The 72,089-nt window shown below is 42.7% G+C and overlaps 1 long non-coding RNA gene and 1 gene segment (V, D, J or C); one reads left to right on the top strand and one right to left on the bottom strand.

Annotated features, from left to right (window-relative positions):
- Positions 1 to 19,140: 19,140 nt before the first annotated feature.
- LOC119620266 (uncharacterized) lies at positions 19,141 to 27,593 on the bottom strand. The gene is made up of 2 exons (XR_012091771.1): positions 27,486 to 27,593; positions 19,141 to 19,508 (listed from the first exon to the last, which is right to left on the bottom strand). It is a non-coding gene; the product is annotated as an uncharacterized lncRNA (long non-coding RNA).
- On the top strand, positions 23,057 to 68,388 carry LOC103231396 (T cell receptor delta constant-like). The segment is given in 7 exon segments: positions 23,057 to 23,170; positions 23,323 to 23,618; positions 51,992 to 52,061; positions 64,771 to 65,049; positions 65,612 to 65,677; positions 66,021 to 66,134; positions 67,346 to 68,388. Coding segments are annotated over 6 exon segments (870 nt in total).
- The last annotated feature ends 3,701 nt before the right edge of the window (positions 68,389 to 72,089 follow it).

Genomic DNA, 72,089 nt, shown 5'->3' with positions numbered 1-72,089 from the left:
AAACCGGTTTTGACCAGATTGAACCGGTTCTGACCGGATCAGACCGGTTCAAACCGGATCAGATCGGATCAAACCGGATCAAACCGGATCAGACCGGTTGAAACCGGTTTTGACCGGATCGAACCGGTTTTGACTGGATCAAACTGGATCAGACAGGACAAAAGCGGATCGAACTGGATCAGATGGGTTCAGACCGGAAACCGGTTTTGACCGGATCAGACTGGATAAAACCGGTTTTGACCGGATCGAACCGGTTTCGACTGGATCAAACGGGGTGAAACCGGATCAGACCGGTTCAAACCGGCTTTGACCGGCTCAGACCGGATCAGACCGGTTCAAACCGCATCAAACCGGATCAGACCGGATCAAACCGGATCAGACCACATCAAACCGGATCGAACCGGATCAAACCGGATCAGACCGCATCAAACCGGATCGAACCGGATCAAACCAGATCAGACCGCATCAAACCAGATCGAACCGGATCAAACCGGATCGAACCAGATCAACCGGATCAAACCCATCAAACCGGATCGAACCGGATCAAACCGGATCGAACCAGATCAACCGGATCAAACCGGATCAAAGCAGATCAGACCGGATCAGACCGCATCAAACCACATAGACCGGATCAGACTGCATCAAACCGCATCAAACCGGATCAAAGCAGATCAGACCAGATCAGACCGGATCGAACCGGATCAAACCAGATGAGACCGCATCAACCCGGATCAAAGCAGATCAGACCGGATCAGACCGGATCGAACCGGATCAAACCAGATCAGACTGCATCAACCCGGATCAAAGCAGATCAGACTGGATCAGACTGGATCGAACCGGATCAGACCGGATCAAACCAGATAAGACTGGTTCAAGCCGGTTGTGACCGGATCAGACCGGATCAAACTGGATCAGACAGGTTCAAACCGGATCAGACCGGATCGAACCGGTTTGATATGATTTAGTCTAGTCTGATCCGGTTTGATCCGGTTTGATCCAGTCAAAACCGGTTTGATCCGGACTGATTGGTTTTGATCTGGTTTGATCTGGTTTGATCTGGGCAAAACCGGTTGGAACCGGTCTGATCCGGTTTGATCCAGTCGAAACCGGTCTGATCCGGTCTGATCCGGTTTGATCCGGTCTGATCCGGTCTGATCCAGTTTGATCCGGTCTGATTCGCTTTTATCCGGTCTAATCCGGTCTGATCCGGTCTGATCCGGTTTGATCCATTCTGATCCAGTCAAAACCGGTTTGAACCGGTCTGATCCAGTTTGATCCAGTTTGATCCGGTTTGTTCCAGTGTGATCCGCTCTGAACCGGTCAGATCCGGTTTGATCCGCTTTTATCCAGTCTGATCCGGTCAAAACCGGTTTGATCCGGTGTGATCCGGTTTGATCCTGTCAAAACCGGTTTGATCCGGTCTGATCCTGTTTGAACCGGTCTGATCCGGTTTGATCCAGTCTGATCCGGTCAAAACCGGCTTGAACCGGTCTGGTCCAGTTTGATCCGGTCTGATCCGGTCTGAGCCGGTCAAAACCGGTTTCAACAGGTCTGATCCGGTCTGATGCGGTTTCATCCGGTCTGAACCGGTCTGATCCGGTTTGATCCGCTTTTATCCAGTCTGATCCGTCAAAACCGGTTTGATTCGGTCAGATCCGGTTTGACTCAGTCAAAACCGGTTCGATCCGGTCTGATCCGGTTTGATATTACTCGCAATGTGGCACAGGGGATTCATCCTGTTTCATCCTTCTCAATATTCCAAGGCCGAGAGACTGATATTAATCTCAGTATCACAGACACTGTACAACCCCTTGTGATACTCTTCCAAATATCCAGATCAGGTTCCCAGGAGCCACCCCCGGCCCGCCCCCCTGGCTTCTGGGAGCCCCATCGCCGGGGGTGCAGGCACCGCCCGCGATCGGGCTCCCAGCCGCCACCCCCGGCCCGCCCCCCTGGCTTCTGGGAGCCCCATTGCCGGGGGTATTTGCACTTAACACTTTGTCATTGTATGTCTGTCTTCCCAGAAAACTGAATTTTTTTAAAGCAGAAACCCATATTGTTTACCTTTATGTTTCCCTAATAGTCTCTGGCCTGCAATAGCCCATGTTTGTGGAATAAACAACTTACCTTGTGACCTTGCCAGCCCATCACAGCTCTCTCTCAGGAAGTGAGTAACACCAAACCACCTATATAACGGACAAAACTTCTCCTGGGCAGAGAGCTGCTGATCTGGGCAGGGACCGCCAGGAGAGCACCGGCCTACTGCAGGGTCACCACCGCCCCCTGCCCATGAAGCCATGCCAAAGACCTGTCTCCTCTTCTTCCTCACCATCTTCTGCACAGGTAAGGACAGGCTGGGGCCTTTGGCTCTTAGGGATATGGGTTCCTGGGGCAATTTTCTGGGGGCCAAAAAGAGTGTATCATTGCAGAGCACTGCTGTAATAACCCATCCCCTTGGGGAAGAGCAAGTTCTTCACAGTCTTTCTGACTTAGGGCTTTTCATTTCAGGGGTCTCATTGGATATAATTTTGAAACCGGATACCAAAGCACTGACTGTCCTCATTGGGGAGGCTGCTACCTTCCGTTGCAGCATAACAGGAGGGGACCTGAAGAACTATCAAATAAGCTGGTATAAGAAGAGTGAAGATAACTCTCTGATTTTGATCTCCAAACTAAGCAACAATTCTAATGACAATTTAGGGAATAATTTCAAGGTGAAAATCGATACTTTAAAAAGTCAATTTATGCTTGACATTCAAAAAGCAACAACACAAGATGTTGGGACTTACTACTGTGCGTCTGATATCCACAGTGCTGCGGCTCCGTTTCTGACCGCTTCAGAAACCCTAGGGCCAAATTGAGGTAGCAGATCCAATTCGAGACCACCCCGGGCTAAAATGTGCACCACACCTGAGATGAAGCTGCCTGATCACTTCAACAGTAACATCTGATAAAAGAGGCCAGGAGTTGAAGTGGGGGCAAGGGGCTTATCTTTGCAGTTGGCTTAGAGGGGCCTTCTTTATCAGTTGAAGAGGGCAGAAAAGACTGTGAGGATTTTTGTGGAGAGATGTTGTGGGGGAGGGGGGTTGCTGCACCTGTTTCTCACAGGCTCCTGAGGAAAGGTTGGAAATAACAGCTTTTAATACTGAGTAAGCCCTCTCATTGTGAAGGCAGGCTGAGATAAACAGAACTTTTACTATCATGAGTGCTATAGCTCATTGCAGTCTTTATTGTGAAAGTGTTCATGTGCATAAGCCAGATAAAGCAAGGATGGTTTTCCATTACCATCCTAATCAAAATTTCCAAAGCTATTAGAGATAGCTTTAATTCTTACTCTGTGAAGAAGGATGAATAGAGTCATTTTCTGAAATGTTTCCACAACTATTTCAGGTATTGAGTGTTTTATATCTTCCCTCAGCTGTCGAAGAGTCCTGGGGACTGGTAGGGGTGAGCAGGAAGGGGAAATGCACAGGCTTCCTTCATGCCAGTTGCTGAGAGAGAGCTTAGAGACAAATACTTGTGGCAATGTGGAATTTCTGAGTTGAGCATGGGTCAACTAAATTAAAAAATTTATTTGATTCCCGAGTCCCAAGTTGAAATGGGTAAGCCAAGAAGGTATGAGACTGCAGGGAGCAAATACCTGGAGGAACCGACTGAGCAGACGAGTAGGCAGAGGGGCTTAAACATACAAACATTAAACCCTCATCCAGGTAGTGCCTTCATCCTGTTGGCTCTCTTTGTTCTGCTCAAATATCTGTCTGGAATTCTCTCTCCACCTAAGGTTAAAATTCGGGCATTAGGACACAGAGTAGACATAACCATAAAAATTACAACTAAAAGTCAACCCTCCTGATACCTTCTATTCAACGTTTCTTCCAATGTGCTATTATCTTCATCACACGTTTTTTCTAGGGTACTTACTGTTCATGGTATTGGGACGGGTCATGGGAATAGCAAAGTTCTAAGGCAAGTTCTAGTCAAAGTTCTATTCTCATCAATGTGTTTTCAATTTATTTTTAAAAGACAGGGCGTTCGAAAGTACAATTAAAGATTACAAAGAATACAAAAATATAAGACAGCACATATGATAATGAGAGTTAGTGATTTCATGTGCAGCGCTCTAGGAGTTTATGAAAGGACCAACCACTCTGAGAAAAGTTTCTTAGGTTTGAGACTGCAGTGAGTTATGATCACATCACTGCACCCGAGCCTGGATGAAAGAGTGAGATCCTGACTCAAAAAAAAAAAAGAAAAGAATATTTTTTAAAACTTTTTTTGCTTTTGTAAAAAAAAAAATTTATTTGTATATACTTAGTACAAGTGCAAATTTCTTACGTGCATATGTTGCGCAGTGGTGAAGCTTGGGTTTTTAGTGTACCCATCACCAAAATAGTAACCATTGTACCCAGTAGGTAATTTTTCAACCCTCACTCCCCTCCCACCTTCCCACCTGTTGGAGTCTTCAGTGTCTGTTATTCTACTCTGCATGTCCATGTGTACACATCGTTTACATCGTTTAGCCCCCACTTATAAGTGAGAACACGCAGTATTTGACTTTCTGTTTCTAGGAAATTTTACTTAGGATAATGGCCTTCAGTTCCATCCATGTTGCTGCAAAAGATATTATTTCATTCCTTCTCATGGCTGTGTAGTATACATACCACATTAAGAAAATTTTCTTAGAATAGCTGAGGCTTAAAAGAGGCAGGACTTGGATAAGTGGGAAGGAAAAGGAAGGGTATTTCACGGTGAGTATACTTGTTATCTACTGTCACATACACATCACTTCAGAACTTAGAGGTTCAGAACGACATTTATTATCTCAGTTTCTGTGGGTCAAAAAATCCAAGTGTGGCTTAGCTGCATCCTCTGGCTCAAGGCCTCTTATCAGGCTGCCATCAAAGTGTTACCTAGGGCTGTAGTCAGTTCAAGGCTCATCCGAAATAGGATCCACTTCGAGTTCACTCATGTGAATATTGACAGGCTAATATGGTTTAGGCGTGTGTTCCCTCCAGATCTCATGTTTCAATGTAATTCCCAGTGTTGGAGGTGGGACCTAGTGGAAGGCACTGGTTCATGGGAGAAGATCCCTCATGAATGGTTTGGCTCCATCCCCTTGGTGATAAATGAGTTCTCACTCTATTAGTTCATGAGTGAGCTGATTGTTTAAAAGGAGCCTGGTACCTCCTCCTCTCTCTCTTGCTCTCTTTCTCACCGTGAGACATGTGCCCAGGCTCTCCTGTCCTGACTACAGAGAAATGGACATTATATGTGGTCAAGGCATCTCTAGAACAAAGGTTCTCAACTCTATCCACATATTTGAATCACCTGGGGATATCCTTTGACAATTCTAGTGTCTGGGATACATCTCCAGAGATTTTGATTGAATTGGTGTGGGCTTGAAGCTCTGGCTTCCCAGATGACTCAACCTCCTTCCCCTCCTTTTGCTCTTCCCTCCCCCTGGGGTTGAAAGCCACTGCCTTAAGACCTTGCTATTCCAAGTGTAGTCTAGACAATCACAATCAGCATCACCTGGAAGGTTTTCAGAATGCAGAATCTCGTGCACCATCCCAGATCCACTGAACTAGAATCTGCATTTTAAACAAGACTCCCCAGGTAAATTATATCCTTATTAATGTTTGAGAAGCACAGGTCTAGGCATTCATCATTATTGAAAATGTTCATGGAGGTAAAAAAATAAATAAATCACTCTTTCGCAAATGTCACCCAAGAATCCATACTTGTAATAAATCTCCTGAAGGGATACTGATGTGCCGCCAGAGTTCACTGATAGGCAGTCAGTCATCCCCAGTTCAGCTTACAGATTATTTGTGTTACTACTAAGATAATAAATATTCTTATTGGGGTGATAATGAGTCCTTGTATACTTCTTAGAAGAAGGTATTACATAAATACTAGGTTTTATAATTTCTCATTCATCCACAAGCAAATAAGGAAATGAATTAATATTTACTGAGTCAATATACTTTTTACCACACTGTGATGGATTATCCACGGAAACCCAGAATCTTGTGCCACGTACCTTCAATTCAAGATCAAGCCAAAAAAAAGATCCACAAATTATTGGTGTCTGGTTAAGTCTGATCAGGAACAAGAGGAACAGGAGACACAAGAATGTGTGCCCCCAGTGGTCCACTCCTGCAGGATGAATGAGGACATGAAGTTCAGGCCCATGTTGGAGTGGGGTAACGTAGAACCTGAGGTAGGCCTGGGGTGAGCATGAAAAATAGCCTAGAGACAAGGAGGAGGGAATCCTGGGAGAAAAGAGCTGGACTGCCCAACAATCTGAGGGTCTGGACACAACGAAAAAAGAAACCGGACAAAAATTAAAGTAAAAAATCTGGAAAATTTAAATAATTCCTGCGCTTACTAGCAGGTAATTAAGGAAGCATTTTATGTAACATCTGAAGCCTCAGATTTAAGTGGACATAGGGCCACTGTAGGCCCTAGCATAGTATAGGCATAGACCAAGTGTCTGCAGAAATCCCAAAGCCACATGAGTTAAATGAACACCCACTATTGTTTTTATATTGTTCTTGCTTTCTTGCTTTCTTGCTTTCTTTTGGAATGGAGTCTCATTCTGTCACCCAGGCCGGAGTGCAGTGGCATGATCTCGGCTTACCACAACCTCCTCCTTCCAAGTTCATGCAATTCTTCTGACTCAGCCTCCCAAGTAGCTGGGATTACAGGTGCCCACTACCATGCCTGGCTAACTTTTGTATTTTTAGTAGAGATGGGGTTTCACCATGTTGGCCAGGCTGGTCTCGAACTCCTGACCTCAGGCGAATCACCTACCTTGGCCTCCCAAAGTGCTGGGATAAGAGGCGTGAGCCACCATGCCCGCCCTGTATTGTTAATTTTCTTCCCCCTCCAGTGGTAAAGACAATTGATAGTTGACTAAATTCATTTTATTGTTGCCTCCATTGTTCTGCTTTCTGTAATTCTTATCCATCATGAGAAGGGCTGACTTGGAAGAGTTCAGAGCAGTGAAGAGAAATCCCAGAGAGTGTCTGTCAACCCTCAAAAAGACTTTGAATTTGACTGTCAGGCATAGGAATAGGCTTGCTGCTCTCACCAGGCTCCCAAGAAGAGTCCTTGGGCAGGCTAGATGGCTACAAAAAGAAAATTCCTCTCTGATGCCCAAAGGCAGCTAGAAGGCATCCTGGCTTCAGGAACAGTGCCATCTCCTGGCTGCCCTCACAAAGAGGTCATCCAACATTGTGAAACCATGGCTATGAGTGAAAGGCAAGAGAAAATAAGGGAATCTGAAACCATGTAAATATGCCACTTTCTCTACATTAGCAGAGGCCAGAGATAGGCAATGAAGAGAATGTTACTTCTATCATATAACACGTTCTTGATTCGGAAGATGCCATAGCCTTGAGAAAGTCCTCATTACACCATCTTGAAAGCTCTCAGGATGATATAGGTAGGGTCCAAATAAGAAAATGGACTCAAGGAAATCCAAGTTGTGACCTTCACTCTGAAAATTAAGATTTTAAACAGAAAATTGGAATCGTTGAATTTGAAAGCCAGAAAGGATCTTAAAAGCCAAGTAGGAATCCCCTCAGTTTAAATGTTCACTAAATATTGAATGAATAAGATCATCCAGTCTCAATTCAAATATTTTCAATGACAATTCTTATTTCAAAAAATCTGTCCTAAACCAAATCAAAATCTGCCTCCCAAAACTTCGTATCTTTATATTTGTTGTGCCTTCTGGAGTAAGGCAGACTAAGTTCACTTTCGCATATTCAAATATTTAAAGATAGCTATCCTGTCCAACCATTCCTCATGACTGTCTAAGAAATTTTAAACTCCTTGAGAGAAGAATCCAAGTTCAATATATTTTCCTGTACCATATGAGTCTTAATAGAGTGACTAACCTGTAGTGGGTAGTCAATAAATGTGAGTTGAATACATGAATTAATATCTATGTGTCCACCTGACCAACAGTTCTACTCAGGTGTCTCAAAGACACTTCAGCTCAACTCCAGGACTTAAATCAAGATCTTCCTTGTGAATATGGCCCTAGCCTAAGGTGCCCTATCTGAAGGAATAACACCATCATTTCAAACCCATCCACTGCTCTCCATCCACTGCCACCAGCCTGGTCAAAACCACGATTTTCTTCTTTGGATTGTTTCTATAGCCTGTTGAGTTAAGTTAGCTGGCCTCTGGTACTATTCAATATCTCCTCCCCACAGCAGCCAGAGTGATCTCTCCAAAATACAAATATGATCACGTCATACCCCTCATTAAATATCCTTCAGTAACTTCCCATTGCAGATAGGCAAAACACAAAAATCCCTAAAAGTCCTCTAAGACCTTGCACAGTCTGACTCCTTCTCACCTCCTCTGCCATACCTCAGTCCTCTCTCCCTCATTTTCCAAACATGCCTTCTTCCAGCTATTAAATACTTGAATGTACCAGGTGCCTTCCCACCCCAGGGTTTTGCAGCACTTTCCCTCTCCTCATCCCCTGTTTAACTCCTATTGAAAGGAGTTAAACAAAAAAGATCAAAGTCTACACATCCGTTTTTCAGAGGCATCTTGAGATCTTCTGACAAGTTCAGGTTGTTTATTCTTTAATGCTTTCATATATCAGTTTGTAATATTTTATTAATTTGATTATGCCTATTTTCTCATGAGTCTGTAAGCTCTGGAGATCAAGGACTATATCTGCATTTGCTTATTCAACCTGACAAATCGCATAAACATATGAATGAATTTCCCACATTCTGGGACTTCCCAGAATTTGATCATCATCACATACTCTGGGCTGCAGTGGGGCCTCAAGCCTTGCCATATTCTCACTTTTTAGGGGTCTCGGAGACTCCAATGTCATCCTGAGCTGGAGTTCAAGGCTTCTTGGAAACCACTGATTTATACTCATTCTGTCTGGCATCCTCAAGAGCCCATTCTTAGGCACACAGGACAACTGAACAGGATTGGAGGGTCCTCCATGGGTCTGAGCCGGCTTCCACATAGGGACACTGAACAGATGAGTAAAACCTGCCCTGAGAGTCTAGCTAGACATGAAGAAATCAGAGGAGCCCAAAATGATGATGATTTTCTCAGTGACTACTGGCTAGGCTTATGATGAGCCCTCTCGGTGTTTTTCATTTTGTGTCGCTATTTTCAGTAGCTGTATCATCAAAATACACAAGTCTATAATTATGGGGATGCATATCCTCATCCCTCAAATATGTACTGAGCACGTAGAATATTCCTGGTCCTGTACCACACGCTCAGTTACAAAGGCGGCCAAAGCTCAATTCCTGTCCTCAAGGTGCTGTTCCTAGTGGAAGAAACAGGCATGAAAATAGAAACTTACGAACAGAGAAAGGAGCAAACAGAACACAGAGAAGAAAGTGATGGCCTGAAGACGAGGAGTGCTTCTCGGAAGAGGAGACATGGGCTCATAACAGAAAAAGCACTTGTTTCCCTGAGGCAAGGTGTGCTTGCAGGTTCCTTAAGATGACCCAGGAGGGAAGATGAGCATCCTCAACAGTTACACACAAACACACTCACCTTGGTCTCTGATGCTTACAGTGAAACTAAACAACTGAAAACAGACCCGGCGCACTAGCTCATGCCTGTAATCCCGACACTTTTTTGTTTGCTTGTTTGTTTTTAATCCCAACACTTTGAGAGGCCAACATGGGAGAATTGCTTGAGCCCAGGAGTTCAAGACCAGCCTGAGTGACAAAGCAAGACCTCGTCTCTATTAAAATAAAAAGAAAAAATAAAATATTGAAAAATAGCCAAAAATGTGCTGCAAACCACCGTGGCATGTTTATACCTATGTAACAAACCTGCACACTCTGCACATGTATCCTGGAACTTAAAGTAAAATACAAAAATTTTAAATTAAAAAAACGAAAATAAATAAACTGAAATTTTATGGAAAAATACAAAACCCCAGACTAGACACAATCAGTTTCTTTTTGTGGGAAAGTGGATTTATATCAGAGCTTTCATAGGGGTTCTATAACCACAGAATGTAGTTAATTCCCTGCCAAGTAAAACTTAGATACTTCCAAAATGCTGCTATTGTACACACCACAGATCAGAGCAGCCAAAATGGTAGTGGTATGGGTTGCAAAGATAAAGAATTAAGAAAAGCAAACGGGAAGGGGAGAGGAAAAGGAGAATATTATTTCCTTGAATGATGATCACTACTTTTATTAATAACTTTCTGTTCTTAAAGAGATTTCCCAAACCTCTGGGCTTTCCCAGAATTTGGTACCACTGGTGCACTGACCTAGCCTCATCTTGCCAATGTGAGGAAACCCAGGGAGACTAGTAAAATGCTTTATAGAGCAGCAACCACGCCAATGGGGCTGGCTGTGAACCTTCACCTTGGTGTGTTCTTTGATTTCATTTGGTGTGAAATATTGAGATTTCTCCTCAGATATCCCAGCGCCTTATAGCTACACCGGATCTATAAATCTTTATCTGGGTTAGATTGAACCATTTTCGTTTATGGAGTTGTTTTTAATCACAGCAAGAGTAAAACTTTTGCCCTGTACAAAAAAGTCACCTGTAAACTGAGCCATTCTGATTCAGCTTTCTGCTTCTCCTCTGAAATTGTGTCTTTTCTGAGAACTCTGGAATAAAACAGCTGCCATAGTCATATCACCCTTCCATATTTTCCTCTTTGTATTAGTTAGCTCTGATGTGGTAACAAACAGTGCCAGGACCTCAGTGGCTTACAGCAATGAACATTTACTTTTTGTTCCCGCTTTTACTACCAGTTGGCTGCTGAGCTCTGCTCCCTGTGTCTTCCCACTCCAGAGCCCAAGATGAAAGATAAGCCACTATTTGGGACATACTTTTTTTTTTCTCTGACAGGATCTCGCTCTGTTGACCAGAGCGAGATCTCAGCTCTGGTGCGAGATCTCAGCTCACTACAGCCTCAACCTCCTGGACTCAAGAGATTCTCCCACCTCAGCCTCCCAAGTAGCTGGGACTACAGGTATGCATGCCACCATGCCCGGCTAATTTTTGATTTTTTTTTTTTTTTTTTTTTTGTAGAGATGGGGTTTTGCCATATTGCCGAGGCTGGTCTCCAACTCCTGGGCTCAAGCAATCCACCTGCCTTAACGACCCAAAGTGCTAAGATTATAGGCATGAGCCACCATGCCCCTCCACACTGTTTTTATGACAGAAGAAAAGGAACAAGAGAAATGAAAGCAGAAACTCAAGATACTTCTTAAAACTTCTGCCCAGACACAGCAGACATCATGTCCACTCACATTCATTGGCCAAAGTCCTTCCGTGGCCAAGCACAAAATCAACTAGGCAGGGACTCACACCTTTCCCACAGAAGGCACTGCAAGACACATAGCAATGGGTAGGAATGAATAACATTTTTCATCGAAAGAAGGATCAAATACTTCAGAATAATAATTATAACCTACCATACCCTTTAACTCCACCCATGTAATTTGTCTCCATCCTGGGGAGTTTCCCCTGCTGTCAACTAAAAAGGAATTTAAAATGATTTTTTTTCTTCTTAGAATTCTTCTGGGGCAACTTTTGCCCAATTATTCTTCAGAATGTCACCATCCCTCAAGATGTTAACAGTTGTCGCACAATTTAAAAGAATTCCACCATCAGATAATTTTGGCAAATGCGACATGTTAATAGCCTCCTCTTAATATTTAAATTCTTATTACCATATTAAATGCTCTGAGAACCCCTGCTGTAAAGATACCTATTTAACGTGGGATTGGAATCACAGAATTCTTTTTGTAATGGCACAGCCATTAAGACTTATGAAATTCTATAGGCAAATACTGTCCCAAAGGATTACATGGGAATCAGTCAGACAGATTCCTGCTGTTTCCTCATTTCTGTGCATCCAGACTAAAGGGTACCTAATGATGTTGAGAGGAGCTATGCGTAAGGCCAATGGGTCTGTACAGGCTTGCATTTTTTGCTAAGACCAAACTCAATGTCAGAAACCTGAAAATGCTATTCAGATACTACTCTTTGTCTACTTAAGTATAAACACTTCAGACTGGCTTTTGTTCCTTCCTTTCTTTCTGCAACAAATATATCTTGAGTCCTACTATGTGCCAAGTACTGTGCCAGGCATTGAGTACATGGTGTGAGCAAAACAGACATGCGGACTTACCTGTATAAAATAAGAGGAGACAGACACAAGACAAGCACACAAGTAAATAGCCAGTGATCATACAACCTCCCAGTGGTTAGCTACACCATTGGCCACCCATTCCTCCTCAAAATGTTTTCCACACTTAGCTTCTGAGATGCCACTCTTGGCTGATTTTCCTCTTCATCACTGGCATCTCCTTCTCAGTCCCCTTTGCTGGCTCTTCCTCCACTATATATCTTCTAAATACTAGAGCAGCCAGGGTCCTTGCCTGGGTTTATGTTCTCTTCTCTCTCTCTCCCTAGATGATCTCATTCACCCTCGCAGCATTAATTTCATGTATGTGCCCATGACTCCCAAATATATATCTCCAATGCAAAACTCTCCTCTGAGGATATAATCTTCCCCCAGTTGAACCACCTTAGCACTTACCACTCTTGAGTTATTTCATGTGTTTTCTCTTTTGCCATGATTGTTTGCATACTTCCTTCATCCTCTTCCTAATTTATAAACCCCTCAAGGCGGGGATCCTTGGTCTGTTTCATCTTCAGTTTCCATAGTGCATAGTAGAGTAACTGTTTAATATATGATTATTGAATTTAATGTTTGAACTGAATGTCTGCTTTAAGGATCACTGAGACACAGATGTAATGAAAGGGAATATTTTATTTAAAGAAATAATGCCTCATCCTTCTGTATTTCCAAATGAACAACTTCAAATGAGAGAACACAGCTACATACATTAGCATGAGGTGAATACTTGAGTTTAAAAATGCTAAATTGAGCCAGTATCATCCCTTGTGGTCACAGCAGCTGCTGCAAAGGTTTTATAAATTGCCCATGTTCCCGCACCCCATCTGGCAATGCTGGCGTGTTACAGCCATGGATGACTTACTCTTCACAATAGCCTTCACTTGGATCTATTCCCTACTTTAAAATAAAAAGGCAAAAAGAAGGTGCCGGGGGCTTGCCTAAAGTGCTCCCACCAACCAGAGTACAATTCAACCACATAATGCTGGCTCCTCAGCATTTACAGGATTAGATTCAGGGTCAAAGAGGAGGTCAGAAGAGGAAGGCTCTCTGGACTGCAGAAAGGTGTTTCACCATCAGTTCTAATAATAGCATGTGGTGGCTGCACTTCTGGTCTTTCCTCTGCATTTTAATCCCATTATTTTCTAAGCCTCTCCCAAGGCCTCCTTTACCAGTCAAAATCAGCCAAGGTTTCATATGCCCTTAGAAGAAAAGAGGACTGATAGAACCTAAGTATCGACTAGAGAAAAGCCAAGAGCCTTTTCATGCTGGATGATCCACGTGAGTCTGGGTTCCTGATAGCCACACAGGGAGGCCCTGCCTATAGTGTGGACATCGGTTCCTTTGCACAGCTCCCTCCTGTGTGTATGCAGAGGCTGCTTTTTCTCATCTTGCTTGCCCTAAAACATTTTTTGACTTAGCCTCCATATACTTGAAGCCTAGAGCTCAACCTGTCAAAATCAGAGGGAAATGGACTGAATTGCATCTTTCACGAAAACAAACGTTTTCCAACTGCCATGGCATTTTAGACTGTATTTTACCTTTCTGCTAGTGTTGCTTCCCTATCCCATTTCCCCGGATAAACATATAGTTTGTGCCATAATATTTTTTAACAAGGAGTCCTCTGGGCAGACGGTGGCATTAGGAATTTCTGCTTGGCATTTGGTATGCTGTCCAGCTGAGTCCCCAACCATGTTGTGAGTCAATGCAAACACAGCAGCTTTCAATAAAGGCAACGGTTATCTGAGCAGGCTGCAGCTGTGACTCTCAGCTCAGCCTCTGGGTCACCAGTCTGGGATGTGAGCTGGCACCTTGTTAAAAAAGGTATTCTGACAGAGAGATAGCTGTCAATGGACTCTTCCAAAAATCCTCTTTCCCTGGGTTCTTCCAGTCCATCTCCTTGGCATGTGCCATTCCCTATGCATCTTATGTTAGACTACATCTCTGGTTTCTCACCACAGCCTGGACACTGCTGATGGGCTAGATTGGTACCGTATGCTTTGTCATGTACCGTGATCCCACTCACGATGTTATTTCAGTGGGACAGATGCTGAGACTGTTCACCATGCCAGAGGAATCTTGCTGCACATAGTATTTCCTTTGCCCTCCTTTGGTAACTTCCCAAGTTCCCACAGTCACTACTTGGTTATGCATGTGTGCTAACACTCAGACTACTTTGCAATTAGAGCCCTGCCAATTGGATAGCTAGTATTTCTATTCAATAATCTTTTCATTCACTCATACTAAACATTCATTACATAGCTCAATGTTAAGAGCCCTTTAACTTGTCATATACATGATGAATATAACAGCACTCGCATTCTAAACCAGGCTTTAACACAGCGGTACAGTGGTGATCATTAAACAACCACTCTGCACTGTGGCATCTCTAGCCATAGTGAATGTTATAAAGAAAGTGTGTTTACTCTAGTCCTTGCCCCTATACCAGTCCCCACACACCACCAAACTCAATATAAACCCCACATAACAAGCAAGAATATCTGAAGTATGCAGGTTATACTTCATACCTGCATACTTCAGATATTCAGACAATGGGACAGTAGCAGGTACATAGTGGGTGAGGTTCCCTGGACATGACCAGGACACTCGTTTATAGTGGCCCAAGCTGCTGTAAGTCTAAGATCCCACTGAAATGCTGTACTCACTTTCCCACTTAATGGTTTAGGAACTCTTTTCTAGCCCCCAAAGCTACACTTCAAGCCACTTTTTTTTTTAAACCTACACAGTTGCCTTTCCAAAAGTATCCTGCAGTGATTCCATGTTGCTCTTCCATTGTTTCCTCAGTTAGCCCTGACTCCATGTTTTGGCAATCTTTCAGCCTCATTCCTTTTTCCTCCCAATCTGTAATAAAACTAAGCAAAAAGTAGTAGGTATATTAGCTCAAGAATTGGGATGTACCCGTGGAACTGCTGGGCGATGCAAGTTTTTGTCAATGGCTATGGGAGCCCCTGGCATGGAAGGCCAGACCCACCACCCCCCTCCCAAAGGAAAGAGGACAAGTCCCCATCCATCTGTTTTCTCCCCTCCTCTGGCATCATAGAACCATCACAGTAGATAGGGTCATCTCGCTGTCTCCCACTGGAGGTGGAGTAGGGGAGGGTCTCACGCCCAGAGATGCTCCTACAACTTTCTCCCCTCCCTTGTATTGAAGGATGAAGGGTATTTATTTGTTTCCCCACAGGAGATGAAGCAGGGAGTTTTTCTAGGGTTCTGCCCACCCTTGTCACCGCCCTGTGGTGCCCCAGGGGTAATCAGCCAATTGAAGGAATGTAAGATCTGTATAATAAAATCTTAATTCCACAGAAGTATGATTCCAGCTACAAAATTTGAGCTCTCTATAAACATTAAACACTCTATATTTCCGTAAGTCCCACCACCAAAGGAAAAGAAAACAGTGTTTAATTCTCTCTAACACTGAGCTATCCCCTCAGCCTACTCCCAACTAAGAACCTTGAGCAAAATTCTTTTCTCCATTTCAGAGGAGGAAAGTGGGAAATGCTTTTTCTTGTATGCAGAGACTACTTCAAAGTGGGAGGGGCTCCTGTTCGGGCCCTTTTAAACTAATTTTCCATCTGCTCCCAATCCAGGTTTATCCAGTTGTACCTCTTTATTGGGATATTGTTGAATGGAAGTACATAATAATCATTGTTTTATTTTTTATAAATGGGCTTCTACCAACAAAAACATAGGATTAGTCTACTGTCAGCATGAAATCCTGTGTCATGGCTTCTCCAGGTTCCACCTGAGGACCAGCACACCCCCACAGTCTTCCAGCGAGCAGAACAAATCAAAGAGGATTTCCAGAGACAGCAATAACTTTACATTCCACCCACTGCTCTCCCTGGGGCAGCAAATCTTCACTGTGAAATCTGCAATTCCAGGAGAGCAGAAAGCAATCTATCTCCCTCCAAAAACAAGTGGCCATTTCAGGGAACTGGACACATTTTCACTCCTAATGGTAGGTCTCCTTGGATTACTATGGTCTGCCATGAGCCAGGGAATTGGAAGACAAAAACAGAGGAAACAAGGAAGGAAGGAAGGAAGGAAGGAAGGAAGGGAGGGAGGGAGGGAGGGAGGGAGGGAGGGAGGAAAAAAGAATACAAAGTTGAAAAATAGCAAGAATCCATTACTCTGTGAGTCCAGTGCGCTACAGGCTAGGTTCCATCTCACACACACACACACACAGTGATGTCTCAATGTAAGGAATCCCAGCTAGTGGGCTCCCCAGCTGAATTCTACCTCTCAGAAGGGAGCTGGATAGGACAAAATTTCTATCTGAAAGGTCAGGGCAGGATTAGAAGGAGGAACCAAGAACACAGACTTAGCCCATTTCATCTAGCACAGAAGGACCCAGAATGCCAGGTATGATATTACCTAGCGAATATTTACTAAGCACCCACTAAGTGTCCAACACTGTTGAAAGAGATCAAGGGAACAGGAAGATGGTTGGTGCTGACCTAAGCAGAGCCGTGTGCCCTCTGGTTTGTAGGAAGTGAGCAATCACCAGGCAGGAAAGCTGTTGGAGGTCTGCACTGGTCATAGAGAAAGGACAAGGAGCAGAAGACTGGCCGGTCCCTGCTACAGCAGGCCCTACGGTCACAGGTGACACCTCTTCTTTGTCCCCTCAGTACAACAGTGTATAAGCCTTTACTGTCCTACAGTTCTTCTTTTTGTTACACAGTGACTTTCAACCCTGGTTGTACATCAGAATTATCTAAAGAAGTTTTTAAAATCGTGTTGCCCAGAACCCACCCCAGACTAATGAAATCAGCCTCTGTGGGGGTGGCACCTAGGCTTCAGTAGTTCCTAAAACTCCCCAGGTGGTCCCAGTGTGGGGCCAAGATTGAAAACCACTGCATGGAGGTAATTGTCCTAATTACCTCTCCAGCTTCTCTCTGCCTCTACATTCCTCTTATCTAAGCTGCTACATTGCCTTTTTATTTTTAGTTTGTTCTACTTCATCCTTTCAGTAGATAATTCTATAATACTCCATTAAACCTTTTTTCATGCTTTAACTTTGCTTTTTCTCATTTAATTTTCATTGCCCACTCTACTTACTCCTTCTTCCCATTATGTTTGTTTTGTTTTGTGTTTTCTTTAATCCAGCATTAACATTTGCAGGGCACTTGATATGGACAGAGTACTACAGCAGGCACTTAACTGCTGCTAAAAATTACATTTAATGCAGTAATACTTTTTGTTAGATCCTGTGCCATGGCTACGGGCTCTGGTCTGATGGAAGATTGGCAGTTTGGCTTCCTCCTTGGAAGCAGCTGCATTGCTGTATAAATTTAAGATCCAAAATAAGCATATTACAATAAAAAATAAAAGAAATATTCACAAATATGAGGGAAAGAAGCATTAACAGCAGTCTGAAGCTAAATATCAACATCACCCCTGCCAAGCTCTTGGCCTCATTGTAGGGGGAAGACACTTCCATGTGCAGAAAAAAGAGAAAGAATCCAGACTGCATTTACAACTAATGAGGCTGTTCTCTGAGGACAGGGCATTTGCTGATTTAGACTCATTTCCTCAAGGTCCTCAAGCAAGCCCAAGAGTACATAGACCAGTCGCTGAGACACTGAAGGTTGAGATGTGGAGAAAGGGCCAAGAGACTGTCCCAGAAGCAGAATGCTTCAGTCCTCTAGGGAAGCTTTGGGGGAGATCTGCCCTCTTGTCCTCCTACAGCTCAGCTAAGAACAGCCCCGGAGCCTCAGAACCACAGGCCCTGTAGTTCCCTGGGTCTGGCAAGCCCCTGAGAGACCAAATCACTGTCCTCCCCGCAGAGCCAGCCCAGCACTGAGAATACCATACAAGTGAGAGGACGCTTGCCAAATAGATGCATGAATGAATGAATGACTCCTCTGATGAAATTGTCCCAGGGAGAGTTTGTGGGAATACTGAAAACGAAGGTGGTCCCCACACTGGTACCCCAGTCCTTGATACTCTGATGTGGCTTTTCAATTTCTCTTCCTTTTACCTTGATTTATTTATTCTATATCAATCTATTTGTTTATTTATTCATTTATTTTAGGAATCAAGCCAGACACCTTGTTGGAGCAACAAGAACTAGAGACATTTGTTCCTTTTAGAAGAAGCAAAATTTTCCAGTGCCGACTGACAGGGAAGGAGATGAATAATTACAATATATGCTGGTAGAGAGGACCTGAGACGGCTTCCTGATTTTCGTACATCAACAAGGAGACTTCTATGGCCCTGGTCTCCAGCACACCTTTCTTGGTAGAGTTCAGAATTCAACCAGCCAATTCTTCCTGGAGATTCTCAGAGCCACAGTGAGAGAGCAGGGGACTAACAAGGACTGCCCTATCCATGGTGACTCTCCTTGGCCTCTAGGTAAGTCACACACTGAAGCCTGCCCCTCCCACCCTCCACCCTGGTCAGCTAATCTAGGTTAGTGCAGGTCTAACTTAGATTACAAGGCGTGCTCGTGTGCATAATTTTGTTACCACCAACAACCACATGGGACAACGTTATCCCCATTTTATTGTCCAGGAAACCGAGGCCTGGTGTGGTAAGTGACTTGCAAGTAAGAGGAGGAATGAGATGTAAACCCAGATTCCTGAATCTAAATTCAGTGGTCTGCGCTGCAGCATAGCTGCCTCTTGAGAACTAGAGTGGGCAGTGTGGAAGTGGGAATCCTCAAGTTCCCAGGCCTCTTCCAGCCCAGTCTTCTATGTAAAATTTTTCTCTTCCAGGCTTGTCTGAGCAGAAGTAGGGTGACCCCGCCGCCTGTTCCTCAACAGTCTGTGCAAATTCAAAGAAATAGAGTGTGAATTCAAGGAACTCATTTGAAGAACAGGAAAAGCAACTCTCTCCTTGAGGTTATGGGGAAATGAAGGTTGAAACATGGATCAGAAGACTTGCTAAGGTCCCTTCCACCCTCAACTCTTCCATTCTGTTCCCAATGAAACCCAAAACACAGCTTTCTCCATCACTCTTTAATCTGTTGGTTGATTTGCTTGGTGCTCCCGACCAGCACTGTGGCCCCGAAAATAAAATATTAATTATATCCACTTTACAGCCATCCATCGCTAGCCATCTGACGCTGATAGAAAGGCAGGAAGCACTCGTGGCAGTTTGCATATCAGGGTCAGAAGTTCCTTTCTTAACCCTCCTCTGTCTGGCAAGGCTAAGGGAGCAGACGTTCCTGTAATGACCTGGCCTGTCTTTAGAGCTGCAGCCCCAAGAGCTGTTGTTCTTCCTGTGGCTGTAGTCTTGGCACTGAGTTCCTTCCTGCTCTTCTTTTGCTCTTGTGTGTAGCGGACCACAACACGCTTTCAGATCAGACATCCTGTGGGCAGAAGAAATTATTTCACTTCAATAAGAATTTTTGAAGACCAGTATGGGTTCAACGGGTGCTTGGGGGATTACACCAGAGATAAGAACAGACTAAGTCACACACATGAGGCAGCATTTACAAATCAAACAACACAGTATGCAATAGCAGCTTCTGAGTTTCTGCAGAGGAGGGGCTAAGGACAGCAACCTGGTTGGAAGATGCCTCAGGAATTTGCCTTGAGGCTGTATTTTCATAGCACGTAAGATTGAGAAAGACATCAAAGAATGGGAAACCTTCCATTCTGGAGAGATGGAGATTATGGGGGAGAATGGATAAAGCCCCCAAAACCACTCTTGCCTCTCCTATTAACTGTTCAAGTCTCAGGTATCATTATTTGTATGACAAGGAGAAAATTAACATTGTTAAGCAATGAGCCAAGGGTTTACAAGCATAATTTCATTTCTTTCTCACAGAAATCCTATGAGCTATCTTCTCCCATTTTACAGAGTATAAAAAAGTTAGTTTTTCCTAGAAATCACATGAAGGGACAGACATCCCCTTGGCAGGACCAAGGAAGCTGTGGCCTATTTGCTGGCCTTGACATGAAGGAAGGACTGAGCACAAAGAACACAGCCTGCATAGGGCCGGAGGAGGGTTGGGTCCGAGGGCAGAGCCCTGGTGGATGTCTCTGCCTTCCACCTGGGCACCCCGAGACAGGCTGTGTTTTTGTTTAAGTTCCATCTTGTCCTGCCACAGGCCCAGGCCAAGCTGACTGCTCCTGACCTGGTGAAGCACTAGCCACACCCTGTCCCAAGCTCCCACTGCATCATCACCTGTCCTCTCCTCTACTGTCTTCTACCTCTGGCTTTGATTTATCATTCATACCATCTCTCTCTCTTAGTCAGGCCTAGAGGAAGGTTGTTTTTGGCCATTAACAATAAATTCTTAAAATTCCCTCTAACCAGTGGAAGATATAAATCGCAGTCATAAACATAATACACATTCTTGGGACTCTTCAAAATGACTTCCTGAATAATTTGAGATAGTTCAACAATAATTATCTAGAAAGACAGGCTTACTTGAGCCCTGCTAACTGCTCTTTTGATATTAATACAGCTTTAAGCCCTCTGTACTTCTTTCTGCCTGAAGGCTTTTTTTAATACATGTCCTCATTTGTTACATAGAATGCTATTTCCCTAACTATGCCCCATACCTGTTTCAGACAGGGTCCCAGCAGGAGACAGGGCACTCTCGGGGTGACTAGAGAGAGTTTAATGAAAGGGACTTTTACAAAGGTGTGGACAGGTATTATGGATTGAACTGTGTCCCCCAAGGAAAGATATGTTGAAGTCTTAACTCCCAGTACCTTAGAATGTGACCTTATTTGGAAATAGGGTCACTGCAGATGTAATTAGTTTCAATGAGTTCATACTGGAGTATGGTAGGCCCCTAATGCAATATGACTGGCATTCTATAATACAGCCAAGTGAAGACAAAGACACGCAGGGAGAGAAAACCACGAGACAGTGCAGGCAGAGACCGGAGTGATGCAGGTGCAAGCCAAGCCAAAGGCCATCAGAGTTTCCAGCAAACCACCAAAATCTAGTAAGAGGCTAGGAAGGATTCCCCTACAGGTTTCAGAGGGCACATGGCCCTGCTGACACCTTGATTTCAAACTTCCAGCTTCCAGAACTGTGAGACAATACATTTATATTGTTTTAAACCACCTAGTTTGTGGTACTTTGTTAAAGCAGCTATAGGAAATTAATACAGAAGGGTTATGAGAAACCAAAAAGAAGGTGGTGAAACACCCAAGGCTGGCAACAAAGAACCGCTGCCATGCCAGGCCTGAAGCGTGTAGGGGAGGAGCCTTTACTGAAACCTGCAGCTATGGAAGAGGAGCTATAGCTTCCAGTGGAGGAAGGCACTCTCTCCTTCCCTCCAGTCTCCTGAAGGTGTCTCCATTGGCCAGAATGGGATGGAGAGCCAGTGGATGCCGCCAATTAAAGTCAGGCTCTTAGAGTAGGAAGTAGAGTGGATGTGCAGGGGCAAACAGACTCAGTTGCAACTTCAATGCCACTTCCTCTTCAGGGAAGCCTTCCCTGACCTCCTGACCAAACCTGGCCTCTGTAACATGCTCTCATAATCCTTCTGCTTCTGCAGAATACTTATAGCTGCAATGGAGGAATAAATTATGCAAATCATTAAGTGATGACTGGCTCTCATGCTAGAACATAAGCTGCATGAGAGAAAAGACCGTGTCTTCCATTCATCAACGGCAGACCCTGAATCCTCAGGGTCTGGCACTCAGTAAGAATGACTAGGTTTTATAGGATGTGCCAAGAACTAGGCAGCCCGATAGAAAAAGGTCAAGTGTTTAAGTTCAAACAGATTGACCTTGGCAACTTTCAAAGAGCTATAGACAGCAGACAGCATTATGTTCTGCTTGGGGAGGGGGTGCTGATTATATCATTTATAACATCAAAGAATATGCCCACCTTGAGTACTTGCTAACAGTCCTCCAAGAGCAGTAGGCGGGATGGGCAGTTGTGCAAAGTGAGGTGAGGCAGGGGTGGGTGGGGAGAGCAACTACTATGGGGTCAAGAAACTTGAGCTGCTCCTATCTGAATTTTTTTCAGGGCAGTGTGTTCCCAGTCACACTGGGGAACTTAAGAAAGCTTAAGTGAGTCTTTCCTCCACTGATCTGTGGATGTAAGTCCTGCATCCACTTGCTAATACGGAATGCCACCTCTGCTCTTGCTTTTTTGCTTACCAAGTGACCCCCTTCCCAGCTTCTGCTGCACTCTCTAGCTCCCATTGTTAATTTACCTGTTTGATTTCAAAATTTCAAAGATTGACCTTTAAACTCAAAAGTGGAGGTCCCAAAAATCCTAACACTCCCCTCTTTTGAAGTCCACATAAATTTAGCCCGTCATAAGTTGGGATGTAGTGGTGGTTTCTAAGTTTTTTACAATATTTTGCTTTGTGTAATTTAACACAAGTAAACTAAGAAGCCTTCAGAAAAGAAGATAGATGAGCTCAATAAAGATCAGGAAACTCTGGTTCACATTTGGAAGACAATGTTTCATTGGATCGCTCTTTAACACATGGGTAAATCACCCTTATCCAACTTTGCCTAGAGGGAGTTTGCAGTGAACACAACGATCATTACAACATCTTCAATCTTTGTGCACATACTATCGATCTCCTCATTTTATGGTTCTTTTGATTACAGCTGTAAATGTCAATAATTCTTCTTGGTATTAACTATTAACATCACCACATAGTGTCTAACATGTACATCTAATCTGGAACTAGAACAACAATATCAAATTTAACATCTAGGGAGGAAGCAGAAACCTTGTCATCAATTAAATAAGCTGCCTTAATCTCCTTTCAGTTGGCCTAACTTACCTGAACCACACTATTGGTCTTGAAGGTGGCACTGTCATCCCATTAACAGGCAGCAGGCCTTGCGAGCCTCCTGTGATCATAGACTTCTCTGGGGAATGAAACAGCTGCTGATAGGGACTGACTTCCTCAGTCACAAGTGTTTCACAAGTGTGTTGGTTCAGAGGAGGGACCAGGCAGAAGGTGGTTGACAGGCAGAGCTGCCCCTGAGTGAGCCATGCAGAGGATCTCCTCCCTCATCCATCTCTCCCTCTTCTGGGCAGGTAAGGCAGACTCCAGAACTTTGGCCAAGCAAGACTCAGCAGCAAAGAAGCATCAAGGCTCCCAGGACCTTGTCCTCCTGGACCATGCTCCTTACTCAATGGTCTTAGCCTCCAGCCCTCACTGAGCCCCTCTCTTGTGTCTTTTCTCTCAGGAGTCATGTCAGCCATTGAGTTGGTGCCTGAACACCAAACAGTGATTGTGTCAGTGGGGGACCCTGCCACCCTCAGGTGCTCCATGAAAGGAGAAGCAATCAGTAACTACTATATCAACTGGTACAGGAAGACCCAAGGTAACACAATGACTTTCATATACCGAGAAAAGGGCATCTATGGCCCTGGTTTCAAGGACAATTTCCAAGGTGACATCGATACTGAAGAGAACCAGGCTGTACTTAAGATCCTTGCACCATCAGAGAGAGATGAAGGGTCTTACTACTGTGCCAGTGACATCCACCCTGCTGCAGCTCTACTTCTGAGCAGCTCAAAAACCATTGCTGGCCGGGCGCGGTGGCTCATGCCTTTAATCCCAGCACTTTGGGAAGCTGAGGCAGGAGAATCACGAGGTCAGGAGATCGAGACCATCCTGGCTAACATGGTGAAACCCTGTCTCTACTAAAAATACCAAAAAAAAAAAAAAAAAAAAAAAATTAGCCAGGTGTGGTGGCGGATGCCTGTAGTCCCAGCTACTCAGGAGGTTGAGGCAAGAGAATGGCGTGAACCTGGGAGGCGGAGCTTGCAGTGAGCCGAGATCAAGCCACTGCACTCCAGCCTGGACAGAAAAAAAAAAAAAAAAAAAAAAAGACATTGCCATCCATGTAGAGCAGCAGTTCCAACAAGATCATGATTTTCTCTTGAATAAATAATTTAGGAAATGGGGACCGGAGAAAGCTAGTGTTCCTACCTTTCTTTCAGGTTCAGCCACTCAGCTTGCACATGCCCTCCCATGGTGCTCAGAAAGGCAGCCCCCAGTGCGACAGAAGACAGGGGAGATGGAGCCAAAGGAATGAATTGTAGCATCTACTGTGAGAGTTTTTTTGGGGGCTCATAAAAGGTTTGACCACAGAGCCACAGTGCCTAGAGTATAGCATAAATTAAGGAGGCACCTTATCATGTACAACCACGGGTAACATCCAGTTTTTCCCCAGCCACATGCCTCTGAATTTACATGTTCTAGAGAAAAAGGACTGGCAATGTGGGGAGGCTCCTCTCCCTCCTTCAGATCAAATATGTACACTACCTGTCATTTTGCCCAACATGGAAGGAAAGGCTCCATCTGTAGCATGCTCTATTGTTTTGATGATTACTGACTAGATATTTTGTTTTGCTTTGTTTTGTTTTTTTTCGTGAGACAGAGTCTTGCTCTGTCACCCAGGTTAGGGTGCAGTGGCAAGATCATAGTTCACTACAGCCTCACACTCCTGGGCCCAAGCTGGATATGGTGTTTTGCTCTCCCTTTCTTCTCTATCTCTTTACTTCCACATGTCTTAGAAACAAAACATTGAAAAATTGCTTCCACTGGCTCTTCCTTATCCTTCTTTGGACAGCTCAATTCAACCTGCACTTTTATCTTGAACAATGTGTTTTTCCAGATTTAGATGATGGACAGGGCTGTCTACTCCAAGGCTGAACCTGCGGTGGAAATCAGCCTTCCTTCTGTCCTCATCTAGAAAATCTACCACTTACCTTATTAAATAGCCTCATAAGAACGTGTGGTGATAGATATGGTCAGTGACTTGATTGCAGTGATGGTTTCACAGATGTACAGGCATAAATTCATCAGATTAGGTACTCTAAATGTGTACAGTTTATTTCACATTAAGTATACCTCAGTATGGTTGTAAAAATATTTGTTTAAACCCAAAATGAATTTTTTAGGCTTCATTGGACCACTTCAGGCAATGTCTACAGAAAATGTTCTTCAGCAAACCCCTCTAGTCAAATATCCTGTTTTCCACAGAAGAACAAAGAGGCTGACAGGACTTGCCACACCTTACTCAGTTTTAGTCAGGGCTTTTCACTGTTTCACCAAGGGTCTTCCCAATCCTCTCTCCTCTCCTGATTCTGCCTGACCTTTCATATATATATATATATATATATGAATACATATATACATATAAATACATGGTTTATATATACGTTATAATATGTCATTGTTCCATGCATTTTAGTCATGACTGCCCCCATGAGCTCTTATCATTTATTTCCCCAAACAGCTCGAAACCTTCAGAAAATCTCTCTTTTCTACTCTTCATCCCAAACTCACTCTGACCTGATGCCTGATCCTAACATACGCCTGGAACCTGCCTTCTACCTTTCTGTCCCACCCCATTGGGCAGCTTCTTTGGTTGAACAGTCTGCAAGCCCTGGATATTGGCTCTGCCCTTGGACAAAGTCGGGTTCCCAAATCGCCATCCAGATACAGCACTCTGAGCCCCATGATCTTGGAAGGGGTTTGGACCCAGCCTTCCCCAGATGTATTTACACAGAGGGCCTATCACGATTCGTCAAGCCCACTGCCCGCCACTCAAATCTAATTCTCCTTCTTTGAACGAGTGATAGGCAGGAAGGTGGAGTGCATCTCCAACATGGAGAGGATACAATTCTTCTCCCAGTTTGAAATCATGATTTGGAAAAAGAACGACATCTGGAAAGCTGGTTGTGCAGATGTCAAAGTTGTGGAGCCATGGTTTTCTAACGCCTGCAAGATGGATTCCTAGTAAGACCCCCAGTGACTCCCTGTAACAGAGACAGGGAAGAACGTCTCTAAGGAGAAGGAGGGGAAAAAATATCTGGACAAATCCATAGAGCTATATGTCTTCTATATTAATAACTAATATTTGTTGAGTGCTTACTATGTGCCAGGCAGCATTCTAAGCACTTAACGTGTGTTATATGATTAATCTTCACAGCAACCCTAGTATTCATTTTCCATTCTTGTCCTTATTTTACAAATGAGTACCCTAAGGCACAGAAACCCTAAAATACTTGCCCAAAGTAGCTTAGCTAGTAAGGGAGGGTGACAGATTTCAGACTCTTGATGCTGCACCAGAGGACACAGCATGTAATTTAGGGAGACGGGGGACCCATAGAGAAGGCCACCTCCAGGATGTGTCAGAACCAAGGGACAACAGGGATGTGCCCTCACCACCAAACCTGTTCAAACTGATACTCCGTGACCATCTGTCAAAAAACTGGGACAACAGAGCAATGGTCCCAAATGACTTCTCAAGTGTTTTCTAACTCTGAGATGTTGTGATCCTGACATAAGCTTCACACTGTCTTCTAAAATCATCTGCATCTCTCCATCTATGAAATGGGGATAATAAGAGTTCTACCTTCCCTGTGTTATAAAACATATAATTATAGAAAGTAAACAAATTGCACTGCATATAGTAGCTATTTAATACATGTTACTTATTATAAGAAAAAGCAAACTGCAAGGGAGAATAATTGAGAAGAAAGTGAACTAAATTACTGAGCACCAACAAAATGCAGCCACTTTACAGGTATGGACTCACTTATCCTATGACAACTCAGTGAGGTCTTTATCATCCTTTCTGTTTTGGAAGCGAGGATACTGTACCTCAGAGAGGCTGGACAGCTTGCTTACAGAAGCAGAGCCAGGATCTGGATCTGACTTGAAGCTTGATTGTCCTGGCTAGGGTACTGGGCTGGGAGCTGTGGGATGTACTAAAGAAATACCTTACCTATAGCAACATCTCAAGTAAAGGATGGCTGGGATCAGGTAAGTGAAGTCTGGTCATCTTTGCTCATGCAAAGATTGCTCTTGACTCCTTGGCCAGTTTCCAGAAGAAGGGATAGGATGTGAGGTCTTCAACTCCTTCCCCCCGCCTCCTCTCCCCTTCTTTAAAACACCAATTGCAATTTCGGCTTCCAGGCTCTTCTCCTGAGACGGCTCCCTCCCCTGACTGAAGGAAGACAGCTACTCCTCAGCCCATTGCCAATCACACTCCTGAGCACCACCCCTAGGTCGGCAGCTTTTCTCCCAGGGTACACCATGAGAAACTGAGAAACTGGCCCACATATTCCCTCCTTCTGATGCTTGTCAAAGATAGTCTCTTGTTGGACTCCCTTAGGGTCTCTAAGGGTGCTCATGGATTCACTGCCTTTTCCTCTCCTTCTCAGGGGCTTGCCTGGAGTGGAAACTATAGGGGTCCAGGGCCGGCATAATGAGAGCTAGAAAAATTCCCTGGGTTTCTGTCAGGTCCATAGAGTTGGTGACTTTACCACCCACATATATCTTTGCTGTCAGGCAAAGTGTGCAAGTTTGTCTCTTCCATTGTCACTGACTTACCACTTATACAGAGGCAGCAATGGGGCTTGAGATCTGACAGCCACAATTCTCTGCATTCAAAAGTGAGCAAATGGGCACCAGAAAACACTGCAGTGGATTAAGATGCAGGAGCCACTGTGTAAAGAATAGAAATTAATTTCTAACTAAATGTCTCTGCTTTAGTTAGGGTCTTAGTCCACCGCAGTATCTTAAACAATACGTACTCAATGATAAATTTTCCGTGACAAGGTGAACAAACTCAAAATCAAGGCTCCTTTCCTACTCTTCAATTCAGCACATTACCCTAAAATATTCATTGAAATGATAGGATTATACAGCTTTATTTTTTTGTTACAGCTCTTTATTCATTCTTTCAGTAAACACCATCTCTCATATCTGCTTAATTTTTCTCCATAGCATTTATCACTGTTTGACGTGCTACATATTTTACTTGTTTATATTTTGTTGTCTGGCTCTCCACTGGAATACAAGGTCCTTGATGGCAGGGATGAGTTTTTGTCTGTTTTGTTCATTGCTTTAACTCCAGCCCTTAGAATAACTTTGGCCCATAACAGACACTCAATAAATGTATGAAATGAATGAGTGAATAAAATACATATGAGTGAGTGCCATGTACCCTGCACTGAGCTGGATGCCAGGGACATAGTGGTACACAAGGCTGGTGCGGACTCTGCTCTCATCTACCCACTAAAAAAATGCTATTGACCGTAACAAGATTTTCTGAAGAGTTGATTATAGAGTACTCTGGAACACAAAATAACTTACTCTTGGAGAGCAGACATCGAGGCTCCTAAGTACATTGGATGTTAGCAGGGGCAAAATGAAGAAAACAGTGGGCTTTCTCTTTTCTCCACCTTTTCTCTCTTTTGAGTCCCAAGGGCCCCATCCCTGAGTCCGAGGCTGTCAAAGAAAAAGCCAAACACTTCTGTTTTATTTCACAAAGGAATTTTGCGAACCTTCTCTCCAAACAGACTTGCTGGGGCATGCTATTTCACAATGAAAAGCCACAATAACACAGCTTCCTAAACAAAAGAGTGATTCCTAACTCCCTCTCACTTTATCACCACCACCACCAAATGATTTCGGTATTCTTCAAGAATACAGAATCCACTGGGTCTTTTTGGGCTTTTTAGCAATTTACACATGCACAAACGCATATGTTTATGAGTGGTAACAGCGTACGTTCGAGTACGTGAAACACTGCAGGGACTCTCCGAAGGCGTGCCCTGGATGCCCCAAGGCTCTGAGGCAGCAGTCAGCCAGTGGAACAGCGTGCCACCCAGCATGCTCAACTTGATAGAAAAAAGACCCAGTGACAGGGCACAGGAAGTCAAGCCAACATGCAATTGCTTGTATTAATTTAAATAAAGCCAGGTTCTCAAACTCCATGTTTAAATAAGAAATCTAACAGTCATAAGTTTTCTTTTTACCTGCATGCCTATGGGAGAATAGGGAAAGTTTAAATTATCCTTCTGGCTTAAGGACAAAATTGCATGAGTATTTATAACTTTCAGAAAAAGAAATGTCAGTCTAAATATATTACTAGGGCAACAAAATATTAAGAAAAAAAAACCCAAAGTACAAACTTTTGGAAATTAAAGTTGCTTTCATAGAATATAGCAGCATTCACTCAGTAACAATTCATTAAGTACCTTGTATGTGCCAGACGCTTTTCTAGACACAATGGAAGTACAGCTCTCAGAATCTCAGGAGCTTATATTTCAGTGGAAATAAACACAAAATAAAATAAGTAAAATATATGTCAGATGGAGATAATTGCCAAGGAGAGGAGTGAAACAGGCGGGGAGGGAGAGGGTTGTCAGCAGGCTTGGAGAAATTACAATTTTAAATCAGGTTGTCAAGAAGGGATACAATGAGAAGGTGACATTTCAGCAAAGGCCTGCGTGTAGGCAGGGAGCCCAATATTTGGCGTGTGGATGTTTGCTGGACTCCCTCTGTTAGAAATAACATTTTCATGCACATTCTTAAGCCGCATAATCGTACCAGCTTTTCTGTAGGTTCATTTTTTCTTTCTTATCTTGCTAAGAGCTCTTTCACAAGTAGTTCACACTTTCATTTTTCAAAACCAAGCGATGAAATGCCATTAATTAGCACAAAGTGTGTTGGGGAGTGGACACGAGGGTTTGGCAAGGAAGCAGTCCTGAAAAGATCAAAACTTGCAATATGAACAGGAAGATGACAGCGCCGATTATGACAAACGGAAAACGGGGCATGGCATTTTGAGCCCTTTGCCTTGAGTCTCTCCCTAGTCATGTGACCACATTCTGTGAACTGAAGAGTGTTTCTTCCCCAACCACAGAGGTAACAAATCAAAGTAGGTGATGCGTTTCTCTCACTGGTCCCCAAATGACTCCACTCCAGCAGCCCCAGAAAAGAATCTGCAGCTTCATCTATACCTGCAGGTTGATGTGCTCCCAAAAACTGTCTCACTCAATTGTGAAGCTGAAATCAATCCTGTGTCCACCTCAGTGGGGTTCTTGGTTTTTCTCCTCTGGCTTCTCCAAAAAGTCAATCATAGAGAAACCTGAGGGCTGTGGAGCCACTACGGAGAAGGCTGGAGTGCCTTTACCATCCCTAGCTGAGCTTTAGGGATTCACCCTCCAGGGCCTCTGGGTGTGCTGGGATCACACGGCCTAAGGTAGGCCCGAGAGTCAGTTTCCATCTTTACCTGCCACCTGACAGGAGTGAGAATTTTTACTTAGAGGCAGTAAAAAGGAAAGTCAGCAGCCCCAGGGACAGTACCAAGAAGACACCACCTGAGTGTGTGTTGTCATAGGGCTCTGACACAGCCAAGGCCTCCTCGGGCATAAAGACCTCACTGTGTTTGCATAACACCTGTGTTATAATCGTGAGTGATCAATAAAGGATTAACTGCCTCAGTCTTCTAAAGAAATGAAGAAGCGTTTTATGCACCAAGTTCTAAATAAGCACACAAAAAAACAGAAAGGCCTGTGTAGCTGCCTCTGTACTTTGAAATTAGAGAACTGGTACAAGAACAATAACCCATCTCTGTAGTAAGAATCAATGTAAAATCTTTGAGTTCATAGCTAGTCCATTTCTCAGCATCAAAACCGTCATCATGCCTTCTGTATGGAGGATATCCACCCCCACATATGCACACTCAGAGTGTCAGAGCAATGAGAAACCAATTATCATCAGGCTCCACCTCTTCGGTTGAAGACGTAGAAACCGATGAATGAAGAAATTAAGTGACTTTTCCACATCACACAATATAGTGCAGACAGGTAAAGTGATATACTATATTTCTATCCCTTTCCTCCAATGTCCTAGAAGTCAAGCGCTAAGAAAAGACAGAAAGGGTAAACCACGTGATCATGCCAAAGTGAAAAAAAAATGGCAGTGGCGTGTTCTCCACTTTCCAGACAACTACCTCCTGTCATCTTCCCCACACTTACGATCCATGAAAACTTTCTCATTGTTTTAACAAAAGGTCTCATGACACAATTTAAACAGGCGTTTTTCCTCTCTTAAATAGGTGGCAATGCAGTCCAGGGAGGCAAAGTGATATACAAAAATAAATAGCCTTAATCATTCACAAAAATATTAATGTGTGTCAAATTTAAAAACAATAAACTGCAAATTGCCCCTAACTTTGGCAAAGTCCTTTCACCTGTCTTAAAATGAACAAGTTTACGGCCGGGCGCGGTGGCTCAAGCCTGTAATCCCAGCACTTTGGGAGGCCGAGACGGGTGGATCACGAGGTCAGGAGATCGAGACCATCCTGGCTAACACGATGAAACCCCGTCTCTACTAAAAAATACAAAAAACTAGCCAGGCGATGTGGCGGACGCCTGTAGTCCCAGCTACTCGGGAGGCTGAGGCGGGAGAATGGCGTGAACCCGGGAGGTGGAGCTTGCAGTGAGCTGAGATCCGGCCACTGCACTCCAGCCTGGGCGACAGAGCGAGACTCCGTCTCAAAAAAAAAAAAAAAAAAAAAAAAAAAAAAAAAAAAAAAAAAAAAAAAAAAAATGAACAAGTTTACAAATTTGGGCTATTAAGTTTTTGTTATTTTTTTTTCTCCTTGAGACAGAGTATCGCTCTTGTTGCCCAGGCTGGAGTGCAATGGCACGATCTCAGCTCACTGCAACCTCCGCCTCCCGGGTTCAAGTGATTCTCCTGCCACAGCCTCCCGAGTAGCTGGGATTACAGGCGTGCACCACCATGCCCAGCTATTTTTTTGCATTTTTAGTAGAGATGAGGTTTCACCATGTTGGCCAGGCTCGTCTCAAACTCCTGACTTCAGGTGATTTACCCACCTTGGCTTTCCAAAGTGCTACGATTACAGGTGTGAGCCACTGTGCCCGGCCACATGTGAGTTTTTATAAGTAAGTTCTTTTAGTATTGAAAAAAGCATAGCCTCTGGAATCAGAAAAGAATTAGAATCACAACCCCTCACTTACTAGTTCTGTGACCTTGAAAAATGTTTCTTTAACTTTTCTAAACCTCTATTCCCTCATCCATAAAATAAGGGTAATAATTTCATAGAGTTATTATAAGGATCAAATTAAATAATTGCTAGTAAGTATCTGAGTGACTACAAAGTGGAGGTGCTCAATAATGCTAACTCCATTCCTTTCAGCACCCGATGGTCTGTAGTAGAGTGGTTTCACCCTCTACTCCAGACAGAAGGAGACAGAAAAGCCAGAATGGGAGAGAACATGGCCAATGACCACTAGTGTTTTTCCAAACCAAGAAATCTAAAGTGCCTATCAGCACATTTTTCATAAAAATACCTCATCAGGAATGTTCTTCCCACACGACCTCTCTAAATCCTTTCCCTGTACTAATGATAGTGAAGGTCCCAATGGCAAGATCATCACTGGGACAGTCTAGATCCCCAACAAGAGACGGTGTCCTCATTGCCCTTCATTTGCAGAGATCAAAGTGATGCATGTCAGTGTCAGCTTCACCAATAGTAACAGGGAGAGGTTTTTTTTTTTTTTTTTTGAGACAGGGTCTCACTCTGTTGCCCAGGTCGGAGTACAGAGGCATGACCACGGCTCATTGCAGCCTCAACCTCCCGGGCTGAACTGATCCTCTCCCCTCAGCCTCCTGAGTAGCTGGAACTACAGGTGTGCAGCACCGTTCCTGGCTCATTTTTAAATTTTTTGTAGAGACGAGATCTTCCTATATTACTCAGGCTGGTCTTAAATTCTTGAGAACAAGAGATCCTCCTGCCTCAGCCTCCTGAAGTGCTAGGATTATAGGCGTGAGCCTTCACGCCCTGCATGAATGAATTTTTTACATCAAACCTTCTCCAACACACTTAGTCCAGATGTCTGAGACAAGAGCTGCACAAAGGAGTCTCAATCTTCAGAAAGTGCAGCCTTACCAAGCTTTATGGATACTCTCCCACAGGGCCTCCCTAGTCTTTAGGACACGTTTCATTCATGCATCCGTTTAGGAATAGAGATCTTATACCATCCTTACAAAGGAACCTATAATATTAATTACTGACCTGTGATGAGTCAGCTGTCCATCCTTATTCTGCCCACGCTGTCTACATGGAGTTAGTTTGCACTGTAGTACTTTGCCAAGAAAAACCAAGTTTTTCTAAATGAATTCCAAGGATAAATAGTCTCATTCCAGTTCTTTGGCTTCTTCCACTAAAGAATTATAGGGACCTGCTCTAGGGAAACTGGGAGGAAAAGTCAGGGAATGAGAGCCACTGTTTGCCAGAAATGCATGTTCTGATGGGGAAAGATAGTTCAAGATATCTGCACCAAATCACACACTGGGAAGAAGCTGTCTGAGATCTGAGGAAATTTCCACCTGCTAAAAAGAGCTAGCAGTCTGCTGGAAAGAAAAAAATTCATTTGGGTGTCAGAACTCTTACTCTTCACTTTGTGTGTGACTGTAGACAAGTCAGTTAACCTCTTTGCACCTCAGATTCTCATCTGTTTAGTAAAGAGTTCACGTTAGATGATCTCTAAGTTTCCTTTAGCATTAACAAGCTATAGGTCTCTTCCTGGCAAGAAAGAGAAGGAAGCCTCCATGGGACATAGGAGATCAAATATGAAAGATTCCCAAGATATAGGAGTACAGATTCCTGCCTAGCTAATTCCTGTATGTGACACAGTAAGGATAAAATCGAAAAAAGGAACTAAATGAAATACACTCATGATTAACCAAAGGGGACTGAAAGTCATGGCTAACCTCACACCTACCTTGCATCACCTCCAGCTCACCTCCCTTGAGACACTCCTCCTCCTCTTTAATGCCTCATCATGATTCCCAAAAACTGTGATCACTCAAGGTTGAAGCTTTTAATCTCCCATGTATAAAAGGATATGCAAATAGAGTTCAGTTTCCTGTTGAGTCTCTGCCAAGGTCTTAGCCTGGCAGTTCTGGGAAAAGAGCCAAAGACCTCATATTTTTTGGCTGTTAACATTCTGCCATCTGTGCTCAAGTCAGCAGCCTGGGCTTCAGGCTGTGGTTTGTCTTTAGTCTTACACTTTCCCAAGTTTTCTGAAGGAACCCTTTAGAATGTTCCTGCAAGAAAGTAAGATACAAGTGGCTCCCAAGAAACCAGACAGAGGATTATCTGGTTATATTTGGAGGCAGTAAGAAAAAGACCAGGAAGTCTATACTTGTATAGTATATAGCCACAGAATCCAATCTTGCAAGCTACTTGAAATACTGATATTAATTAAGTCTTAGGCAGGGCTTTCAATAAGTCATCTGTGTCTCCAATATGGGAGTCCCACATCATGCATATGCAGAATGGAAAAAAACAAGTTCCTTGGGTACAGTACAGCATTCAAAAATTAAAGACCTGAAAAACACAAGACATCTCAGTGTGCTTCCGGGCTGGAGGCTCTGCTAAACAACAGAAGCAGAGACCGCACTAATTGTCCCCGTATCTCTTTGACTGAACTCACACAAAATAGAATCTACCATTTTTACTCAGCGCAGGGTACCCAGACCCAAGTTTACTACAATGTTGTTACCAATATTCTGATTGAAAATTATATATTCCAAGCTATGTTAAATTTGACCTTTTATTAAACATGAAATTTCTACTGTTTCTGTAAGCACCTTGTCTTACTTGTATTTCCCATCTAAAGCTAACTCCCCAAAGGGTTTTCCTATATGTTCTCACTTCCATTACAAAGTCAATGTACAAGTTAATTTTTAAAATTTCTTTAGAAACCTTTATAAAGAGATTTCCTCCTTCATTTCTCTGTTATCCCAGGCAGCTGTCAGGAGCAAAGAGCTTAAGCCTGCACTGCCTTGGAACAGGACATCAGTAAAAGATACTCTCAATCTACTCAGAAGTCTGAGGTGGGAGGATTGCCTGAGCCAGGGGTTCAAAACCAGCCTGGACAACTAAGTAAGGCCCAGTGTCAAAAAAAAAAAGTTATTGTTCCATACCCAATCATTCACTTGGTGTTTTCTACAGTATTTATTTATAAATATCTCAGTCTGTTCTTAATTCTTGAGCCTCTATTTTTTAAAATCGTACTTTCTTTAATATCTACTCAGAGTGTTGCTTCTCTTCAAAGTTCCCACCTCTTAGTTCTCCTCCCACTTTCTCCCACCCTGAGCATTACACCTCCAACAATGATCATTCTAAGACCATTTACATCTCAATAGGGAAGTGATGTAAAACAGGTCTCCTTACTCTGTTTTGGAGGGTTTTTTGGTTGTTGCTGTTGCTTGCTTCTCTGTCCCACCCCAAACTCATGTGTGTCTGAAATTTAGCACCACCTTGCGCCGTTTGTGAGCATTTTCCTCAGAGGCTTGTCCCAGAGCAGCATTTTGAGACTGAGCCTGAACTTCACTGATGTTACGACCCTTTAAAGTGCCTGGCTCCAAAAGACTCAGGAGTTCCTGCGTAAATCCAGGTCCAGCTACTTCATCACTGTGACTTGTTTTTGGAAAGGTTGAGCTATCAACATATTGCTCCTGTAAAGGCTCAGAACTGAATCTTAGATTCTCCAGGATATATGGGTCTTCTGTGGCTCCTGGGCAGCAGTTCTGTGGACTGCAAATGAGAGATGTCCAGATCATACACCTTCAATGGAAAAAAAAGCACTGTCACCTTAGACGACTCCATCTCTGTGGTCTACTTTTGTCTTCCTAATACCATACATCATTCTCCAATGCATTTATGGCAAACCTCATCTACTCAGAAATAACCAAGAACAAACCAACACACTCTTGTGTTAGTGTGGAGGCCCAAGGTGACGTAAGTGAATGTGGTTCCAGACGAAAACCTTCCCCTCTCCAACATAAAGATGCCAAAGACTATGTATAAAGCAAGTCCTAAATCACTCTATAGTTCCATTTGAATATATTTCCCCAGTTCTTATGCATTGCTTCTGCATACACAGAATTCAGTGATAAAAATTGAGACTCTGTCCTAGATATAGTAATTAATTCAGATATCAATGCCAATTGACTGTGTAGAGGGGAGACAATTTTGTACCAAGATTTACTAACCTCTATTTTAATGAGAAAACCAATGGAAAAGCTTTCTTCCTACTATGACTCTCTCTGGATAAATTGCTTGCCAGGAAGTGTTAGGACATTCCTGCCATGACTCTTTGGCTTCCACACCCAAAGACATTTGGTCTCCATCACATGTGCAGGAAGGATCTCCTTGTTCAGCAGTATTTACACCATCACCCTGACACCAGTAGTCAGATATAACTATACAACTTGGGGCCCGAATGCTGGGAAACTGCCCATACCCACTGCTGACTTGGTCTTCTCACCAGCTGCTTGATCCAACAGATGTATCTTCCTTATGAGGCACCAGAGACCCAGAATGTCCACATCCTGTGGTCCCCTGTACCCTTAACACCCCACATTTGAGTTCCTTTCCAGTTCAGAGAACAAAACTTGCAGGCTTTGAGCCAATTTACAACAGATGTGGGTCACAACCACCAACTACCCAGGAAGCCTCCACCAGAGCAGGGCATGAGAACCGGCTTCTTAGATATTCCCATACATGATCCCATCAATCATTTAACAACTGCTCAAAGAGAAAGACTAGGAGACTTTCTCCAGAGCATCCCCAGGGATTTAATTCACTATGCTAGAAATTAAGAGATTACTACTAAGATATAAGAAGCCTAAGACAGAGTTAAGGGAATTATTGGAAATTTGGCATTACAAATTTACATGTTCACTGGGAAAATCTGCAGCACTACCCATAGCTTTGACATAATGCCTTCCTATACCCTGTCCTTACGCAACTCTGACTCCCACATCATGGTCATACTCTGGATAGGCCCCTCTCTGCATGTAGAACAATATGAATGGGGATTCTGCTTATCAGGATATCATCACTAGTCTGTGCCAGTCCTTGCAAGAATGTCCTTGTGCTGCGACTATTTGTACGAGACGGTACCCTGGCCACCCTTAAGTGTGCAGACTTTTTAAACATTTTTCCCCCAAGAAAGTGGTCCCTGATGGCACTGCCTACTGAGTAAAGCTAAGAAAGATAGGAAGAAAGAGGACGAAGCGCAAGGAGAGAAACGTTAGTGCAAGGAGAAAAATAATGATGTGGATGCAGAATATTTATAATGTGAATTCACATTAACCTGACTTCCTCAGAAAATGTCAACGTTAGTATTAGGATGTGTATTTCCTTCAGAGTTCTGAAAGAAAATATGAGAATTCAAGGGGTGCTACTGCAGAATCCACACACACACATACACATACACACACACAAAAGTGCTTCACTGTGGCTGGAATGATGCAGAGTCTTGGCAATAGTTCAGGAAGCTGTCAGCTGTCCTCCTATTGTAAACAGTGAAGTAGGTCATCTGTGGCTCCCCATCCTCATCTGTCTAGGCCATTTTCTTGGACCCTCCTCCACATCCCATTCCTCATATGTTCTCATTCTATTTCCATCAAACTGCAATCTCAAGAAATGACCTGAAATCAATTTATACTAATGTCTGAGGAATGAAGACAGAGGAAGGCTTTAGCTTTTCTGAGTTTGGCAGGGAGGGTCGCAAGTGAGCATTGCATTTTCATAGACATAATAGCCATAAGCTAAACAATGCAGCAACCACAGCAGAACTTTCCAAGCCTGAGGAACACTGCCCATAATGAAAGACAGAGGTTTGTGCTCTCTTCGTATGGAGGTTCAGTGTGGATCATACACAGAGAGTCTGGAGCCTCCCACAGTGGGCACTTCTTTTCCCCTGTCCAGGAAGAAGTCCAGCTGGAGCAGACAACCAGAGAGAACATTAGCCTGACCATGGGGAAAGGCACTGCAGCAGAATTAGGACTAATGGAGGAAAAAAAATGTCTGGAAAGATACTTCATTTCAGTAGCAGTAATAGCTTTGTAAGAGCTGATAGCCATTCAGCAGTGAAACAAGCATCCTTGTCAGTGGATGAGTTCAGTGGATGACTACACTGGGAAGGTTGTCTACGTTGGTTGGGAGCTAAACTCAGTGAGCTCTTTCCCTCCTAGGATTCATTATATACTGTATGTATATGATTACATACACAGAGTATATGTAATATATGTATAATATGTATATTACATATACTCTGTATATGTAGATTACATACACATATATTACACGTACTCCGTACATGCAATCATACTCCTTATACACATTTGTATCCATTATATAATCAATTTTCCATGTTATTGGATATTTTTCCTAATCAATATTTTTAATAAGCTACGTTAGTACTGTGTCTAGAGGTATATTATAGTTTACTCAATCAGTTCTCTTCATGGTTGAGCATTTAGGCAGCTTCTACATTTTTCCTACTGTGAAAATTATTGTGATGAACACACCTGTACTTACAACTTTTTCACTATTTAAAATCATCATATATGTATATGATTATTTGGACCCTCTTCCACATCCCATTCCTCATATGCTGTCATTCTATTTCCATCAAAATGCAATCTCAAGAAATAACCTGAAATCAATTCATACTAATGTTTAAGTAATGAAAACGGAGGGAGGCTTTAGCTTTTCTGAGATTGGTAGGGAGGGTCACAGGTGAGCATTGTATTTTAATAGAGATAATAGCCTAAGCTAAACACTGCAGCAACCACAGCAGATATTCAAATGGTATATATAAAAACACACAATTATATTTGTATAAATATATATATAAACATATAATAAAGTAAGCTTGTATTTTCTTAATTAGAAGATTCAAATTAAGAATTTTGTCCAACTTGAATATATAAAACTTCAGGGTTATAGAGAAATTAGCCAATTCTACTTTAGAGTTTTAATGTATTAAGACAGTTAAACATGCATATTTTAAAATCACATATTATGTAAGATAATATATCAGTTTTGAATACTGCCTTTTCCTTTTCATAATTCATAAAATAACTTTAAATTCTTCTTAAGCATTTCAAATCAATGTATTTGTCACCACTAGAGCCACTTTTTTATCCTCAAATATTTTTCCAGAGTATATGAAACTCACTTTGCTAAATTGAAAATTTAGAAGCACATTAGATTTAGAAACATAATTTTAAATTGTTTGAACAATAGCACATTATTAATACCTACTTTTGAGACATAATACATACTCACATAAATTTAGAATCATTGTTTTGCCATTTATCCTATAAGTGAATATTCATGATCTCCACAACAAAACATTTCCTTTGATAGATTTGTTTAAACAATATCAAACACTTGCAATCTTGAAGGCCCTGGGAGACCCAAAAAATAGTTACTATGTTTCTGTTAAACTACTTAGTCGTCTTTTTAACTAATTCTATCAGCTCACTGCCATAAGCATCCATGAGCTAGCATTGATTGAGATCATTCCAATGTGTCCTCACTAAACTGTACTTAACTGTTCAAAGTAAAATAATTAAGTGAAAGTATTGTAATATTGTTTTTCATAATTATTGTAAGGAATCAAATATAAGGGATTTCTTCTTCTCTGAGGATCATGAACCTTACTCCATGTTCAAATAGATATAGTATTTTCTCACAGTAAATTCCCCAAAGTGGAAATAGTTGTTCAAAAGAATATAAATATTTTTACTCTTTTGACATTAACTAATTGGCTTCCAATAAAAATCAAACAATTTATATTGTTACCAACACCTTGCCCACATTGGGAGTGTCACCATTTTGAGCAAAAGCTGTAATTAAATATCTAACCAAAAAATTGTTTGTTAATACTTTACATTTTTATTATTAGAGAGTTAAATCATTTTTCAAGTCTGATAATCAATGATTAACTTTCTTCATTTGTCCTTCACCCATTCGTTTTTTAGGTTGATAGTGTTTTACTCATTTATTTGTGTGATTATAATAATTTTGTGCCTGAGTTTCACAGCATTTAACCACAATAACAGCATTGGTGAAAGGAGTTTCAGAGGTATTGTGGATGGCAGAGGGTGGTGATGGCAAAGTGCCAAGGAAAGGGAAAAAGGAAGAAGAGGGTTTTTATACTGATGTGTTTCACTGTGCGTTGGTACCACAGAGGTTGGAGTGCATTAAGCCTTTGTTCAAAAACACCCAGCTGTGATCCGCTATGTGGGTCTCAGCATTGGAAGAGTCCTCTGAGTGTCATGGGAAAATAATATATGAGTTTTATTGCCCCTGTGTCCCAACTATTTTCTTTTTTTTTTTTTTTTTTTTTTTTTGAGACGGAGTCTTGCTCTGTCGCCCAGGCTGGAGTGCAGTGGCCAGATCTCAGCTCACTGCAAGCTCCGCCTCCCGGGTTCACGCCATTCTCCTGCCTCAGCCTCCCGAGTAGCTGGGACTACAGGCGCCCGCCACCTCGCCCGGCTAGTTTTTTGTATTTTTTTAGTAGAGACGGAGTTTCACCGTGTTAGCCAGGATGGTCTCGATCTCCTGACCTTGTGATCCGCCCATCTCAGCCTCCCAAAGTGCTGGGATTACAGGCTTGAGCCACCGCGCCCGGCTGTCCCAACTATTTTCTATTTATTCCACATTGGTCTACTGCAATAGTTTCAGAACATAAACAAGTATCACCAAAAACATCCGTGATAAATAATTCCAACCACTCATTTCAATATTTACTAAATATACCCATGGCACTGAAAAGAGAATATAATGGAAGAGTAAAGGAGTTGGGACTAATCGTGACTGAGTACCTGAATAGTAGGCTACACACTAGGTATATGATGAACGAAGAAGTTGAACCCAAATCTAACTAACTTACGTAATCCCTTCCTTCAAAGAACTTGGTGTCCAGTACAAGGCAAGTGTTCAAGAAAGAGCTTGTTGTGAATTGAATAGCTTTGTAAGAGCTGATAGCATTTCATTGGAATACAGCATCCTTGCAGAGTTCCAACTTTTTAAAATAATGTGTTTCTAAAGACCATTGTCTTTAGAAAGACCAGTGATCAAAGACCTTAGACCACTGGTCTAAGGACCATCTGGAAGCAGATCCCCAAGGTGAAATTCTGACATTGAATGCCCAATTCCTAACAGGTCATGTGCCTTGTTCTGATGAGAAAACTGTCGAATAAGTGAGTTGCAGTGGCATGAAGGTTGTTAGTAGGTAGCATGGGCCAAATGCCCCAGTGATGTGGTGAAAAGTGCACTCCTCCAAATAAGACCCTAGTTACTAGAAAGTCACAAGTAGGTAAACAGATGCTGGTAGGGACAGTTTTTGTTGGATAAAGTCAGCAAAGAAAAGCTTTTAGAGGAGACGAATCCTGAATTGGTGCCTACAGATAGTGACAGCCCTAGTGCGACTGGGAATATTACGGAGAGTGAAAGAATCTCCCTCTCTAACTAATGCCACCAAGAAGTCCCTTCACCCCAGAGCAAAGACATAACCTATCTCCACCCAAGTGAGCTATGTATTTTTGAAATATATCCCCTCTGAACTAAACCACTTTTCTGTTCACTTCAGATCAACCAGTGTTAATACCATAGATCTGAGAGCTTAGAAGTCCTGTGTTTTTCTTCACTCTTCTCGACCCCATGTGAGTTTGATTCAAGAACATGAGAATTAATCCCTTCTCTTGGAATTACAATCACCAATTAGCACACCATGTCCAGTTGCTCCTTTTAAGTCTAGGAGAGCACAAACAATGCACAGGTGAAGAAAACTATGCCTAGGCCTCCTCCCTAGGTTGTCCAAAGTAACTGGATTTATGACTTCAAGGACAGAATACATCAACCCAATCAAAATAAAATCAAAGAAGCCCATTTTCAGGGACTAGAAAAAATTCACAGAAATAACACCTTGAATGAAATTCTCATTTTTAGTGCAGAAATGGAACATAACATCCTTAGATTCTTGCTGTCTAAAAGTGAATACTCTTTAGGTATTACTTTTTCAACATTGATGAGTTTACAACATTTATTTTTGCATAGCAGACAGAACTGTGTAGGCATTCACAGTTACAGAAAGAAGAAATTGACTAGCTTCCTGCTTCACACAAAGAAATCATGCAAAAAAATCATTTCAAGCCAAAAGAAAGAAAAAGTTTTAAAACATTTTAAAGTCTCAGATTCCTTGCTGGCTATAATGGGAATGTGTAACTTTGTGAAGATATCTGTAGCCATCTTATCCTAATGATCACTCATCTTTATCAAGCCATTATACCCATCTTGACATGATGCAATACACAGGGCATAACATCACCTACACGGTATTTCTGACAGAAATAAATAAATAAACTAAAACTAATCAAACTTTAGTTCTAACAGGAGACAGGAAGTTAGAAAAGCAAATTAAAGGATTCCACAAAGAAATATCTAGACAAATCCAGCAGGTGAGACATTCTGCTGAACAGGTTCAGTCTCACCAATAATCAATGTCATGAAAAGGGGAAAAAAAGTGCAGTAGAGGGGAAGCAGTGGAAGGAGAACTATTAAAGATTAAAGAGATTTAAAAGATTTAACAACAATGGAATGCATAGTCTTTGAATGGATCCTTGTTTTAAAAAAAAAAAAAAAAAAAATCTGTAACAGAGGCCAGGCACGGTGGCTCATGCCTATAATCCCAGCACTTTGGGAGGCAGAGACTGGAGGACTGCTTGAGCCCAGGAGTTTGAGACCCTGTGCCTGTAAATAAGAAGGAAGGAAGGAAGGAAGGAAGGAAGGAAGGAAGGAAGGAAGGAAGGAAGGAAGGAAGGAAGGAAGGAAGGAAGGAAAGAAGGAAGGAAGGAAGGAAGGAAGGAAGGAAGGAAGGAAGGAAGGAAGGAAGGAAGGAAGGAAGGAAGGAAGGAAGGAAGGAAGGAAGGAAAGAAGGAAGGAAAGAAGGAAGGAAAGAAAAGAAAAGAAAGAAGGAAAGAATCTATAGAAGACATTTGGAGGAAAATTAGGAAAGCTTGACTATGGGTTGGCTATTAAGTTATTTTCGGGAATTTCTGTTACCTTTGTCAGGTGGAAAATGGTATTGTGGCTGTGTAGAAAAATATTCCTTTTCGTAATATACACTGAAGTGAATTGTCATTTTATCTGTAATTTTTTTAAATACTCGAGCAAAATAAATAGAAAATGTGACAAATACTAACAATTGTTAAATCTAGGTGATCATTCTATGGATACTTATTTTGTTAATCTCTTCTTTTTGGATTGTTTCAAAAATTTTATAATAAAATCCTTTTTTAAAGTTTTCATTTTGTGGCTGGACATGGTAGCTCACCCCTGTAATCCCCGCACTTTGGGGAGCCAGGGCAGGTAGATTGCTTGAGCCCAAGAGTTCTAAACCAGCCTCGGCAACATAGCAAAACCCTGTCTCTACAAAAGAATGCAAAAATTTTGCCAGGCAAAGTGGTGCATGCCTGCAGTCCCATCTACTAGAGAGGCTGAGGTGGGAGGATCACTTGAACCTGGGAGGTCAAGGCTACAGTGAGCCATGAGCATGCCTCTGCACTCCAGCCTGGATGACAGAGTGAGAACCTGTCTCAAAAAAATAAACAATTAAGTTTTCATTTTTAAATGGCCAACAAGTCTACAGCAAATTTAAACAATGAAAATTTGAAATACAATATCTTCCTTAAAAATTAGCATATTTTCTTAAGGAACACTACTCTGCTCAAAGAATTCCCTAGATCTGTAAGCGTTTGGACAAATTAAAATCTTGTGTTTATATAACATATTTCTAAGACAATAATGAATTCTGTCACTAACTATATGAGTAAAATGAACAAGAAAACCACTAATAATGATGTTGCACATTTTAGATTCTTATTATTCTTTTTCAAGACACAGACATAACTGAGATATCTTAAAATCACTGACTTTAAAGATTTGACATAATGATTATAGCTCAATATCAAGTCTTCCCCTTGTGTTAGAAGTGGGGGTGGGACAGTTCCAGACTTCCACAGTTGTACCAATGAACCCCAATCAGACGATTTTCAAGCTACTTCTCCTTCGGTGGGTGGGCATCAGAGACAACCTAAGAGATGGTTTTGACAAAACCCAAAATGTGTCCAGACCCCTCAAATAAGGTAGCCTGACCAGGTTTAATCCATTCTTAGGGCTTAATATGGATCTCAGTTCAAAATCCTGGTCTCTTTTAATTCTTGTCCAGTTGCTAAGTATATTGTTTGTTTGACCCATTAACTCTGCAAGTCATGTTGGTCCGTTCTTCTTCTTTATGGTTTTGCAAAAAACCTCAGGTTACAGTTTCAAGTATCTGTCACTTAAACAAGTAAGCACTTATTATTTTTAATGGGAGGGCTAACATATTGCCACAAAAACATAGTATAGGTACTGAAGAAAACATACACAGACTCTCAGGTCATCACTGAGCCTTCCCACCATCATAGATCCAGCATCTGACTTCCAGGGTGAGGTACCACCAAGAAGAAATCAGAGGCAGATGACATACAGATCCATGGTCCTTGACTCTAGAGAGTCCAACCAAAATGTGTGGATCCATTTAATCATTTCTACAGAAATGAAAGGCTACTGCTCCAAATGACTTCTAACCACTCACTCATCCATCACTCAAAACATATGATACAATTGATCTACTGGTCATTAGCAAAGTAGGTAGAGAGTAGTGAAGTAGTGGAGAGAGCTTGGTATTTACTGCTGCTGTTGCAGCTTTGGTAGCACAAACAACACGGAATTAGGACAGGGATTTTCAAAGTATTACCCACGGACCTCTGGGCACCTCAAGATCTTTTCAGGGAGCCCATGAGGTCAGAATTATTTTCACAGTAACAGCAAAACATTATTTGCCTTTTTCATTGTGTTGATATTTACACTGATGGTGGAAAAGCAATGGTGGATAAAACTGCTGGTGCCTTAGCATGAATCAAGGCAGGGGCATCAAATTTGTATTAATAATCATTACATTCTTCACTGCCACAAATTTTCAGGGGGAAAAAAGTTAGTTTCACTTAAAAATGATACTGACTGTGTCACCTTGCTGGGGCTGCCATAACGAAATACCACAGACTAGGCGACTTAAACAACAGAAATTTATTTTCTCACAGTTCTACAGGATGGAAGTCCAAGATCAAAGTGCTGGCAGAGTTGGTTTCTTCTAAGGCCTCTCTCCTCCATCTCCAAGCAGATGGCAGGCTTCTCGTTGTGCCCTGAAGAAAGGGTGGTCTTTCCTCTTTGTGTGGGGCACACTGGTGTCTCTTTTCATGGTGTGTCCAAATTTCCTCCTCTTTTTTTTGTTTTTTTTTTTTTGAGACGGAGTCTTGCTCTGTCACCCAGGCTGGAGTACAGTGGCCAGATCTCAACTCACTGCAAGCTCCGCCTCCCGGGTTCACGCCATTCTCCTGCCTCAGCCTCCCGAGTAGCTGGGACTACAGGCACCCGCCACCTCGCCCGGCTAGTTTTTTGTATTTTTTAGTAGAGATGGGGTTTCACCATGTTAGCCAGGATGGTCTCAATCTCCTGACCTCGTGATCCGCCCGTCTCGGCCTCCCAAAGTGCTGGGATTACAGGCTTGAGCCACCGCGTCCGGCCATTTCCTCCTCTTATAAGGACATCAGTCGGACTGAATTAGGGCCAACCTTAATGGCCTCATTTTAACTTAAAACCTCTCAAAAGGCCCTTTCTGCAAATATAGCCACATTCTGAGGTTATGGGATTCAGGGCTTAAACATGAATTTAGGGGGCAAACAATTGAGCCCATAATACTTACAAAGCAGTAACAATTATTAATTGTATTAAATCTCAACTTTTGAGTACATGTATTTTAGTATTCTGTGTGACAAAATGGTAAGTACACATAAAGCACTTCTGTTACATTCCAAATTATGATCGTTATCTAAGATCACAGTTATGTGGTTGTTTGAGTTGCAAGTTGAACTAGCTACTTTTTCCAAAAAACAAACATTTTTGCTTGAAAGAACAATTGACAGGCAACTATGGTTATTCAGACTTGTAGATTTGCCAGCCATTTTCTTAAAAACAGATGAACAGAGCCTGCCATATTAAAATAAACAACTGATAGTTGTTGCTAATTATTAAATCTTTTTTTTTTTTTTTTTTTTTTTTTGGTCAGAGTCTCACTCTGTTGCCTAGGCTGGAGTGCAGTGGTGTGATCTCAGATCACTGCAACCTCCACTTCCTGGGTTCAAGTGATTCTACTGCCTCAGCCTCTCAAGTCGCTGGGATTATAGCCACGCGCCACCACACCCAGTTAATTTTTGTGTTTTTAGTAGAGACGAGGTTTCAGCATGTTGGTCAGGCTGGTCTCGAATGCCTGACCTCAAGTGATCTGCCCATCTCAGTTTCCCAAAGCGCTGGGATTACAGGTGTGTGCCACCGTGCCCAACCTGCTAATTATAAAATCTAAACTTCCAGGAAAAATTAGAGTTTTAGGAAATTTATGTTTGCCACTGTGAAGTAGATTGCTCACCAATATTTAAAAATTTTTCCTGATTTAAAGAGACTAGTGATTATGTTAACTACTGTAATATTTTGGCATTGAATAATAAAATGTGTGCTAACAGGTGGAAGCTGCTTAACAGTGAACTAATTTTCTCAAGTGACCAATGGATGCGTTAAGAAGCGTGCATGGGTGAACATTCTATCCACATTTCAGGATAAACCAATGTTTTAATGTAACAGAATATGATAAGTTCACTAACATGGTGTCAGATTTCACATCATAACTAACCTTCAAAGAAACTACCTTTTGTCATGTTATGGTGCAATATAAAGAATACTGTATCCACAATATTTTGAACAGGCTGTTAAAATACTCCTTTGTTTTCATACTACATATCTATGTAAGGCCAGATTTCTCTCACATATTTCAACCAAACCAATATATTGCAATAGGTAGAGTGCATAAGCAGACACGAGAATCCAACTGTCTTCTGATACGCCAGCTCTTCTCTGATAGATATCTGAAGACTATGATCACTGTGATACCTCCCTTCCTTTGGTCTACAGTCTCCCATATGTTTTAGCTATTCCTCCCAGGACATGGTTTGAAGTCTCTTAAACAACCTAGTATCCCTTTTAAAACACACTGTAGTTTGCCTACAACTCTCAAACCATATGTGTCAATACCAGGAGCAGTGGGTGGAGATAAATAACACTAGCTCCAAGTTCACAGTCCCAAATATTCTAAGCCTGGAGGATGCCCCTGTTCAATCTCTATTTCATTTCTTGGCGTAATATCCCACAAATTTGCTCCCAAGCATGAGATCACAATCCAGCCAGGACTGAACAGTACCACAGTCAACCCAGCCGCCAACACTGTCCCTTTCCTCTGAAAATGAGAGTGCCTGGCAAAAAGAACATAACACAGGCTCCTTCCAGGGAGAGTTGAACCTCAGGATTCATCCACCTTGTGCCTGCTCTTCCCCTTTCCTGCAGAAGAGCATCTCACATAATGATAAAAAACTACACAGAGAAAGAAAGGGCCAGGTTGCCCAGACTACCCTATGGCCACTCCAGGGAAGGGCATCAACTGAGAGGCTGAAACACTCTCAAACCATAAATGCCAGAATGAAAGACCAAAGAAGACATTTGCCTAGTGTACCAAAAAGATCAATTGGATATAGATACCCAATTTCTTGTATATTCTTTTGAAATTGGGTGACTTGGTCAAATTGTAAAACCTCTCTGGATCTTTCTAGACTCTCTCATCTGAAAACTTAGGAGAGTGAATATATGATCTTTGAAACGTCTCCCAGCTATGGCATTCAAGGATTCCTCTCCAGAGGTGCAATTGATCTCTGATTACCCATGTTAGTGGAAGAGAACATGACTTGAATACTCCAAATATGTAGACAATGTGAAACTCATTTCTATACAGCTTTAGAATATATTATATGGTATGGAGTAAATCACAACAAATTAAACTTACCCACCATGTTTAACTCAGGCTAATATTAAAAATCAATGTGTTTTAAGTAGTGGTCCCGTGTACCACTAAACAAATGTTAAGGCAGTATTCCATAAGGCAACCTGGTGCCAGGCAGTGAGCCAGAGCCTGGGAGTTGGGAAGATCTGGCCATGGCTCTGTCACTTACTAGCTTATCTTCCCTGAACCTGAAATACCTCATCCTTAAAATGGATTCAGAAGGCACTTTCTGAGCACTCACTGGATCAGGCTCTGCACGGTACGTGGTATACAGGTATGAACAAAACAGATCACTTCCCTCAAGGGTCTCGACCTAATGAAGAAGAGAGAAAAAGGGTTTTGAGTGCAAAAATAAAGATAATTACTGGATGCCATGAAAATTCTGAAAAGGGTGAGCACTTAACCCAGATCAGTTTGGGGTAGTCATTTAGGAATTCCCAGGGAAGCAAACAACTAAGCTAAGAGCCTGAAAATGCAGAGGATTTAAAGAGAGGGGCTAGGGATCAACTGGGGGATAGAAGAAGGAAAGGGCATCTTAAGCAAAGAAATATGAAAGAGCACAGAGCATTCAGGAAGTAAGTAGTTCAACGCAACTGCGTTTAAGGGAGCAAGTAAGCTAAGGTCTTGCGTTTTATACTGTTTTGTCCTGAGGATAATAGGAAGCCACCAAAAATTTTATGTATATCATTCCATAATTGCTGGAGACATAGAGTTAAAAGCATATAAGGTGGAATCCTTCCAAGATCCACCATCTGTATTAATCAACTATTTTTGTTGTAATTGTGATCTATAACAAACAACCCCAAAATTTCAATTGCTTACAGTAACAAACATGTATCACTTTTGCTCACTGGTCTGCAGGCCACCTGGACTTGGCTTCAAGATGTGAGTTGGATTTAGGTCTGTTCTATGTGTCTTCATTCTAGAGATCAGGGTGAAGCAGCAACGACTCCCTGGAGAACACTCCTTTCATCTCAAAGGATAGAGGCTAAAGAGTGCTGGTGGAGGCCAGGCACAGTGGCTCATGCCTGTAATCCCAGTACTTTGGGAGGCCGAGGTAGGCAGATCACAAGGTCAAGAGTTCAAGACCAGCCTGACCAATATTGTGAAACCCTGTCTCTACTAAAAATACAAAAATTAGCTGGGCGTGGTGGCACACACCTGTAATCCCAGCTGCTTAGGAGGCTGAGGCAGGAGAATCACTTGAATCCGGGAGACAAAGGTTGCAGTGAGACGAGATCACACCAGTACATTCCAGCATGGGCAACAGAGCAAGACTCCATCTCAAAAAAAAGAAAAAAGAGTGCTGGTGGAAACTCATGATGTGACATGTCTTGAAGCCTCAGCTTAGAACTGGCACACTAGTTTAGAACTGATACACTGAGCCAGCTTGACCTGACCTAACTATCAGGACCCTTTGATCTTGCTGGAGCTTGACTTGGAGAAAACATCTGGTTCCGGGGATTCTCAGGGGCCATATAGTGTGAAACCGAGGGGAAGTTTTTGTAAAACTCTGTAGCTCTGTGACTGGGTGGATACGCACTGTGCTATAAAACCTACAGAGACCTGTACAAAAACTTCAGGAGCAAAAGTGCCACTCATATTCTATGATTCAAAGCATAATGAAGCTCCAATGTCAATAGAGCCTGTAGTAGGAAGCCCTGCAAAGTCACATGGCAAAAAACCTGGAGGTACTTCTATTACAGGGAGGAAGTGAAGAGTTGGGAAGCCACATTCTCATCAGGATTCCCAACGTTTGTTTCCTCTAACTAATTCTATTTATACCAGTTTCTGATGGTGTGAAAGTCACCAGCTTCTTGGGAAAGTCACCAGCACTAGAAGGAGCTCAATGAGTCTCATATGGGTGAGTCAGAAGCTTACTGCATCAATCAGCTACCTCTTGCCATTTCAAAGACTAGTACCTAAGGCCAGCTACACTCAAGAGTCCAAGTGACAGTTCTTTATTCTTATCTGGTTCTCCCCATGAGGCCTTTTGCTCTATGCCATCCCATTGCATTGTCTGTTACTGAGGCCATAACATTCTTATTTTTCTCTTTTCCTATTTGCTTTTTTTTAATCAGCAAAAGAATGTTAGATTTTATATATAGAAATAACGTTCCTTGGAGTTTATGGGGCAGGCATGCAGCTGTATGTAGGGTGGAAAGTCATCACAAAGGTCGTAGGCAAAGTAGTCATAATTAAATCAAACCATGGATTTGGGTAAGACCTTCAGGGAAAGTGTGAAGATTAACCTTTTTAAATTCCTGCTCCCTGTTGCTAGATAGTAACAACAACAAAATTCATACTCTTCTTTCATGGTTAACGTTTAATAAGGTCACTTCCGACGAGCCTATCATATTACTTTGTTTTGACAGCACTAGAACAGAGATCAAAGGCAAGCAAGACCAGTGTCTTGTGAGCCCTGAGGAGAGTTTTTGAGAAGGCAATGACTGGGTCAAAACTCAGAGGTCAAACAAGATTAAAACTGAAAATCATCCGTTGAATTTGGCCAGAGCTGCTGCCTCTGATTGCACAGGTTGTGCCTTCACAAGGGCACCTGGCAGAGAGGAGAAGTGGGGCTAAGATCAAGGCGTGCTTTGCCACCAGCCAAGGCCCTGATGTGGGGCTGCAACTTCTGGACAGGGAAGGCGTTTCATAAACCACACAAAAGTGCAATCTGTTTGCCAAGCTTGAACCCAAGGGGCTATCTCTGCATTCACCCAGCACAGTCGCCTTTTCTAAATCGCACAAAACACCATGTGGGCTACTGGCCTGTAACTGGGAGGAGGTTAATGGAGAGGACAAAATTTTAAATTTACATGAAAACCCTTTGTAAACTGTATATATATTATTCAAGGGTAAAGCGGGGTAGGAAGAGGTGATTCACAAGCTTAGCAGGGGACAGGTGAAATTACAGTGACCACAAGCATTTTCTGCCTAACCCACAGCATGTGAATCTACATGAGATGTCTAAGCACCCGACAAACTCCTCAGTGGGAAACCATCTGAGGGCAGACTGGCCAGAAAGCACAGATGGGAGTGGATGTGATGATTTCTAAAAGTCCATTCTAGTCACAAACCCCAAGGCAGATTTAGCCAGTGGGGCAGAAGAGCCCCAGACAGATGCACCTGAGTCAGCTTGGCCTGACCTAACTGTCAGGACCCTTTGATCTTGCTGGAGCTTGACTTGGAGAAAACATCTGGTTCTGGGGATTCTCAGGGGCCATATAGTGTGAAACCGAGGGGAAGTTTTTGTAAAGCTCTGTAGCACTGTGACTGGGTGGATACGCACAGTGCTACAAAACCTACAGAGACCTGTACAAAAACTGCAGGGGCAAAAGTGCCATTTCCCTGGGATATCCTCAGCCTGGGTCCCACACCTCAGGACATAAAAACAGCAAGCAGCTTCCCTCCTTGCTTTGGAGTCTGGAAAGGATAGCAGGAAGCTGACTGGACCGGGGAGATGACCACGGCTGCTGACCTCTCACTCACTGCTGTTCTCCCTTGGGTAAAACTGGCATTTCTACATTTTCTTATAGCACATTTGGGGAATACAAAAAGGTATTTCCTAAAAACTATTCTTGTCTTGCTTTCATGTTGATTCTATTGCAAAAGAGAGTTATATGAGCCACCTCATACGGAATTTCTAAATTCAAACCCCTAGAGAGATTTACCCAAGTGCTTTGCTTTGTGGTTTGGGAAGATGGATTTGAAGAGAGATTGATTTGTTTGTAGGCAATCACCAGCCACAGTTGCTCATTCTAAAGCTGACTGCCCTGTAAATCACCCAGTGCTTCATGCCACCCTGTCTCTTCTTGCTGTGCCACATATTATCTGCCTTTAAAGCAGCACTGGTGGCTACAAACGCCTTAACCCTGCAGTAGTCATGAAGCCAGGACCCACCCCTTTGACAGTGCCAGCTTTCCAACACAGAGGGCTGAGTATGGGTCTAGGAAGTGAGAGCAATGTAAAACAATAGAAAGCAACAGTTCAGAGCACTGCATCAAGTGTACTGTGCTGGAAAGGTCCGCCATAGGAAATATGCTCCTCCATACTCCTCAGACAACAGCCTTCCCAAAGCAAACCTGTCCCTACCTGCAGATGATTACATCATCTATGAACAGCTGGATAAGCAACAAGTGCCATCTTTCATGGAACTGAGCCTTAAAGATACTCCGGTCCTAAAGCTAATGGGAAGAAGGTAGGTGGGAGCAGCACTGAGGTTTTTGGAACGTCCTCAAGTGCTGTGACACTGATAAACTCATCTTTGGAAAAGGAACCCGTGTGACTGTGGAACCAGGTAAGTAACTCATTTGTTTATCTGAAATTTAAGGTTAAGGCATCCTCCATCTAAGGAGGCAGAAATAATCCTGAAATGGGAAATGGGTGAAATAGCTAGTGTTGAGGAGGACTCCTGGGAAGAGGTGAAATATAGTTAATCCTTTCCATAGGAGGGGAGCAGAAGGTGTCTGTGAAAAAAGACTTTGAGGCATATGAAAGGACCCATACAGCTCAGAGGAAACAGAGAACTCTGCCCAGTTCATCGAATTCAGGTCAGGCTGTAGAAACCACAGTCATTGGCCCAGCTCCCCTGAGCAGAGTCAGAATGGACACGGAATGAGGCTGACCTGAGTCCAGATGGTTTTCCCAAGGTGATTCCAAACGTTCTGACCTCCCGTACACCAAATATATCCTTCTGGGAGAGCTCAGAACTGAATCCATCTCCTGGGCATGGAGGATGAGGCGACAGCAAGTAGTCCCTGGTGTTGTGATATTTCTCTTTAGAAGAGAATAACCTGTTCCAGACATTTGTTTCTAATTGTTTGAGGTGCAAATGAAAACTAGGTTACTAGCGAGAAATATGGGACATTCTAGTTCCCACTGAGACCAGATTCCAACCAGGACAAAGTGAATGTGTAATGCTTCCAACTAAGAAATGCTTTGTAGTCTCCAGCACACAGCCAGGAGGGTTCCCTACCACTCACCAGCGTTCAACATTTTTGCGAAGAGTGTATGGTACCACTCGCTTATTAACAGTTAGGCAGGAATCAATGCTAAGGTTGTTGAAGGATCATGCTCAACACAGAGGGCATCTTTGATGTCCTTTCAATGACATTTGCATTCAACAGTGTCTTGCTAAAAAAATCAAATAAAATAAGACAGTGGTCTCCACCTGGCAGCAGCTTCCAGTTAGATAGTGCATATTAATCTTAAGTAAGAAAACGTAATAAACCAATACAAAAACCCATTTCAAAGGTCCTAGGGAAGTCTAGCAATAGGGGTCAGTGGTCCCAAATCAGCCCAACCAGCTGCTAAAAAAGAAACAGCATGCCCTGCCCTGGCTGGGACTTTGGCACTCGGCTTAGGCTTTTCTAGGTAAAAGAAGGCTCTAGAGAGATAGGGTGGTGATGGTGGGCTCTTCTCAGAGACCAACTGGGGACAAGGCAGTTCCAGGCATATGCAGTGAAGGAGGCTGAGGAAGGGGAAGGACAGGCATGAGCATCCCCAGACCTCACACACTACAGGGAGAAAAGGGGCAGGGGCCCTGCCATCAGGAAGAGAGACACCCAAAGCTGTGCTAGCGGAGTCAGTGCAGAGATGTTCAGACTTTTTTAAAAAATCAAAATCTTAGTAAGATTTTGAAATTTTAACTAATTTGGGCCTTTGCCTTTAGACCTCATTATCCTTAAAATTTTCACTAAAATAAATCTATCCACATTTCCAACAAAGCTAAAGACTGATTATCTTAATTTCCCTTTGTTTGCCAAGTTTTTCCTAATGAATTAAGCTCCTCTGTTTACCCATTTACGTGGTCCATATTTCCCTAACTGTGGAGTGCATAGCACATGGTTTCAGATGGAGAGACATTCTTTTTACTTGCATGGATCTATCTTTTAATGGCTATCAGAATAGTACAACTAGGTTATCAAACCCATGTGATTTCAAGTTTCCTTTTAATTATATTTTAAATTAAAAAGTGAGTAAATTTGTTTAAATTATTAAGGAAATTATGACAGATGCATGTGATGAAAAAAGCGGGGGAAATGTGCTTAAATGAAGTTTGGAAAATGCTGAACTTCATATTGGTGCACTTCATCAGCCTTTGAAGTGAAAAAATAAGGGGTATCCAGAGGGGGCACGACCTAGAATATTTTGAATGGCGCCTGCTATTTTTAAGCAGCCAATATTGGATTCAAGAGACAGCACTGCAAAACCCAGGCCCTTTATCTTCTCAGAAGCCTTTTGATGCTTTTTTTCCCTTGGGAGCTTCTTTCAAGTTCGTTCTTATGGAGCTCCTGGGTAGCACAAAACTAACAGAATAGGTCTATACAAACCCACAGCTGTAGACCTCACACTTTAGTCATCTGGATAGAGTAAACCTGGAGAGGCCACTTAGCTTCATAAAACAGAACAGAGAACGGGACAAAACAGCATGGGATAAAGTAATGTAAATGTGTACTTCTACGGTAACAACAGCAGCAGCAGGGAAAAGGGGCATGGTCGCTGGGAACATGTGCATGGAAGCGGGCCATGTGAGGGACTTTGAATGCAATCTATTATTTTATGTCATAATTATGTAACTACCACTCTTTGAGTGCCTACCACTTATTAGGCCACAGCACTAAGTCCTTTAATGAATGTGATTTCACTCAGTCCTCACAACGATCATGTGGAATTGAGGTACCATGATTTGCCTTTAATGGATCAGGAAACTGAATCTCAAAGGGGTTCCTCAAGATCACACAGCTTAGTAAAGTCATCATTTGAAGCACCTGCTTGATGCCAGAATCTGTGCTCTTAAGAACTCTGCTCTTCCATCAGGACTACAGCTAGACTAGGGCATGTGTGGAGGTTTCTCCTGTCTGGCCCAGCCTCTGTCTCAGGCCTCTAATGAGCTCCTTTTCAAGCTGAATCAGAAACAACAGTTATGCCACTTCCCTTCCAGTGCCATCCCCATCACTTCTCTCACCAAGGAAGAACTTCTGAACCCTCGCCAAAACTAGTTACCCAAAGCAGCATTCCCCTTCCCCAGGAGGAGCTAGGTGAGGCCCATCTCTCACATTACACCCCTGGAGACCTAGGGTCCCTAAATACAGAAGGTCCAGACGATGATCAGAGCATCACTCTTTCCCTCAAGAAAAGGAGTTCACATAATTCTGGCCTCATCAAGATGTCTCCCAGATTCTAAGAGATGACCTTCCCATTCCTCCAGACCCACTAGCCCTTGTTCTGGCATCTGGCATTCCCTGTCACTCCCAGTGAGCATCTCCCAGAACAGAGCCTTTGCACCTGCAAGTCCTTCCACCTGGAGCCATTTTCTCCCAGGCACTCACACAGTTTTCTCCCTCTCCTCCTCCAGGTCTCCACTCAAATGTCATTTCCAGTGAATCCTTTCCCTACCACCTCATGTCACTCTGAAGACCCCTTTCCCTGCTTTATGTAGAGCCCTCATGTCTACTTGAAACTTTGTATGCTCGTTTGCTGTCTGTTTCCCTTGCTCTGTGAGAGAAAGGACTTCGAGTTGTTTCTTACTGCATCTACGAATACACTGAAAGCACTAAATAAACATTTGTTGAATGAGTGGATGAATAAATAAAGGAATGAATGAATCAGAGAAAAAGTCAGCTGTGGTGTAAAGCTAAAGAAAAGAAAAATGAAAGGAAGCTGATAACCTACAGAGCCAAGCCCGAGTCCTGGCTCTGCAACCCATCACAGGTCACTGCCACTACGTGCCAGGCACTATTCTGGGTGCCAGGGAATCCACGTGAACAAAGCAGGCATGAATTTCTGCCATATTGGAGCTTATTTTTTAATAAATAAATAAAATATACAGTATGTTAGGGTGTAAATATACAGTATGTTAGGGTAATAAGCCCTGAGAAGAAAAATAAAGCCGGGAAGGAGAATAAAGGGGACTAGTGAGAGGGACAGTGTGCAGTTTTAAACAGAAGAGTCACAGAAGGTCTCACTGGAAAGGGGACAGTTGAGCAGAGACCCGAGGAAGTGGTAAAGTGAGAGCCATCCAGACCTCTGGAGGAAGAGCACTTCCAGGCAGAGGGGACACAGTGCTGCCTGGCGTGTGTGGCTGGAGGAGGGGAGGGAGTGACGGGGAGAGAATGTGAAAATGAAGTCAGATTGGTGATGGGTTGGGGATAGGGTGGCTTGTAGGCCACTGTAAGGACTTCTGCTTTTGAATTCTAAAGGGAAGATTGGAGAGTGGAATGGAAGTCACATGTAACCTAGAGAAAAGATCTAGAGAGACAGAAATGTGAATACCAGTCCTTACCCATGGCCCTAAGAAGTGGGCACCCTCTTCATATCACATAACACCAAAAAAATAGCTTCTGTTCTTTTTCAGCAACCTGTCCCAACAACCCGTCCTGCTTGGGAGCTCTGTTCTTAGTGCAATTACATTCCCCAAGCTTCAAGTAAAATGTATCTTCTCTGAGTTTAGCCCTAATAAACATTCTAATAATTACACCGAGGCTCTCTACTTCACAGATGCTGTATCTAATCTTATAAGCTATAATACAGAAGATGTTATCCTCACTTCGTAGAGAAGCCAGATAAAGCTCAGTGAGTTTAAGGAACTTGGCCAAGATTACACACTTGGAAAGGGACAGAGTCAAAACTAGGTTTGGGATCCTCTGACATCTTTCTACTTCACAACAACTAGGAACCACCCTTCATGTTAGTGATCCTCCAGCTATGATCTACAGTCTTTTAAGGATGGTAAACTGATCTGAAAAATTCATATTCCCTCCTTGGTTTTTATGGGTGACATACAGGCAATCTCATAGATTCTGATGTTCACATATGACAGAAATTAATTTGACTGTCACTTCTAAGTGTGAGTGTGTCATTGAAGCTTGCTAAAATTTGGTATGCATGAATGTGTTATTAAAATGGATGGAAAAACTTAATTCTATGTTGTACTAAGCAGTCTGGCTTCTGCACAATACTTGGCAATGATGCAAAACTCTCAGATATGAAATAAATTTCACCTAAAAGGTTGGAATGCATGGTATATATAACCTGGTAGGTCCCTGTCCCACCTAAGTGTAGCCCAAAGGTGGAGAACCACTACTCTATGACCAATGTCCCACCCTTCTTTCCTCCTGACCAAACCAAAAAACATCTTTCCAGTCTATATTCATTCTCTCTTATTTGAGCACAAATTCTGTCAGATTTTAATACGGGCAAAACTTGGATTTCTATTTGACACTAGAGGCACCTCTTGTTCCATCCTGAAGGACAACCTGTAAGACTGAGGAGAAGAGGTTAGGCCAGATAGGATAGAAAATAGCTTGCGATGAATATCACATGGCTTGGCAACTGGGGCTAGGGCTCCCGTAAAGGGAAAAGCAAGGTAGTTTTTGGATTAGGTATGTCAGCTGTGCCAGACCACTGATCTTTGGCAAAGGAACCTATCTGGAGGTAGAAAGACGTAAGTAACCTACTTTTCCTTCTTATGACCACTATGTTTGGCAATTATATTTTTTAAATATTTATCTAAGTCACCAGGTTGGGAAGCAGTGCTCCAGTAGGTAATATATCATGGGATGGCTTGAGGAACAGGAACTGAGTTTCCGATAAAATTCAGGATGGCATCTGTGCTTCAGCGAGCCATCTTGATCCATTGTCCTTCCTAGAGAGTTTCTATTCCCTCTACCTGACTCTAGAAAGCTAGCCTCCTCAACATCCATGCATCCACCATGTACAGATCTAGGCCACCACTGTGATCAGATCCACATGACAGCACTTCTCGGTGGTGGACACAAGGTGAAATGAGAAGCACGCTGAACCAGTATATCAGAGACCAAGTTCCAATCCATCCAATGCATTAACTGACAGTGCATTATCTGACAAACTCTGTGATTTAACTGCACTGAACTATAGTTTCCTTATAGTTAAATGAAGGATTTCCAAGTTGTCTTCCAGCCCTTGCCCACTATGATCCCGATTATCCCCAGACCAATTCTTATGAACAATTGGGAGAAAAAGCAAGGAAACCCAGTAGTGTGACTGTCCTACCCAGTAGGAATTCTGTGATTTAATGGGGAAAAAAAGCACTGGAAAGGGAGTGAAAACTCTCCCTATGCATCCCTTAATTAGCCCTCGTGTGATCACAGAGGTTTGGAAAAATGATGCCTTGAGACCCCTTTCAGTCCTATCATCTATTACTCTGATTCAGGGGCTGGAAACTGGAAACTGAGTAAAGCTCGCCCAACTCAGTCACTCGCTTAACCACCTTTACAGTGACTTTGTCTGTAAAATGGATCTAAAAATATCACCTCACAGGGTTTATTTCAGTAACTTTGTTGAAGCAGTATAAACACCAGCTTTTTAAGTAGAAAAGTATTTATACAAGTGATAGTCATCTGTGATTATTATAATCCTTTGGATAAACCCCAAGTCTTTTGCATCAATGGCTCTTGCTCCAACCACTGTGCCTTTCCACCTCTCACTGAGGCACAATCCTGTTGTGATTGATTTAGTTGAGGCTTATAGTTATGGTTCCGCCTACAATGGCCATTTAGCAATTCTCAGCAAAATATGTGAAAATGTTACCCTGAAGCAAGATCTGGGAGTAAGAGATGGCAGGTTGAGGAGATAATAGCAGAAAATCTAAGGAATTGCCTAAGTGTCAAAACTCAGAAGATAGCAGACATCAAAAACGCTGCCAAAATATAATGCTCAGATCTCAGAAACCCTTGCAAAGCTCTGTCTCCAGCTACACCCTTTCTGCTCCACCCACCCACTTCCAAACAGATGAATTAGACTGACAGGGAGCAAATAGGTAGCAAGGTTTTTTGTAATGATGCCTGCAGTAGTGCTTTCACAGCACAACTCTTCTTTGGAAAGGGAACTCAACTCATCGTGGAACCAGGTAAGTTATGCATTTTACTACAGCTTAGTGTGTATATTCCTTTAGAGTTGTTGTAGCATAGTACTGAATGAGTGGGGCTTCCTGGGAAGTGAAAAGTGCTAAATTAGAAACCCATTGTTTGTTGCAAATGGTAGGGGTAAAATTTGGGAGCAAATGCATTAGATTTCTCTCAAGACAATATTCTGTATATGCTTGGAAATTCCATTCTGAGGCTTGGTGTTGATAAGTTTTTTACAACTACTGAAAAAAAGCCCTAGGTCAGGCTTCTAGTTTTGGGCTCCCTGGAACCAGGAAAAAAGCAAGCTGTGGTTGAGGAGGGTCTCTCCAGTATTTATGAGGGATAAAAGTCATGGTCACAGTGTAGGAAGAGGTAAGGTTAGAAAGAAAAAATGTATTATGAAAGAAGGAGTTTTAAAAAGAGAATCTCTCTCTCTCTCTCTCTCTCTCTCTCTCTGATGATAAGAAGCCAACCTTGCCTTTGTCACTTTTTTCTGAGAACTTGCATTAAACCAACATAACTGGCTCAGATTAAATGGTTCTCAGGGTCCCATCCTGGCCTGGATCTGCTGAGAGCCGTTATCTGCCCACCTCTCCTGTTAGCCCTGAAACTGGGGACTCTGCACAATAGCTCAGGATCCTGCATCCAATGTAGAAACACAGCTACCAACTCCAGGACAATAGAGAAGTCGTGGTCCCCTACTGGAGCCATTGTCTACTGGTAGCCTGCTCCAGTGTTTGGAAATCCAGGGACTATATTCTGGAAGTTTGGGTAGCTGTCAACAGTCAATCACTGAGACCAGTTCAGAGAATAGCCTTCAGACACCTTCCAAAATGCCAAGTCCATTGGGAGAGCCATTACCTCTTGCATGATTAGGTATTAATTTTGTTTATTCAAAGGAAATAAATAAGTAGGGAATGGTACATGAATGTGGCTAGGCTATCTGACAAAAAGTCCAAAAAGTGACTGGTACTATCAACATGGTCTCTGCCTCTCAGAGAATGCTGTAAACCTATAGGGGTTCTCCACTGCCTGTTGCTTCCAGGGAAATGGTAGAAATTGCCGAGTTTTCTTATCTTTGAGGGGAGAGAGACTAGAGCACTAAAAAGGAGGGAAACAGAATCATGTTGTAGCTGATTTCAGTCTGATTGATGGTTAGCAAATTGCATCTGAGCAAAAAATATTGTGTTTCATTTTCCCCTAAAATCATTTCCACTTGAAATTTGGAATTATCTGTAGTGTTAGAATCAAATCTTTGAGGCTGTGCCTTTGGGAGTCTTAGGGAAGAAGGAAATTGATGAAACTGATGCTTAGCCCCTCTGCCAGGATGCTGACCATGCTCCCCAATGACACTCCATTAGCTTCTCTGGTTTTCTTCTCCTGCAGTGATGAAATGTAATATGACGATGTGAAGCTCAGGTAGGGGATGTGAAAATTTTCAAATCAAGCCCCAAGTCCTTAAAGTTTTGACAGTGAATAATGGTCCTACACAACTGTCATTCTCTTTTGCCAGGCTCTAACCCAAAGAGCTTGATTTTTGGTCATGAGGCAGAGTAATTCACATGGTCTTTAAGTTACATTTCACATGATGACTGCATGCTCTTGAAGCTTATATCTGTATCCAGATTCAGGAGAAATTATAAAACAAAAATAAGCAATGCAAAGCAAGCACTGGCTTCTCACACAGTACGAGTGGGCTCCCCCAGCAGTGACCAATTTCTTGTTCAACCCTCAGGTCCTTAGAAAGCCTTTAACCAAGCTCAGGGAATTAGAAAGCAGGTTTGTTATTATTGTGAGACTCAGTCTGAGTGATGGGGGAAATTAGGTTTCTAATCAAAATTCTGTACTGGTGACCCAAGAGAATGGAACCAGAGTATAAGAGTGGAACCTGTTTCTATAACTCTCCTCTCCTCAACCTAACATTTGTTGTAAGAAAGGTCAAGTTGAGTGCTCCAAGCTATTATGTTCTTCTTGGATGCCCCTCTCAATAAACTGGGAGTCAAATTTTCCATCATGAAGACAGCTATTGCTCACCTGCCACCTTCTTCTCTTGCTCTGTCTCAGCCCTGCCCTGGTATCTCTTGGATGGGGATTTCACCCTCACATCTCTATCCAGCAGTTCAACTATTATTAGCTTCAAAGGGAACTGAGACTCTGTGTACTCAGCCCCGCGGTCTCATCAAAAGCAGCTTTGTAGTTCACTGAGCTGTGGGGTCTCTAGGCTGAGACCTGAAGCTGGGGGGCAGGGCACAGATGTTACAGCCCAGGCCCCAGGGCCAGCTCTAGGCTAGTTACCTGTGAGGCACTGTCATAATGTGCTCCTGGGACACCCGACAGATGTTTTTTGGAACTGGCACCAAACTCTTCGTGGAGCCCCGTGAGTTTATCTTTTTCCTATATTTCTAGGGATAATTTGAGTCCTGGCACTAGGGCTGTAATCCAGTTTGCATTATAAATTATAACTAGTAAATGAAATTGTAATAAGGAGACAGAGTATTGCAGACGTGAAGTAAGCCAGAGTGAACACACTAGACTGAGTCACTTAAGTAACGCTGTAACTCCTTTTATTTTAATATATGTATATAGTATATATTAAAACAATACCCCCCATTTACTTCTGAAATCTTCAGAGCAGCTCAAAAAAACACAAAGAAATCTAGAAGAACTACACTAAGAGTTGGAGCATTCAGGTGCAGGGGAGACAGTGGGAGGGATACTCGGGCCGCAATTCCTCAGGAAGCTGCTTCATCTCTGCACATCCCTTTGGCTAAACTAACTAGTATGCATGCCTCCTTGCAAACTGAAAACGAATGTCCTGCAGATTGGAAGATTCTGGAGAAAGGTAGTTAGCATGGTCAGAGTAATTAGGTAGAACAAACTTTTATTTCAGGATTTAAGTTAAATCCCATATTGGCAGAAAGTCTGGAAATTCTGAGCGACATTTATTCCAGACGTTGCCATTCTTAGGGGATCAGTAGGACTCTCTATGTGAATCTAAAACATAGGTGACTTCTAAGTTTATAAATTAAGAAAGACTGTTCAGGAATGGTATACACTTTTTTGGTATTGTTTACCAGCACATAACTTAGCAATATATTGGTGTTCATAAAAAGAGAAAGTCTGACAATAAAGCAATTTTCCAAAGAAATAGCACTTGAAGCACATGTTGCAATGTAATTATATTTGTGGACCAAGAAAAAAAGACTACAAGTTCTTCAAAGATAAACAATTAAATCTTTAATCTAAATTTTGGACTACAGTTTCATACAGCTTCACGTTTGGGTTTAAGTCAAATACAAAATAGACTAGGATGCATATGGCAACTATATTGAGTGCATTCCAGTTTTTGAAAAGGTTTAATTCAGTCAGACATCTGTTTCTTTGGTTACCAAGATGCCATAGGATGGATTCAATAAGACAGTTTTCTTTCAAACAATCGCTTTGAAAATATAAACATTAATGTAGAAAGAGAGATTCAGAAAAATGTTTTATCAAGTCAATGCATTATGCTCTATCTGAAATGCTGACTAATAGATTCAGAGCACAATATCTTAAGTGCATGACCTTCTTCAGACATGTCTTTTCAATTATATTGTATTATTCAAATTACTCAAACCCAATCTCCCCAACCAAAGTGACGATTTGACAACTGCCTGATGAAATTAGATTTTAAAATTCTAGGAAGCCTTAATTATCCAACTAAATCAGACTAAGATTAAGGGATACTCTTAAATAAAAAAGGAAATAGGGTGTTTATTTTATGGACAAGTTTCTTTGGTAACTTGTAACTCCCTTGAAAGTCAGCCAGAGTATGTCTCAAACCAAAGTCAAAACAGTGAGCAAGAAGTGTCGCACTTATGAAGGGAGGTGAGTGAGCAATGCGTGTGGTTTCCAACCGTTAATGCTACAGTTATCAGTTTCTGTTATCAGTGGCTTCAGCTATGCAAGGAAACCAAACAGGAAGTTTTCTCAAGCAGGTTGAAAGCAGGTTCCAAGAAAGCCCTTTAAAAAATTTCTAATCCTCTCAATTGTCTAGAACCAAAGCCAAAAACATAAGGAACCAGATTCTTAGAAATGAGTTTCCTGCCCTGAGTGACTGAAACAGAATCAGTCTTTTAGCTGAGCTTCTCAGCAGAGGAAATGGGGAGGATGATGAGGTAGTGATGAGGGGGTTTCTCTGAATAGTTGATTTTCTAGGAAAACCTTGATCAACTTTGGTCCATTTACAAAGCCATGATCAGCAGGAACTTCCTGACTAGCAATCGCTCCCTCTTAACCAGATATAACCAGTTGATATGGCAGTAGCTCTACTGCCATGAACCTCATAGCTGAAACCTACATTCAGATTCAGGATAAAGCATTAGAAAAATTATTTATTTTCATACAAAAAATTAGCCTGTGGTGGTGTGCACCTGTGGTCCCAGCTACTCAGGAAACTGAGGCTGGAGGAGAGTATGAGCCAGGAGGTGGAGGTTGCAATGAGATGATATTGGGCCACTTCACTCCAGCCTGGGTGACAGAGAAAGACCCTGTCTCAAAAACAAAGGAAAAGAAAAATTACTTATTTTCCATTTACACATTCATTACCAACTTTTTGTTCAGCAATACCTAATGTCTTGATTATAGACCATAGTAGATAAAAATACACTAGAATTCAACATATTTTTCATTTGATATCAAGAAGCCAAATTCACCTAAGTTTCAAATACTAAGGGCCAAATTTACAGGAGCAATTAATATTGAAAGTCAGCATTAAATTTAGAGTTGAAAATATATCTAGCTCATCATTCACAGGTTAGTTGTCTCTCTTGGTTTCAGGTATTAGCAGGGTTCTTTCTTTAACAGTTATTTGAAGATAGCCTAAGAATCTAAGTCTCTATGGACATAACATTTATCACAATTCAAAAACTTCAGTGAGGCACTGTGAAAGAATCATCACTACCTCTCTCAAAGTTTCAAGACTTGTGGTCTTAAGGAAAGAAAGGGATGCATTCACAGGGTGGTAGTCCAAAGTGAGGCACAAAAGAAGAGAAGGCCAGGAGGGAACCCAATCCTGGGACCAACATTTCACGGTTCCTCTTAGATTAAAGCAAGAATGAACGGGCTTAAATTGGTTTTATTTCTTTAAGGACTTCCTGAAAATGGTCATTGCTATCCTCTGATTAAAGACTCAAAAGGAAACTGTACAGTAGTCAGTCCCCTATAGAAGAACGAGTTATTCACCTAGAGGCAGAAACATGTACCACCTGCCTTCAGCAGATCCCTTTCCAGCAGATCCGGAAGGGATGGCACCCTTCCATGACCCCAACATTGCCATCCTCAGAGCCTCTGAGCTAGTTATGCAGTCCTTCTCAGACTCTTAATTCTTTAAGTGACAGAATGCAGAGCATGAGCACCTGCCCTGATCTACCATCCAAGTGCCCATGCATTTACAAAAAACCAACCGGTACAGACAGATATTCAGCCTGACCTAGATTGTCCAGAGGATTGATTAATAAAACACAGATAATCGGCCAGATGCGGTAGTTCTGCCTGTAATCCCAGCACTTTGGGAGGCCGAGGCGGGCAGATCACCCGAGGTCCGGAGTTCAAGATCAACCTGACCAATATGGAGAAACCCTGTCTCTACTAAAAATACAAAAAATTAGCTGAGCATAGTGGTGCATGCCTGTAATCCCAGCTACTAGGGAGGCTGAGGCAGGAGAATCCCTTGAACCCGGGAGGTGGAGGTTGCAGTGAGCCGAGATTGCGCCATTGCACTCCAGCCTGGGCAACAAGAGTAAAACTCCATCTCAAAAAAAAAAAAGAAAAAGAAAAAGAAAAAATCCACAGATAATCGAAACCCAGATGATCCAGAAACTTCTTTGTAGTAATTATTTTCCATCTGTGCTTCCAGCCCTATCTCCTAGCAGCTCCTAACTAGAAGTCAAACTCACTGCCTTTCATTTCTGCTCCCCTTGCCTGTCCTTTAACAGAGGTGCTAAGGCCCAGGTCACTAACAGGATGCATGGAGGTCTGAATTGTAGTGTTTGGCTGCAGGGTAATCAAGGTAATCACCACTGTTTAGCCCCCACAAGTTGTGAGTAATCATCTCACCTAATAAGTTGATTATATTTGCAGAAAGACAACCTCATACCAAGCCATCCGTTTTCGTCATGAAAAATGGAACAAATGTCGCTTGTCTGGTGAAGGACTTCTACCCCAAGGATATAAGAATAAATCTCGAGTCATCCAAGAAGATAACAGAGTTTGATCCTGCTATTGTCGTCTCTCCCAGCGGGAAGTACAATGCTATCAAGCTTGGTCAATATGGAGATTCAAATTCAGTGACATGTTCAGTTCAACACAACAAGGAACTTGTTTACTCCACTGACTTTGAAGTGAAGACAAATTCTACAGGTAGGCCATTTCTGGCTTCAAGGGGCTAGAGATTATGGGGAACAAGAATTGGGTGAAAGGAAAGTTAGAGATGTAACTGTGGACAAATCATTCTCAATATAGCATCATGCTGGAAATAAGACTTAGGCCCAACTGTAGCCTGCCATTGGCAGGGGAGGGAAATGCTTGGCATCCCTAAGATGGAATCTAAAATAAAGCCCATCTTATTTCATCCTCATCTCTCCTCTTTACCAACCACTGTCCCCTTCATACTAGACCCTGGGATTGAAAGCCCACGTGCAGCCTAATTCAGTGCTAAATTCCAACAAAGGGCAATGTGGCCTCTCATGGGGCTAAGATCCTAGTTCTTCCCACATAGTGGTGTGCCTGGATGTTGACCTCATGGTACAATGAAAAAGGCTGGAATGGGAAGCATGTTGTATAATTAGCTATGTGACCTTAACCAAGTCACATTCCATGGTCCTCAGTTCACTCACCCAAAGTCTCCTCCAGTTTTAAAACCCTACAATCCTGTGAGCCTCTTCATTCCCAATGTAACGCTGACCACTGCTGTCTGTTCCAGATCACCCAAAACCAACGGAAACTGAAAACACAAAGCAACCTTCAAAGAGCTGCCATGAACCCAAAGGTTAGTTCAAATCAAAGGGCCAATTTCAGAATCAAGGGTTAAAGCAAACTCTGTAGTTGTCCACTGGGGCCAAAAAGTATCAGATTTCAAAAGAAAACACAAATGATGCTGAGCCCAGTCGGCTCTGTGGAGCCTCTGACTCTCCCAGCAGAGCTTGCCTGGCTGGGTGTCAGCAGCAGCCTAAGGTCTCTGAGGGCTGGCTATCTGGCACCACGCTGGGCTTGCAGGCCAGAAAGAATTAGGCAGACTTGGGGTAGGCTGATATCAGTGTTACAGGCCCAATTTCTGGAAGGGAATTTAATCTCTCCCTGAAGCCACCCTCTTCACTCTTGTTCAACCATAGTTCATGCCGAGAAGGTGAACATGATGTCTCTCACAGTGCTGGGACTACGAATGCTGTTTGCAAAGAGTGTTGCCATCAATTTTCTCTTGACTGCCAAGTTACTTTTCTTGTAAGGTAAGAATTAGCCGCTTCTTATTCCTATCTCTACCCACACTGTCCTGCACATGGGGAAAGGGGATTTAGAAATGGTAAGAAACCAAGAAGCATTGGAAAAGGAAAATAGAGACATATTTAGAATTAATAAGGTAGGCTATCTCAGCTACTCAGCAAAACAGCACCCCATCTCCTGTTATCCTTTCATTTTAAGTCAGACTGAAACCCATTAGGTAGTATAATGTACTATTTTTCTAATATGCCAGACAATAACCCTCACCTTCACCCCAGGGAGAAAACAGAAGATAAATAAAGAGAATTCATCTTCTTTAACTGCTATTTTGTTCATTGACCAAGAGGCCATGGGTTATTTGCAAGGCCACAAGTAAAGCTTTGCCTGAAGAATATCCAGAGGAAGCAGAGCCTATCTTTGTCCTGATAAAGGGAATGCCAGCTCACACTCCTTAATCATAGGACCAGCCTATCTATGGGTGGATCAGCCTGTCTTTGGGATGAACCTACACACAGCATTAGTAGTGAACAGCTCACTATTACCTACTCAGGATGTATACACAGTTAGGTCTGAGATGTCAATTATTTGCCTGTTACTTGCATTCCATTCTCAGATAGTCTCGTACACAAAATTGAAACCAGGGCCTGGGTTTGTGTGTGAAGCTCCTCCCCGTCACTCCTTCTGCAATACTCACAAATGCTCATCAACCCCAGCTCCTGTTCTAAGAACAACCCTAGACTTAGAGTACTTGACTGACCTGACCCAGACAGTAAACATACCCAGTCATCTCCAAATGGGTGTCCAGCTCACCTGTTATTTTACTAACAGTCTCAGGGACACAGGCAGTGTGGCTGGATAAAAAGAGGGCTACGCTAAGAGTCAGAAGATCTGAGTTTTATCTTGATTTTGACATTAACTTACATGTTACCTTAGCCAAGTTGCTTCATCTCTCTGGGCCTGGGTTTTTGCATCTGTAAAACAAATGAGTTAAAAAATAATAATAATCAAAGGAGAACAAAAGAGTTTCATGACTTATGCCAACACTGATAGCTGAACTAGCTAAGTTATTGCCATGTGTAGATGGAAAATGAGCCACAATAGATTAGTGATGTCTGCAATGGCATAGCATAGCAAGTACTGGCCACCCCCAGACTACATGAACCCTGCGATTCCTTCTAGCACTGGCCGTCTATTCTATAACAACTTTCTTCACTTGCAGGCTGACTGGCATGAGAAAGCTACACTCCTGAAGAAACCAAAGGCTTACAAAAATGCATCTCCTTGGCTTCTGACTTCTTGATGATTCAAGTGGACCTGTCATAGCCTTGTTAAAATGGCTGCTAGCCCAACCAATTTTTCTTCGAAGACAACAAACCCAGCTCATCCTCCGGCTTGGTGGGAAGACAAAAGTCCTGGGGAAGGGGGATTTATGTCCTAACTGCTTTATATGCTGTTTTGATACAGCGATAGAAGGATACAAAAAGATATAGGACACTTTTGTTACTCCTACAACTGATACACTTTGAAAACGACGTTTTGTTCTTTTTGACTTTCTTTACCTTTTGAAGTAGAAAGTGAGAACCAAAAGGTTCACAGCTTCATTCCTCATGAGGAAAATAGGCCCTGGGAGAAGAGCGGGTGCCCTTTTATCTAAACATGGAAGACTCTGCTCAACTGAGCACTGGATTTGCTACAAACCAGCATCATCTTCTTCCTCCTGTCCTCACAGCTCGTCCCATTCTCTATGTTCACTTCAGAGCCACACTAGAGATTCTGCATGGCATGGAAGGGGGCAAAGTTTTAGCACTTTCTGCATCTCCTAGTACTTTACAAATGAAATTACATTTGAATTCGCTAATACTTTATGAGCAGGCAATGGGGTTTCCAAAATCTCATCTAAATACTCTCTAGACTATTAGCAAAAATCAGAGTAAAATACAGAGGAAAGGCACTGCTTTCTGTTAATTGATTTAACATGCATAAATTAGCTTGCTCTGAGTTCCAGGCACTGTACTGAGAGTACAAAGAAGACATAAGTCTGCTTTCAAGCAACTCCCTGTGAAAGTGTTTTTGAAGGGAGGAACAGAAATGAGACCCCTATCTTTCTCTACAAAAACAACATTTTTACTGTCTTTTGCCTGCCAATCTGTGTTTGAAACCATTGCACACTGATTCTCTGGCCTGGTACTTTGGTATTGATGGTTTTCTGCCTTTCTTCTCAGCTCCTGCCTCTGTTGCATTTATTAAACTGCATTGTGTGCACCTTGCCTCTGGCTTTACTCTTTGCAGATCACCACAGGGGGAAAGGCAGCTCTGTGAGCTCACTATTAGTCAGCCAAAAGCCAAACCGAACTTACGCATCACACCACAGTTTCCTGAGCCCCAAGCCTACAGAGGCCCTGCCTTGGAGACCCAGCCTCGGGTTTCCTGCTGTGTCTGCTGATGCCGCTGTTACAGCAAGAACAACAGCAGCACCTGCAGTGTGGCCAATGACCTCTGCTACTCCCACGTCAGGAAGGCCACAGCTTTGTCCAGGAGCAGGGCTCAGGGCCCTGGCAACCCATTATTGTGGTTCCTCAGCACCTATGTGAAGTGTCAAGTGGGGGTTTATGAGGTAACAAGTGAAGGAGTGACTGTCGCCAACAACTTCCCTTGTCATGACTGACTGCAGACTCCCCCATCATGTGTACTACACCTTGCATGTGTAAAGAATGCTGATTTCCAAAACATTCACAAGTTACCTTGTGTAGTATTAGGGTGTTTCTTCTGAAGTTATTAGGAAAAAAAAGATCATATTCTCATTTTTCAGATTAAAAAAATGCCCTTTCCTCAAAAAAGTATGTACCTTGTCCAGAGTCATTCAGTGAGGCAGGGATATTGCTGGGAGTAGAACCAAGGTCTCAAGATTTTCAGTACGAAGCTCCTGCTATAAGAGCATATTGCATCCCCAAATGAGGACAGGATGTCAATGTGAGTATCAGCTAGAATGAACTTCAGGATTGTCCCATATTTAGCATATAAATGAGCCACCCTCTAGCCCACTACGCCAGAAAAAAAAAAAAACCTGGCATATCACAGGACCATGAATTTCTCAAACCAAAAGGAGCCTCCAGAGAAGATTCAAGGCAAGAGCCAGGAGGAATTATGGCTGCTTTCTGATCTGGGGCCATGATATATGAACTGTGAGATGGACATGTGACACACTCAGTAGGCATTAGAACAGAAGCCCCAGAAAGCCAAGCCACATGCCCAAGGCCTTTGGCTCCCTCATCCCCTGTTCTTTCCATTGCTCCATATAGTGGCTACTCTTGTCCAGTGTTTCTGAAGAGGACATAAACTGCTGCCCAAACCACTCACTGATAGAGCCACGTAGGGTGCAGCTGCCAGAGAGAGCCCTGGAAGTGTAACGCTGCATTTCTGCGCCCGTCATTAGCCAGCTATACGACTTTGAGAATGTCCACCACGTCTCTGGACTGCAGTGTAGTTTCTATAAAATAATGTGTAAGGCCTCTTCCATTTCTAAGATTACATCTAATAACTCTAATAGTTCTATTAAGGCAGATAATTCAAGAGAAGAGGAAGGAAGGACTGATTCCCAGGGACTGAGGGTATGTATCTATTTCAACATCACATAGTCAGTTTGCCCCAGAGGAAATTTTCTCTGCTGGAGACACCACTGAGCTCCAAACTCAGGGACTTGGCAGCTGGAATTCTGGAAGTCACAACTTTCCGGGAGAGCCTCAGTGCTCTTCAGTGAAAAAAAAAAAGAAAATGTTCTCCAAATAAAATAAGTAAAATAGAGGTGTCAAAGAACATCAAAAAGAAGGCGGTTAGATATAAAAAGATGCAAAAAAAAAAAAAAAAGTAAATTGGTGAAAAGTCTTTTGAGTAAATAACTTTGTGTCTAACTTTTTTTTTTTTTTGAGACAGAATCTCAGAATCTGTCACCCAGGTTGGAATGCAGTGGAACCACCTCGGCTCACTGCAACCTCTGCCTCCCAGGTTCAAGCGATTATTGTGCCTCAGCCTCCCGAGTAGCTGGGACTACAGGTGCAAGCCACCACACCTGGCTAATTCTTGTATTTCTAGTAGAGACGGGGCTTCGCCATGTTGGCCAAGCTGGTCTTGAACTCCTGGCCTCAACTGATCTGCCTGCCTCAGCCTCCCAAAGTGTTGGGATTATAGGCATGAGCCACCACATCTGGCCCTAATTTAATTCTGAAATGAAAACAGACCAATTCATAATAATGGATAAATGATGGTGGTGACTAAAATAAAGACACCACTGGCGGCCTCACCTTGATGGGCCCTTCACCTGCACCTGAACCTGCATTCTGAAACCCTCACAGGAAACGCAGCACAGGCTTGTCAAGCCCCATTCTGTATCAGGGCTGACCAGGGCACCGGGGACACAAAGACAATGCTCCCTAAACTTGCCTACCAGGAGTCATTCAGGTGGCAAGGGCCCACTGAGTCAGAAGTGGGGAGATGCTCTGCTTCTCTGAAGCCAGGGTGCTCCCCTGGATCTGACCAGGCCATTTATTTCTCAGAAGACACTTTAGGTCACTTCTAAAGGCCAGGCTGGAACACAAAATGGCTAAGAGAAGGCTGCCAAGTCCCAGACATGACCTACCCTGAGAGGTAGCTCTGCTGAGCCATGCCCCAGGAGTTTGTGTTAAGACTTCCTGGGCACCTGCCTCATCGTGCTCATGGCACAGTAGTAAGTGGCACTGTCTTCAGTCCTCACTGGAGAAATCACTAGGTGAAAGGCTTTCTGGGTCAGAAGGTGCTTCACAGAAAACCGTCCTTGAGTAAAATACGCACCTTGAGATCTGCTTTTATCCCCATAAAAGACAAACTGGAAAGAATAATCTGGCCTTATGCGGTACCAGAATAAATCTGGATCTGAATATGTACTGTCATAAGTGCAGAGCAGTACCACCTCACTGCCACTCGCCACCATCCGGTCCAGGGAACTCTGAGTTACTTTGTCACACAGCATGCCCCTGTCTGTGAAAAAGACAAATGAGGAAATAGTGAATTCTGCACCCCCTAGACACTGAGTACAGGCCATGCCTAGCCCAGAAGAACTCAATGAGCAGAGGCAAGAGAAGGACACAGGAATAAAGCGAAAGGCAGAAAATAACCAAAAACCAAGAGTGCAAGAGAAAAAGCCTTCAAGAGTCAGAGAAGGAGAAATGAGTTATGGAACAAGTGGAATGTAAACAAATGAATCTACTTACAGAAAAACAAAAAGCTAAAGCCCACAGTAAGAATCATCTTTTCTTCATACCAGGGCAGAGGATATACAACGAAACAGGGTTCCTGAGATCTCAGGGACTATCTGACGGTGCTAATGAGAGAAGATGGGAGGAAGAGGAGGCTGGCAACCTTGACGGTCATGTGACTGATTCAGCTGTGACTACTAGAGACAAATGGGCTCAGCCGAGGAAACTGCTATTGCTGTTATGATTTTGGCCCCAGTCCATCTTGAACTAATACATACGGCAATGAAAATTGATTACTTTAAAAAAAAAGAAAAGGAAAGGAAAGGAAGGAAGGGAGAGAGGAAGTGAGGGAGGAAAGAAAACTGCAAGTCTAATGATGGCGTTCTTGGATATCCAACTGCTGCAAAAGTAGTTCACTCTCCATTTCTGTATCCTCTCGTCACAGACTGGCGTACTAGTCCATAATCCCATGTCGTACTTTGAGTGACACTGTCTTATATCATCTAGCACAGCTCCACACACTTTGTTCTATTCAATAAATGGAACAAATGAAAGAGTACCTTGGACAACTCCCTTACTTCTCTGTGTGAAGAAGGAAGAAAGGGGATTGGACAAGACCCTTTCTAAAATCTGTCCTAGACCTGAATTCCAGAAATCTTTGATTTCAGATGCTTGAGGGAGTGTCCTGATCCTAAGTGCTTCTTGCCCTTCACCAGCTTGACTTTCTGTCTCTCA

The sequence above is a fragment of the Chlorocebus sabaeus genome, chromosome 29 (assembly GCF_047675955.1).
Source record: "Chlorocebus sabaeus isolate Y175 chromosome 29, mChlSab1.0.hap1, whole genome shotgun sequence".
NCBI lineage: Eukaryota > Metazoa > Chordata > Mammalia > Primates > Cercopithecidae > Chlorocebus > Chlorocebus sabaeus.
This window is presented reverse-complemented; position numbering and strand designations above follow the sequence as displayed.